Below are 69,634 nucleotides of genomic sequence, written 5' to 3' on the forward strand. Positions count from 1 at the left end.
AGAACAGTGCGATCCCAGTACAGCTTGAAACGGTCATTTTCCAGGACAGGTGCAGGCAGGTACCGGTAGTTTGGTACGTTGTCTTCCAGTAGAGCACATTGGAGCGCCAGTTGTCGATGAACAATACGGGCCACGTTGTTGTGGCGCTCGGTGTAGGCTGCGTTGGCCAAAACGGGACAGCCTCCCATAATGTGCTCTATGTTTTCACCTGGTTGATGGCACATCCGGCAAATGTCATCAACGTCTTGATGCCAGACGTACCGCCTGCAGTTTCTCGTCGGCATTATCCTGTCCTGGATGGCTATCATGTCGGCTTCTACTACTGAAGAGAGTTCACCACGCGTTAGCCACAGATTAGATGCGGCCTTGTCGACGTGTGGCCGGTCCAGTTGATGGGGGTGGGCACCATGCACTGCCTTCTGCTTCCAAGCTGCAATCTTCTCCTCCACTGTCTGCAGATTGCAGTTGAGTTGGTACTCCGCTTGCGCCAAGTGCAGAGCGCTGTATCCTCTGTCGGCGGCGCAGACAGCCCGGTATAGCGCGTTTTGGTTGGCGCGTTCTGCGAAGTACTCGCGCAGTTGTCGTACCTGGGCAACACACAGTGCAGAAATGTCGACGATTCCAAGTCCCCCTTCTTTGCGTGGTAGTGAAACTCTCTCCAGTGCCGATTGAGGATGGTGCATTCCGGCCTCTTTGAATGCTTTCCTCATCCTCCTCTCAAGGTCCTCTAGGTTAGTTTTGCTCCATTTGACTACACCAAAACTGAAGGTCAGCAGGGGAACCGCGAATGTGTTGATCGCGCGTACCTTGTTCCCCGCGTTGAGGAAAGTCCTCAGGACACAGTTCACTCGACTCAAGAACTTGTCTCGCAGCTCCGTCTTGATGTCGGAGTGGCGAATCCCGGTGAGCTGTCGGAATCCAAGATATTTATAGGATTCGCCACGAACCATGTCTCTTATAAACTCGCCGTCATAGACCTCGTAGCCTCCGGATTCGGTAAGTTGTCCTTTCAGCAGGTGGACACAGCGACACTTGTCGAGGCCGAACTCCATACAGATGTCCCTGCTTATGTCTTCGACAACCCGGATAGCTACACCTAGACGCTGACGTGAATCAGCGTAGACCTTGAGATCGTCCATGTAAAAGGTATGGGTCACTTCTTCGTGGGCGCCGTCGCCATACCTTATTTTATAGCCATGACCGTTTCTATTGAGCGTCCTACTGAGGGGGTTCAGTGCCAGACAAAACCAAAGCGGGCTGAAAGAGTCGCCTTGGAATATCCCCCTCTTTATCTGCAGCGTTCTAGACTGCAACACATTTTCCCCATCACTGAGGTGCAGAGACGTACTCCACTGCCTCATCGCATGCTGCAGGAACCTAACGACGACGGGATCAATTTTGTAGAGCTCCAATACCCGGACGAGAAACGAGTGAGGTATGGAGTCATAAGCCTTCCTGTAATCGATGTAGGCCATACTTAGGTTCCGCTGGTTATATACCGCCTGGCCGACTATGGCTGCGTCGATGATGGCCTGGTCTTTGCAGCCATGCGTATTTTTCCTGCATCCTTTCTGCTCTTCTGCGATGATGTGATGCTGTTCGCAGTGAGCAGAAACTTTGGCGGTAATTATGCTGCTCAGTATTTTGTACAGACTCGATAGGCACGTTATCGGTCTGTACTTTGATGGGTTCAATGTGTTGCTGTCTTTCGGGAGGAGGAAGGTGACGCCACGGGTGGCGAATTCAGGAAGGTTGTGTGGGTCACGTAGCACCTTGTTGAAGCACTCAGCTATCTTTGGATGTGCGACGGTCAGCTTCTTGTGCCAAAAGTTCTGGACACCATCGGGGCCCGGTGCTGCCCAGTTCCTCAGGTACCGCGAGGCTTCGCGGACATCGTTCTCTCCGACGATGATAGCTGGCATCTCTCCAATTTCACCACAACTCTCCTCCTCCCGTCTTAACCACATTTGCCCGTCGCGATGTTCTACTGGGGTCTCCCAAATACCAGCCCAGAAGTTCGTCACATCGCTAATATCTGGCAAACCTTCGCGGTAGTCGGGCTTCTCGTCGCTAATGTGGTCGTAGAACGCTTTCTCGTTATCTCTGAACATCCGATTTTGTTCCTGGCGCTTTGCAGAGTCAGAGTAACGTTTCAGCCGTTTTGTAAGGACGCTCAATTGCTGTACCAGTGTGTCGAGTTTTTCCGTCAGCTGGTGAGCTCCCAGCTGGCGAAGTTCAGTAGGCCGCACGATCACAGCAACTTGGCGACATAATTTCGCCGATCTGCTGCCTCTTTTGTACGCCATCAGTCTTCCAATTGCGGCGCGCTTGTTTAGGATCCGTTGCTCCAATCTCCTTCGCCATGGAGGCTCACGCCTTTCACGGAGATGTTGGAGCAGTCCGCCTCTTGGCCTAATACGGTATCCTAAACTTTTGGCGGTCGCCACAGCAGCACAGTAAACTTTCAGTTGCAGCTCCTCCATGTTCTCAGCATCAACCAAGTGCAGCGGAAGAACGTGCTCGTTCATGAGCTTTACTGCACTTGTCAGCCTGCGGGAATGCTGCAACTTCGGGATCCTGGGGCGCGACAAAGGGTCCGTGTCGCGGAACTGTGAGATCGCCTCGTCGTAATGGAAGACCAGATCGCGTAGTAGTTGTTGATCTGGCTGTGGATCTTCCGGCTCAGGGGGTTGTTGTACTGTGGCCTCCACTGGTGCTGATTCGCGTGCCCCACTCGCGAATGAATTGCTCAGCCGTACTGAACTTCGTCTCGACACATCGCTTGCTCTGCTTGTTCTGGAGCTTAGTTCTCTCTGCACCTGCTGCTTGATCTCGTCGACTTGCGTTTGGGAGAGCATATTGTTGCGTACAATCGCTCTACGCCTCGCGTTCATCGCGTTTTGGTCAAGCCTCCCGACGAACTCTGGATACGCTTCCTCGAACATTGCGAGTATTCGAGGGCGACCGCTCATGTCCGTCTCCAAAGCAGTGCAGATGTAATAGGCGCGGATCACGAATTCATTCATTTCATGTGTCCACATGATCCGTCGCCTAGTAGTACCCACAAGTGTGGACGACTGTCGTCTGACAGTCGCAACACGCCTCGTAGGCGCAGCGTTTCGTTGGTGATGTCGATGGCTGCTGTTTCCGTGTGGCGGTAGCTCTTCGGGTTGAACCCGGCTGGTGGCCCGCTCTTGCACATCGCCCTCCAGCCGCTGGCCGCTCGCTCTTACGCCCGTTCCAGGACCAGCTCCAGTTCGGGGACCCTCCTCGGGCGATCGCATTCTGAGTATTCTTCGTGAACGTAGCTCCATTTTCTGGGTGTATCTCCTTTGCCCGGGAGACAGCGGGTTGGCAAGGCCTCCATGACCCGGGAGGCCTTCCCCGGGAGAGATATAGCGCTCTGACTCGCTCGCACCCCCTCACTTAGCCACTTTCGACACCCGTTCTCGGAGCCAAGACCAGGTGTGTGTTTCCAGTTCACGCCCGATCTAAAAATGTCGTCATATGATCTTCGTGGAGGCGTGAGATAGGAACATTTGAGACCAACAGGTAGGCTCCTACCCTAGTGTTGATCCCCATTTGAGAACTTTTTGAGAATTTTTTTGTTTTTTGTTTTTTTTTTATATATATATTTATTAATTTATTTTTTTTATAAATAAAATGTGTGTGACCTAACATATGTAATACGTTGGTAACACATATATTAACTCACAAGCATTAGGTGTTAGTATGAATGATGTGGTTAAGTCTGTAACATATAGTAAATAATTGTATAATGGTTAAATAAGCTCCAAAAGATCCGTCTCCTTCAGGAAATGCAGTAATTTGTCCTCCTCCAAGTTATCTCTTGCTAGGGCTGTCCTTGGGTTGTCAGCTATCTGAAACTTAGTTCTCATAAGGTTGTAACGTGGGCAGACAAGTAGAAAATGTTCTACGGTCAGCCTGACGTTACAGGTATTACAAATGGGTGGTTCGGTTTTTTCAACCAAGAACCTGTGCGTTAATTTGGTATGTCCAATACGAAGACGTGTTAGACATACTTGAAAAGATCTTTGGTTTCTATCCATCCAAGGATGGGTAGTGTTTTTAATTTTTCTCAAAAAAGTATCTCTGCAGATGTTCCATTCGTTCTCCCAGCACGTCATCAGAGATGAGTTAACCCATCTGGTTATATCATCAGATGGGACGCTTGTGCTCCATAGTTCGGATGTTCTCCCTTCTTTGGCTAGGCGATCAGCCTCTTCGTTACCGCGGATTCCACAGTGACCTGGGATCCAGCAGAAGGTGATATCATTTTGGGCAGTTTTCTCTTCAATTGCGAGTACCCATGGATGTTTGCTACTTCCGCTCTCAAGAGCAAGAAGCGCGCTAGCAGAATCGGTGAAAATAACCGTCTTTCTGTTGTGTTCGCACTTTGATGTAGCGATAAGAAGTGCCGCTAATTCAGCTGAAAATACCGAACAGATATTTGGGAGTTGGAACTTAACTTGCAGGTTATTAGCAAAAATGCCGATACCTACTTGTAAACCATCAAAGGATCCATCTGTAAAGATCTTGTGGTGAAAAAGGTATTTACTGTGGATGTGGTTGTTGAAAATGGCCAAAACTATGCTGCTGTTTTCACCAGCTCGCACAGAATTTTTAATTGACCAATCAATCTGAGGTTCCCGTTTATACCATGGTCGAAGGTTAATAATGGGAATTGGTGCAATCGTTGGAAGAGTGGTTCGGCATGTATCCTGCAACCAGTTATTCACTCTCACAAGTGAGGATTCAAATGTTGGATGTTTCTCGAGCGTTCGTATCGCGCGCGTGCTGTAGAATCTCGTGAGGAACAATTTGAAAGGTAAATTGCCTGACTCAGCGAGTAACGCTTTACTTGGGCTAGTTCTAAAGGCCCCTGAAGCTAGTCTTATTATCTTTTGATAGCTAGGCCTCAGTTCTTCAAGCGTTTTCCAGGTGGCACGGCTGAAGAGTTCAATACCGTAAGTAAGTTTGGAATAGACTAAGCTTCTTCCAATGTTGAAGATAGTTTTGCGGGATCCTGTTCGGCTTCGACCGCTTATAACGCTAACTAAGTTAAGGCGGTTTTTAATGTCCGATATTGTACTCTTTATATGTTTATTGAACGTGAGTTTTTTGTCCACCATTACACCGAGAATTCGTGCAGAATTGACTCGTTTAATGGAACTACCGTTCAGAAGATAAGAACGTAGTTTTTTCCTGTGACGCTTATTGTTGCAGCAATGAAGAACTTGAGATTTTTCAGCTGAGATCCTAAATCCCACGGAATTCGCCCAGTTATTAACAGACGAGATTCCTTCCTGAAGTCTTCTTCTTGCTAGTACTGGGAATGGGTTTTTTGAAATTAGCAGAATATCATCTGCGTATAGCAAAGCGTCAATATTTTGGGGTATGGCATCAAATAATGATTGCATCGCTATCAGGAAAAGAGCTACCGATAGCACAGAACCCTGTGGCACTCCATTTTCTTGCAGTTTACTGGTGGAGGTGACTCCTCCGAGAAGAACTTTGAAGCTACGATTTTGTAGAAAACTGCGAATTATCTCGAACAAATTACCTTCGATACCCCATTGATGGAGTTGGTCCAAGATATTATATCTCCAGGTTGTATCGTAGGCTTTGGATATGTCCAACAGAGCGAGTTCCCCGTGGAGGTGGTCTCGCGTGATCACGTGAAGGTGTTGATCAAGTTGGCTGAAATACGTGTTGGTACCATTGCCTTGACGAAAAGCATGTTGTCGAGGATCCAGGAGATGACGTTCTTCAAGGTTCGTCATCAATCTCCGTTTGATCATTCTCTCGAAGACCTTACCTAGGCAATTGAGAAGGGTGATGGGACGAAAACTAGTGGCTAGTGGTTTTTTCTCCATCGGTTTAGGGATGGGGATGACTAGCCCTTCCTTCCATGAGTCGGGGAAACATTTGCTAGCCCAAAGGTTATTATAAATTTGGAGCAGCGACGTTTTGACGTGGAAAGGTAATTTTTTTAACATGCTGTATTCTATTTCGTCTGGTCCGGCTGATTTGCCTTTGGACTTACTAATGGACCACAACATTTCTTTCATGGAGAACCTGATATTGTAAATATGAGGTTCCCCTGAGTCCGAGGGAAACTCTGTAGTCTCCGCGGCAGTTTTACGAGCTTTGAAGTCGCTTTTGTAGTTGGAGGTGGCAGAAGTACTAGCAAAATGGTCAGCTAAATGTTCAGCAATGGTTCCGGGATCATCGGTAGTGGTACCATTGATCATAATAGAATAGCCTCGCGATCTTTTTTTGCCACTGATTGCATTAACCTTGCTCCACAGTTCACTAGAAGTTGTCTGAGGGCAAAAGCTATCAAGAAATTTAAGCCAGCTATTTTGTTTAGCTTCCGCTATAATTTTCCTTGCTCTAGCTCTAGTGGATTGAAAATCAGCTAGGGCAAGTACTTTTGTCTCACTACCGTCCAGTTGTCTTCTAAGCTTCCTCAGCGCTTTTCTTCTGGATTTAATGGCATGTTTGACCTCATTATTCCACCATGGGACTGCCTTCCGGCCGGAGATACCACTAGTGCGGGGTATATTAGCTTTCGCAGCAGCGAAAACGGCTTGGGAAAACTCCTCTACTGAATAGTTACCCTGTGCAGGTAACAGATGCGAAATGGTTGATTCGAAACCATCCCAGTCGGCAAATTGGTACAACCATCTCCTTCGCAGGAGGATTTTTGGATTACTGGTCAGTGTTCGGATGTGAATGGGAAAATGATCACTTCCTCTTAGATCATCATCGACACACCATCTGACTCTGGGCGCTAGGTCCCATGAGGTAATCGTTAAATCAATTGAAGAAGTAGAGCCAGAGTGTTCATCCATACGAGTATGTTGGAAGTCGTTCAGGATGATGAGGTTAAGTTGTTCAACTATTTTTAAAATAATTTTACCTCTTAAATTGCATCTTTGGCCACCCCATACAGTATGGTAGGCGTTAAAATCACCCATGATTATGAAAGGGTGTGGTAATTGTTGAATGGCATTGTTCATATCTGCTTCCAAATTACTGTTACTATGCGTTGGGGAAATGTATATAGAAGCGAGGGTTAACCGTAACGGTCCCGTGAGTTGGATTGCGCATATCTGTAACTGTGATGAAATTTGGATGAGGGTATGTGGGAGATGGCTCAAAACAGCGAGGCATACTCCACCCTGGCGTGAGGTAAGTCCCTCACGGAAGTACCACTTGTATTTACCTTGTAGTGAAAGGTTAAAATCGGGTGTAATCTTAGTCACTCTGGCTTCTTGGAATGCAAGTGTTAGTGGGAGATGTTTCTCCTCAGCTAACATTAATTTAATTTCATCCATTGACCTACTAAGCCCACGCAAATTCCATTGAATGGCAAGTTTTCGGTTGGATGTTGAATCTTGGACAACAGGTGTACTGTTTTTGTGTGGAGTGTTGAACTTGAAAAAATATTATGGAGGCTCTTGAAGGGTTTAATTAATGTGGAAGGAGGTATAACTGAAATTATTTAGACTGTTTGTTACCTTTGGAAATCTTGGTCTTCAGTCTAGGGTCAAATTTTAAGTAATTTGGTATTGTTCTATTTGTGTTGGGTACTGTTTTGTGTGAAGTAGATGGTTGAGGGTCGGCCAGTTGTGGGGCGGCCGGTTGAGATATTTGAAGTTGTTGGTTTTTGTACCTTTTCCTTGTTTTTTCATTAACGCGGAAATTTTCATCTTCAGATGATTTCAATTCATCTGAAGTTGTAGTTTTAATATTTTTAATTTTTCGTTTGTTTAATTTTGCTGATTCAGTTTCCATGGGAATTTCTGAATCAGTTTCGGAATCGGAAGTGGAGATGGTATATTCCATGTCTGGTAGATTAACTATCGGTGTGGAAACCGTTGGAATGATTGGGGTAGGGTTGGATTGCGTGCAGTTGCACTTGCAGCGATTGCATCCTGTACTTTGGGCTACATTAAGTCTCTCTTGGACTTTGCTTGCGTAAGAGGATCCATTTATCTTGGCCTGGTAGCTTAGTTTGGCTTCCTTGTACGATATTCCTTGGTCTACCCTCACTTTGGAAATATTGTTTTCTGCAACCCATGCGGGGCATTTTCTATTAGTAGAAGGGTGGTTGCCACTGCAATTTACACAGTAGGCAGGAGCGTTGCAAATAAAGCTCTTGGCAGTTTCTTCATTGCCTAGTTCTGGGTGTGCTTGTCCACAGTTTCGGCATAATTGGATCTTGGTCCTACATTTTTTCGAAGTGTGTCCGAATTTGTAGCAGCCGAAACACTGCATCGGATTCGGATAAAAATTACGAGTGGGGGCGCGGATAAAGCCAAAATTGATGTATTCAGGAATTACAGTACCTCTGATTGTCAAAATCAAGGTTGGAGTTGGAATTAATTCCTTCTTGGTTGGGTCCATACGGGAAATTCGTTTGATTGCTATGACTCTTTGGTCAGCAAGCTCTTTTAAAAGTGCAGCTTCTGCCATATCAATAACATCCCTACACGATACTACGCATTTGCGCTGGTTCAAGGTAGGGTGAAAATTTATCTCCACAGGGGTTTTGTCAATTAATGACTTAATACCCAGGAGTGCATCCACATATTCTTTGTTGCGAATATGGATAACATATTGTAAATTGTTATTTTCATCTCGCTGTGGTCTCGCGTCCTTAAAATCGCGATCCGTAACAGCTTGGATGGTTTTGGAAACTACGAAAGGGTTTGATGGTAGAGTATTCTTGCCAGTTGCTCTAAGTAATAAAATTTGGAGCTCCCCGCATAGGGGGTCAGCCCAGAAAGGAGAGGTGCGTGTGGTGGGCACGCCATTATATAGGTTTGTTGACTTACCGGTGCCGGCGATGCCAGAGCTACTGGAAGCCATGATTGTGGCTGGCTATACCAGGGGGTACAGCCAGGAAGAACGGTGAAAATTTCACAAAATATCTAGAAAAAGCACTGGTACTACTAGAACAAAAAATCACTATCTTCGGAAATGGTATAGAAAAAATTTAGAAATGCACTGTACTTATTGCTTCAACACTACTGAAATGTCCTTATAATCACTATTGCCTTGGGAGGCTATGGGTAGAAAGATACTGTTTATAAATCACTTGCACTAAGTACAGCTGCTGGGGGGAAAGCCCCCCGCACCGGAGAGAAGGTAGTGTGGCAACACCACTAATCCGCAGCGCAGGAAACAACACCAGCTGTAAAGAAAAAACCACCACCAAATATAAGTATAACAATATAAACAGTTAGCGATATACGGTAGAAAAATTAAGCAAGCTATAAAGCGCGCCAAAAACAGGGACCGACGCTAGGGGCAGTGAAAACTGCCGGTATCGAAAGCCACCAACCGTCTAGGCTATTCGGTGGCCTCCTCCTTGTCCTCGTCTTGTACACCTGTGGGAGAAAACTTTATTTAGGACTGATTAGAGCCTCAAGGAATTTCCTTTAGCATAGAACCAGTTGTATGAGGAGAAAACTTCTATTTTCGCTACTCTTTTCAAAGGGGCGCTACAAACATGACCGTCTCGGTTGAATGTCAGAAGCACCGTGAAATGAACGAAAGCAAAGGAAGCGTCATTTTATAAACCATAACAGTATAGAATCTAAATCCCACCCTTATTATATTCGTGAGTATACAGTAAGCTTATATAATAAAGAGGGTGGGGTTTACATTCGATTCTTTTATGTTTTATAAAATGACACTTCCCTTGCTTTCGTTCATTTCTTACTCTACTCTCGCACCGTGAGGACTCGTTTCATCGGGACTAAGCAGACAGCTCGTTAGTCCTTCGGTGGTAAGGCACCACGAAAGCATACCAATTTGTGTGCTATCCATGCAAAACGCGTCACATCATGCCCAAGGACATCCAGCTGGCCCATCGTATCCGAGGAGAGCGTGCTATATTAGCTTAGCATATAATCAACAGCCCTTTTCAGGGCTCCAATTTTGATGGATTAGAGTTCAGAAAAGTTTTTTACAGGCCGAACTGAAAGGAGCATTTAGCGAAAATCGTGGTGTCGATGATAATTCGATACCGATAGGTGCCATGGATATGGATTGCATAATGAAGAATATGAAATACAAGAATACAAATACATGTAGTGAATATATCCCCATATCGAAGAAATCACTTTGATGAAACTGTTTACCGTTTGTCGTTTTTAAGTGTTGGGAAAGGGCATTATTTTTGCTGAGTAAATTCCAAGAAAAAATCCATTCCTTCTTTAAGCGTGATTCATTCTGCTTCGGATCAACAGAACAGTGATAATCATTTCATACAAAAGATAAAATGTCCAAGAGTTATATGATTGCTATTTATTGAGTCGGAAAATTGTTTCAATAGCTTAATGATAGCTTCGAAAACAGGTTATAAAATGACGCTTCCTTTGCTTTCGTTCATTTCTTACTCTACTCTCGCACCGTGACGACTCGTTTGTTTGGGACCAAGGAGATAGCAGGTTAGTCTTTCAGTGGTAAGGCACACGAAAGCAGCTCGAATAAGCGCACCAGCCGCAGGATTGGTGAAGAAGCCACATCGCTATCGACCGGGAACTTTGCGTGAAATTCATCGCTATCGGAAGTCGACCGAATTTCTGATCCGCAAGCTACCTTTGCAGCTTTTGGATCGTGGAATTGCTCAGGAACTCAAAACCGACTTGCGCTTCCAAAGTTCCGCGGTTATGACGCTGCAGGAGGCTTATTCGAAGATACAAATTTGTGTGCTATCCACGTAAAACGCGTCACATCATGCCCAAGGACATTCAGCTGGCCCGTCGAATCCAAGGAGAGGGTGCTATATTAGCTTAGCATATAATCAACGGCCCTTTTCAGGGCTCCAAATTTGATGGATTAGAGTTCAGAAAAGTTTTTTGCAGGCCAAACTGAAACGAGAATTTTCGTTTGGATGCCATACAGCATCGAGAAAATTCCGGAAAGATCTAATCGTTGCTGAAAAATAATCTGCCAGTTCCCTGGGAATTGAAGAATACATCCATGCGAAAGAGTTTTTTTAATGTTTTCTAATTATATGGCGAACACAGCGACCAAATACATTTGATTTCGTAATTTTTCAATCAAGTGTAATTAGCTGGAAAGCTTCTGAAGATTATTCTTTCCCATCAGTATGATATTTTCGTATCCAATATTGGATGCATAACATGAAAAACGGAAAATGTTTCGTATCGCCAAAATTATATAATTTTCAATCGATTATTGCTCAGTCGCCGAAATTTTCATACTCAGAGAGTTCATTCTCCTCTAGTTTGCCTTCCAAATTGCCATCGTAAACCACACCTTCTCTCGATTCAATCACGCACGAAAAGCATACTGAAATGATATTCTGGTGGTGAACCCATTCATTTTTCGTGAGGCGTCGTGCACAAATTACGTAACGCGATAAGGGGGGAGGGGTTAGATGTTGCGTTACTTTCTGTTTATTAGAGATAGGAAATTGCGTTACGAAAGGGAGGGGAGGTTCAAAATCCGGATTTTTGCGTTACGTAATTTGTGCACGACGCCTGAGGACATCGACAAGACAACATCGTTACTGAACGAGCTGAACGGCGAGGGATCGAGGTATTCATTACCTGGCTTGACCTGATCTGAAATGCAATCAGTTTGTTTTAACTGTGAGGGAGCGCATAAAAGCCGATCGATCAGAAGGAGAAGAGAAGGTGACCAAGAGAGTATCAGCATCGAAATACGGTTCCTCGGGAAGACATAGAAGCAGCCGCCACACACACACATACACGCGCGCAACTCTTTTCGTTTGCTGGTTATCGAGAGGAAACCTGGAAAGAAATGATCGTTGCTGAAAAATAATCTGCCAGTTCCCCTTGGAATTGAAAATTGCATTCAAGCGAGTTTATTTTAATGTTTTCTATCCATATAACTGCGACAACATACATTTGGTTTTGTGATTTGTCAATCAAGTGCAGTTAACAGGAAAGCTTCTGAAGATTATTCTTCAGAACAAGGTTTTTTGTATCCAATATTGGATGCATAAAACCTTGAGTCTTCAAAGTAACACTCTCGTTTTTGAAGTCACCCAAATATTTATTTATTCATTCATTCAGGATGGATTTAGATTCAACTTCAAACAAATGATCTCTAAATCAACGATAGTCCTACGTCACCCTTGCGGTTATATCATAGATATAACCCACTTCCTGTTTTTTGTTTTTAAAAGTTAAAAAAATCGTAAAAAGTGACGAAATCGTAAGTCGAGCCGACGATAAACACGATAGTGTACCGCATTTCCACTGCAGGTAAGTTTGATGTGATTTTTTTTATCTATTTCTTTCTGAACAGTGTTTGTTTACTTCAGCAATATGTCAAAGTGCCACGTACCGCGATGCCGGAGCAGAAAATTTTTGAAAAGTTTTGATGAAAGTCGGATAACTTTCCACCGTTTTCCGACCAACAAATTGTTGAGACGAAAATGGTTAAACTTTTTCGGATACAAATGCTCGTTCGATACGCGAAACATATTTGTTTGTTCGCTTCATTTTTCGCCGGATTCTTTTGGGGATACTGTTTTAACCTATAATCAGCAAAGAAGACGTCTTCGTACTGGAGGTAAGTGTTTTTTGTATAAATTGTGATGAGATAAACTAATCGGAGATGTTTTCAGCTATTCCATGCATTCGCTCCTTGGACCTTCCAAAACGTTCCGCTACCATTCGTAGCGTATCTAACGTTACCGAAGAATCTGGTGAAGCTGCTACCGGAAACCATTCCGATTATTCCCACTGCCAATTTTTGCATGGATATTCGAACGATTGTTTGGAGTCAACGGCTGTTGGGGAACAAGTTAACGGTTCTGGTTTTGTTGCATCGGTGAGCGGATCAGAGCTTGAACATCTTAGCGGTACTAAGGAGCAGAACGAACGAAGTTTATCGGCAAACGAAATAACAACAGTGGCAAAATATGGCATACTTTGCCACAAGAGAGAACGTGAGCTGAGAGCTACAATCGAAGAGTTGCAAAGCAAACTGGAAAATCAAGATCATCAGATTTCCAATTTAAAGAAGCAAACATTTGAGCTTCAGAGAAGGATTCATGAGCAGGTAAAGGCTTTCGATGATTTAAAAAAAGTGCACAAAGAAGAGGTAATCAACAAAGCTCGCGGTTTACTCGCACAAATCTTCACCGCCAACCAAATAAACCTCATGACAGGAATAAAGGCTGATTTAGACGATGCCAGTCAGCGCTCTAGTTGAGGTATCCAGTGAACAGAGAACAGACACTCTGTCCAAGTTACTTGTACCAGTATCGAACAAGTAATTGGCCTCTAACTTGAACAGAGTGTCTGTTCTCTATTCACTGGATACTTCAACTGGAGCGCTGACTGGCATCGTCTAAATCAGCCTTAAAATCAAGAGTGAATTGGACCAGCGAGGAGTTATCGAAAGGTTTTACCCTTCGATACTTTGGTGCTCCAGGGTATGATTACCTCACCAAAACCTTAAAATATCCTCTTCCGAAACTAAGTTGCCTCCGCAAGTACGCCAGCAAAATGGATATGCGCCAGGGCTTTCTTGAAGAGGTTTTAAAAATGCTGAAGGCGAAGTCCTCAACCATGTCCGGAAGATCAAAAGTATGTGTCCTGTTATATGATGAGATGTCATGCAAAGAAATCTACGAGTATGACAGAAAACACGATGACATTCTCGGACCGAACACTAATATGCAGGTAAAAGTTTGGAATAATAATTTTATATATATAATTTCATATACACTCGACAAAAAAAATAGAGGAACAGAGTGCGAAGTCGGAAATTTGAAGTGATTTGCATAATTCTTAAGTTACGAATCGTTCGCGTTGAGAGACACGTAGGATTTTATACTTCTGGTACGATTTGCGATTAAATGTTCCTCTAATTTACTCTAAACTTTGAAAAATCGGCTAGAAAAAATGACTAAACGTATCAATATGAAACGTTCACATATGTTTAGGGAATACACTAGGCTAACAATTTTAAATTCTGTTTTGGCACTTTTTTGAAATAGATGCAAAATATTTAAATAATTTTTTTTTCGTCAAGGTAACATATTATCCTTGTGCAGAATTGAAGTTTTCAAAACTGCCTTTCGATTTGCGGTGCGATGTTTGTTTATCGACTAAATGATCATTAAAGACGAAGGGGTACTTTTATATTCAAACTGAAATATCTCTGTATGGGAAGGTCCTACAGGAACATTTTAGGAACCAGATAAATGCTGGTTGATAAGGTTAATTGGGTTTGCCGTTGAGTTGGTTAGCAAAAAATTGTGTTAGTCCAGAAAACCTTCGAATAAACGGAGAAAAATCGTTTTTTATTTTTTCCCGATATTATTGCCCACTACATCTGCGCACACCAAGTGAGAAATGTACGTAAAATATTCTAATATCTGAAAGTTTTATATGCGTTCGATATGCGTTGATTTTTCACGAAGTTACATCATGTCCAAAATCATTCAAAATTTCCGGCTACGCACTCTGTTCCTTTCATTTTTTCGTCGAATGTATGATGTTATTGCAAACTTCTATTACTAACCAGTAAGAGTGTCATAAAACAAATTCGAATGTTCCGATTTTTTCGGTATTCTTCCGGCTTACGTACTTTTTCTTTGTTGTTGCGACCTTTTCTGCCATCTGATGACCAATAGTAATAAAAGCTTATTCTACTAGTTGTGATGATCATACAAAATATGTGACAAAGTGGAGATGTAATAGAAAATTGGATTTTTACGTGAAATAATTATTTACTGTTTCCTTCCTTTGTGTTTGCTTTTTAGGTTATGATGATTCGAGGCTTATTCGCCGATTAGAAACAACCAATTTATGCCGGTTTCAACGTTTCCATGAGCATTGATCTTTTGTGGGAAGCAGTGGACAAAATCAACGCGTCGGGTTTCGAAGTGGTGGCTACGTCTTCGGATAATGGCGGAGGGAATGTTGGAATATGGACGGGGATCAGTTTGGAAAACGATAAAACGTATGTGGAACATCCAGTAAAAAAACAAAAAGTTTATTTATTTGCTGATGCTCCACATCTTCTGAAGCTTGTCCGAAACTGGCTCATTGACAGTGGCTTCACTTCCACCGATGGAACAACGATCTCTCATGAACCGCTATGGGAGTTAGTTGCACAAAGGCGCACAGAGATCAGCGATACATTTTTCCTCAGAGAAGATCATCTTAGTTGTCAACGCAGCCAACGGCAGAATGTGGCCCTAGCTGCTAAGTTACTGTCGCGAAAATGTGCAGTAGCTTTGCAGAGACGAATTAACACGCCTCAGGCCAAGCGTCTTTCCGAATTCATTTTGATGGTCAACAATTGGTGGGATGTTTTCAACTCTCGCTATCCCAATGAAAGCCAAGTGCTGAAAAGGCCTTATGGAATGAATCTCGTTGAGCAGGACGAAGCTCTCAAAGCGATGGAGGATTTCATGAAAAATGCCGTCCCATCCAATAAGTATAGTATGCAGGTATTTAATTATATTTGAAAATGTTCGATTAAACTCTAAAATGTATCTTTTCATCTGTTCAGCGTTTTCAGAAATCCATCGTTATGCCGATCAAGTCACTCCGATCTCTATATACAGAGATGAATATTCGTTTCAATACAAAATTCATCATGACCGTCAAATTAAATCAAGACGCACTTGAAAACCTTTTTTCGGTCATGCGAGCTAGAGGGGGAGGAAACGATCATCCATCACCAATGGAATGTCTCCGTCGATTGCGGGTCATAATTCTTGGGAAGAGCATTCGATCAGTTTCGGATGGACAGACCACCAGGGAAAATTATGATGGTGAAGAGTTCGCTATAATTGACGTTTTAAGACCATCAAAAGCACTAACTGCGGGTCAATCAGCTTATGCTGAAGAAATTCCAGACCAGAAGGACGATTTTATTGAGATGGAAACGAATTATGGCAACGAAAACCCTCAGGAAAATGCGTATTTCTTTGAGTCGGAAGAAGATGGCCTTGAATACATAGCAGGTGCGGTGGCTAGGAAATTTAAGAATAAATATCCTTACTTGGGAGATTATTCCTACAAGTCCCAAGATCCTTTTCATTTAATGGATCACGATTATGCGTGTCGCAGAAGTTATGTGGATCATCTTTCCCATGGTGGACTATTTAAGCCGTCGATGAAATGGCTTGAGGAAGCGAAGAGCATTGAAATATGTTTTTTAAACTTTCACAAAGCTAATATTTTTAAAGAGAAGAATGTAGTAAAGAATGTGGCCAGTAAAATTAAACGAAAATATTCCAACATTCCAAAGGATGTCATTGAACATTTTGTTAGACTAAGAACATATATAAGAATAAGCTCTTTAAACAGAATTCTAAAGGAAGAGAAACAAAAAAAAACATCTGTAAAACGGCTTCAAAAAGCATCCGACAGACCTTTGACATCTAGTCAAAAGAAAATGAAAAAAAATATTATGTAATAGAATGTAAGGGAATATATAATGTAAAAAAACTTCAATGTATTTTTTTATGTTTAGATGAAACAGAATAATCATAAGCCAAAAAATCGAAAATATAATTTTATTTCATTGTTTTTTATTTTAATTAATTATTCAAATTAAAATTAAATCAGATCTATTACTAATATTTGCTCATACGTACTCCATACTCGTTAGAACTTTTCATTTGTTTTAAAGTCTGCTTTGCAACAACTAAACACTCGGCTGCTTAAATAATTCATCAATAATATTCTACAGATTCCTGCTAGTTCTTCGGTTACAATTTTACGAAGACGCCTATTGGAGACATGCTGTTGGTTTCATGTAAAATCTTAAATATGTGTAATTTATATGTTTTTTCAGTATGTTTGTAATAATAGTTATGTTATTGATGAATAATAATACAAAATTTTGTTCAACTCACAATCCCCTAAACATGAAATAATTCTTTTCAACGTAACCTGTAAATGCTAGTCGCAATTTGGGGAAAAAAATTAAACGTATTAATGCATCGATTACTCCTATTTTGAAATGTTAGAATGGTCGGGAAGAAACCTCAAACCTTTCAAATGGTTATTATGCTCTCAGAAAGTTTTCTCGCTGTTCGGATTCCACGAATAAGATCGTTTGCTTCAATGTGGATGAGACGAAGGCGAGCCACCGGTAGGCATTGTTAGATTCTTAGTAAACCAAGGATAAAACCTTCAAGTGTAGAAAACACGGGTTATTTCGTGATCCATCCATAACAGACGGAACGCGAAACTCGAGAGAACATATAAGCGGTCCGCAATATGTTAAATAAGCATTGATTTGTTTCATCCTCTCTCACTACTTAGTTCAACGACTTACTTTTGTTAGTTTGCACTCAGTATCCAACTTGACCTTTAACTATTTAGCTTTTAGAACAAACTTCCTAAATGATTTCTTTTCAATAAATTACTTTGAAATTTATGACTGTGACTTGAGCCCTACAAACAAACCGCCCGAAATGTGAGATCTATACGCTGTTGCTTTTGCCTCTTGCTCTCAAGATTCAGTACGTACGGATTTGTCTAGGTTTTGGATCCATCCAATAAGCTCTGGGAGAAGATGCTACTATATTTCGATAGTTCGCGGTTAATCAACCGTCTTTAATTACAATATTATATTTTCATTTTCTCTGCAGCATCTAATTTTATTCTCTTCCTTCAAGTAACTAAAATGTTTTTATTGTGTGTATATAATTTTTAACAATTTTGTTATTGAAACGATAAGAATATTTCTTTTGTCTCATTTTTGTCCTGTTAGCTTGTTTTATATTATGTGCCCTATTTCTTGTATCGCATCGTTTTCTGCAAGATTTATCTAACTAGTATCTAACTAACTCAACGGCGGAAAAAAGTGGAAAATTTTTCATTTTGTTTCTCGTGATACCACCAGAGGAGAAGTGCTTCATCTGCGAGATAATGAGGAGGGCGGAACCCTAGTTTAGGACGCAGACGAAGACGTATTGGTGGTCGGTTTGAAGAAGTAAATACCGTTCGTCGTCATATCGTATTCGATGATGCATGCAAATTTTTCCTACTAATCGTTCGCAATCGCTGAATACAGGTGCTCAACGCTCGGTAGCGAGTGAATTTTCGTCTTAATGGCTGATGTCACCAATGTCGTGAACCACCAGGTCATTTCGGTCCAAAACATCGGGTGGACAGTGTAGAATGTCTTCAGTTTTTTTTTTGCATTTGTACGGCAATGTACTGTAAACTTCCTCCAACCACTGCAACGAAGGATAAATGTTCGAGCTGGTAAGGGTGTGGAAATAGAAATAACATAATTACCTTTGGCATGGCCTTTTCCAAATCGATATTATGCGCTGGAACCATTTGCCACAGAACACTATCTACATTCACTTCTTGCTGCAATGCACTTCTTTTGCAATCACTTCGGAAGATGACCCGGGATGGAGGAAATGTTTTTTCTCGTTTTGCAGAAACGCCAATTTGGTCCCTTAAGTTGCCTCACTACGGCCGAACACTCCAAACCGAAACCAATGAAAGCGCAGCGATGATTCTTGATGGATGCTTCAATAAAAGAGAAAAAAATCAGCAGTGTGGGAGTTAATCTTTCATCATATTACCAATTTGCGGGAACGACTCTGCTTCAATATAACCTCTCCACACATTTCTTCATCGACTTTTGCGTTGGTTTTATAATACAGGTGCGATAATTTCACTGTTTTCAATTTTGAAAATGATTAAGTAAACTGCTATTTCATCATTTAGAGACATATTTTGAGACAGTTCTTTTGTTACAATTCAAAAATGTTCGAATTTATATGGATTCGATCGATGGTTTATTACAATTTTTTACTTGTTTTTTTTGCCTACCACTACTTGAACAAAGCAGGGAGGAGACTACCTTCTATTCTACGTACTTTGCGTTCTGCCGCTGTTTGCTCACACGATAGCAACGGGGGACAAGTTCTGAATTAAGTTCTATTTACACTTTTACTCTATATGCCACACAGCCGCTTTCTACAAAATTAAAGAATTATTTATTAGTGCACCGATCTTAACGAATCCGAACTTTTCCTTACAGTTTACGATTCATTGTGATGCAAGTGACACTGCTATAGCTGGGGTGCTGACACAATCCCCGGAGGGTATCGAAAAACCCGTCGCATATTTCTCGCAGAAGTTGACAGTAATCCAGCAAAGATATTCCGCTACTGAGAAGGAAGGCCTTGCAGTAATCCGGTCAGTAGAAAAGTTCCGGTGTTATATAGAAGGAACAAAGTTCACAGTATTTACTGATGCTTCAGCATTAACATATATTATGAGAAGTTGCTGGCGCACTTCTTTGCCGATGGAGCATTGATTTGCAACGTCACGATATGGTGATCCTCCATCGCAAAGGCGCTGACAATGTGGTAGCCGATGCATTATTCAGAGCTGTCGAAGAGCTCACAGCATCCAATGAGGATACTGGGTGGTACGCAAAAATGGTTCAAAAAGTCCAGCAGGATCCTGAAAAATTTAAAGATTACAGAATCGATAAAGGAATCCTAAACAAATTAATATCCTCCCCGGATGATCTACTAGATTATCGATTTTCCTGTAAAGTCTGTGTGCCTGAAAAGCTTCGAGAAAAAATAATGGTTGACGAACGTGACGATAGTCTCCACCTGGGTGTGAGAAAACACTCGCGAAAATTAGAAAAAAAACTACTTCTGACCCCGCATGGTTAATGACATCCGAAATTATGTTCGAAAGTGTACGCTCTGCAAGCAGAATAAGCCTGCGAATCGTTCACAACTTCCAGCGCAACTTCCAGAATTACGACGCAACCTTTCCAGATCATTGCGTTGGATTTCATTCAGTTCCTTCCACGCAGTAAAACTGGAAACGTTCATCTCCTCGTTATAATGGACCTCTTCTCAAAATGGTCTATCCTCATTCCGATCAAACGAATCTCAGCTAGCGTTGTCGCAAAACTTCTCGAGGAAACGTGTTTTCGGAGGTACTCAGTCCCAGAATTCATTATGACAGATAATGCCTCGTCCTTCCTTTCCACCGATTTCAAAACACTTTTGACAAAATACGACATACAGCATTGGACGAATTCCAAGTATCACATTCAATCGAACCCTGTTGAAAGATTGAACCGCACAATAATTTCTTGTATCCGTTCTTATGCGAAGCAGAACCAAAAGCTTTGGGACACACGAGTTTCTGAAATTGAATATTGTATAAATAACACTCCCCATTCCTCCACCGGATTTTCGCCATATAGAATTCTATTCGGACACGAGATTATAGGTAAAGCAGGTGAACATCGGATAGATCGGGACGAAAGGGTATTAACGGATGAAGACAGATTAGACAGGAAAAATAATATAGATAAACAAATTGATTCCATAGTGTTTAACAATTTGCAAAAGGCTCATAATAAAAATATAAAAACGTATCACTTGCGATCAAATCACGCTGCCCCGGCTTACGATGTGGGTCAACGTGTTTACCGACGTAATCGTAAACAGTCTTCAGCGGTAGCAGGATACAACGCAAAGCTCGATGCCTTATATATTCCGTGCACTGTCTTAGCCAGGATCGGAACAAGTTCGTATGAGCTAGCAGATGAAACGAGGAAGTCTATCGGCGTATATTCCACTGCAGATTTGAAACCTGAAAATTGATGCTTGTCTTGTGACAGCTATTATGCTCTATTATGATCAAATAAAAACATTCGATTACCGATTTTGTTTTCAGAACAACTGCCAGTATTGTCCCTACACTCGTTTATAGCGGATGAGTATTTTGAAATCGTATTGGATTTCGCCTCCGAGGTTTTTGCTATGTGTGACGCGACGTTTAAAAATGAACAACGTTATGCGATAAAATTTTGCCTTCGCTTGGGCAAATTTACATTATGCCTTACCCTCCTGACTCCTCATATTTGGCTCCCTGTGATTTTTCGTTGTCTTCTGAGCTGAAAAAATACCCTAGAGGCCGTCAATTCATCAAGAATATATCAGTAGTAAAAGCATCGGAGGGGATTTTCAAAAAACTCGGCGAAAACTTCTTTTATCAGACCTTCCAAAAGTGGAAAACTCGCTGGAAATCGTGTACACTGGAGTCGCTTTTTACGCGGGGGATACGTGCCGCGTAAACGAAAACCGCGTAAAAAAAAACCGCGTAAATTCCAAAATCCGCGTAAAAAAAACCGCGTAAATTCCAAAATCCGCGTAAAAAAAACCGCGTAAATTCCAAAATCCGCGTAAAAAAAAACCGCGTAAATTCCAAAATCCGCGTAAAAAAAACCGCGTAAATTCCAAAATCCGCGTAAAAAAAACCGCGTAAATTCCAAAATCCGCGTAAAAATAAACCACCCTAAATTTTAAAATACACGTAAAAAACTAATAGTCAGTGAATTATTGATATAAAATGCAACCCATATTCAAACAAATTGCATATTGTGTGCATATATTGCGTGACACAAGGCTTCACGAAGGTAGCTCCTTGGCCGATTGCATGTAAATACCTGTTTAACCGTTTGAGTGCGGAGAAGCGCGATAGCGCTCCTCTTGTTTCTGCGGGGAGCACCTTTAAACATAGGATTTTGTCTTTCTGGAACATGTTGGGGGTACAGATTGAAAATGTCCAGATTCTACCGCTTATTGCTCATCCATTTTTCGATGGATTTAACACGTTAAGCCCCGATTTTTTCGTGCTCTGCTTCCCATTCAGCGCGCATCAAGAGCGTTTGAACAATATAAGTGTCGGTCCCAGCTCCCGAAGATACTTATTGTATAAATAAAAAACAGTCAGAGATTCAACTAGAAAGTAGTTACAAGTAGGTTTTTACGCATTTTATGCCTGTTTTATCTTTGAATTATCTGTAAATCGCTACAAGTTGTTGTTCCGTCCAACGTGCAACAACCGAGTGGTAAGTAAAGAGCTGTTTGGTTAGGTGGCATGACCAAAATACGTAGAAGCATATTTTAACCCTGCCTCAAATTACTATTTTAACAACAAATTTCAAATGTAAGAGTATACAAACTGTTTCTACAGTATCTTATATATGTATTGGCTACATTGAATTGTTCTAAAAGCATACCTATCTGTTATATGGTCGGTGTTAAGTCAGACCGGGCCATGTGACATTTTTATGATTTCGAGAAAACGAACATAAAGTTTAATGCTCTGCAATTTACAAAGCATTTAATTTTTTCGTTCAATATTGTTCTCAGAAGTTTGAGCTACTCTCTGCCAATACTGTGATGTATGATAGTTGTAAAAAAACATCAAGTATCATGCCAAAAAAGGCTGTTATTTGGCTGCCTATACGTACAAAGTCCGCTCTGACTGAACTAAATGATGTATTTTTTGAGAGTTGGTTCACTATGACTGAACAATTCCGAACAGTATTGTTCAGTTAGCGCTCAACTTCCGAGTCGATAAGTCGATTTTATCAGACGAGAAGATTTTGGAAGTCGTTCACAGACTATTTGATACGTTGTTGGTTTCTTTCATCTACGCTATCCGCGACGGCACTTTCCGTGATGCCGCGTCGCGAAAATACGTTTCGCGTCGACTACTCGCAATTTCCGAAATTGCTTTCTCATGACGAGATCCATAAGTTCGTTGGAAAAGAACTCGGACTTACACGTGAGAATGTTCTGCAACTTCAGCCAAGCAGACGGCTTGCATGTACCTTCGTCAAGGTCAACAACCTCCAACTTGCTGAACAAATAGTGGAGCAGCACGACAACAAGCACGAGTTCGTGTTTGAAGGGAAATCATACAAACTACGAGTTACGATGGAGGACGGTGCGGTAGAGGTAAATTTGCTTGAGCTACCCGAGAGCGTCACCAATGATCAGATTGCTGATTTTCTCACCGAGTACGGCGAAGTCGTCAGTATTCGTGACCTACTGTGGGATGACCGATACAGCGACTTCGGTGGTATTAAAACCGGGGTTCGTATTGTTCGGATGGTGATCACGAAAAACATTCCTTCTCTCGTGACAATCCAGGGAGAAGAGACTGCGGTGAAATATAAGGGGCAACGGCAAACGTGCCTACACTGCCATGAGTTTGTACACATTGGCATTCCATGTGTACAAAACAAGAAACTGCTGGTGCAGAAGCTCGCAGCAGACCAATCATACGCTAGCGTAACGAAGGGCAACCCGACAAAACCTCAACACACCAAACCAACGAATCTTCGTAAACCATCGTCAGCTTCATCAAAACGTTTGACAAAGAGTCCGCTCACTGTCGGTCACTACGACAACACGCGTCTGAAGCCAAATTTCTCTGAAATGAGTGGGACAAAAACCGCAGTACAACAACAAAATAACACGATGCCACCCCCCGCTACACCTTCAACAACGATACCATCCGCAACACAAGCTGTAATCCAGCTATCGCCCATCTCATTCCCGAACGCCACCACGTCGCATCGTAGACCCGATGGCAACGAAACAGACAATTCACAAGCTTCCCAAGGCTCGAATGGCAGCCGACGCTCGCGTAGACAACCACCAGGCAAGAAAATGCGTCACTACGGAGAAGACGTCATCTTCACCGAACACGTACAAGCTAGAATCTCCGACGAAGAAATCCAATAAAATGGAGTACGTCAGTTGTAACATCGGGACGATCAATATAAATACCATCACCAACCAAACCAAGCTAAACGCCCTTCGCACGTTTGTTCGCACAATGGAGTTGGATATTGTGTTTTTGCAGGAGGTAGAGAACGAGCAGTTAGTCTTGCCTGGCTACAACGTTGTCTGTAATGTCGACCACTCAAGGAGAGGAACGGCAATCGCTTTAAAACAACACATCAAATTCTCACATGTAGAGAAAAGTCTAGACGGAAGATTACTCGCCCTCCGTGTCCACAACACAACGCTCTGTAATGTGTATGCCCCATCAGGTTCCGTTCTCCGTGCTGAAAGAGAGCGGTTCTTCAACAACAGCATTGCCTATTACCTTCGTCATCGGACCGACCACGTCGTCTTAGGTGGCGATTTCAACTGCGTGATTCGTCAATGCGATGCGACGGGGCAAAACTCGAGTCCCGCTCTTCTAGCCACCGTTCAGCAGTTACATCTGCATGATGTGTGGCAACGACTTCGTTCACGAGAGATCGAGTATACTTACATCACACACAACTCTTCGTCTAGGCTCGATCGTTTCTACGTGAGCAACGGTCTCCGAGAACAGCTGAGATCAACAGCTGTACATGTGTGCTGTTTTTCGGATCATAAGGCCGTCACCATGAGAATTTGCCTTCCTCTCCCCGACAGAGCACATGGTCGTGGATTTTGGTCTCTCCGTCCGCATCTACTGACCGCTGAAAATATTAACGAGTTCCAAATACGGTGGCAGTTTTGGACTCGTCAACGACGAAACTATCGGTCGTGGATGGAATGGTGGCTATCGTGCGCAAAGCCTAAAATAAAGTCTTTTTTCCGATGGAAGTCCAAAACAGCATTCGATAACTTCCATCGTGAACAACATCGTCTCTTTCAGTTACTACGGAATGCGTACGATGGCTACCAAAACAACCCTGCCATGCTCACCACCATCAATCGAATAAAAGCAAAGATGCTGACACACCAGCGAGCGTTCTCCGAAATGTTCGTGCGAATCAACGAAACCTTCGTTGCTGGTGAGCCGCTATCGACTTATCAGCTGGGCGAGCGAGTGCGACGAAAAACAACCATCGAGCGTCTGCGAAATGAGAGAGATGAAATCATCGATGATTCTGCTGCTATACAAAACCATATGGTCGAGTATTTCAGTAATCTATACGCGCCCGGCAATGTAGAAGAGGGAGAATGGGGACCTTTCCAGTGTGAGAGAATCATTCCCGAGCAGGATGATGCAAACGAAGCTTGTATGTATGAAATCACTACGGCAGAAATACTTTTTGCTATCCGCACAAGCGCATCGAAAAAGTCTCCAGGACCCGACGGACTGCCAAAAGAGTTTTTTCTGCGAACTTTCGATGTGATACATCGTGAGCTTAACCTGGTTATGAATGACGCTATCAGGTCAAATTTTCCATCCCATTTCGTCGATGGGGTGATCGTGCTGGTGAAGAAACGAGATTCGGGGGACAGCGCACGTTCCTACCGCCCAATTAGTCTAGTCAACTATGACTACAAAATTTTGTCGCGTGTTTTGAAGCAGCGACTTGAAAATGTGCTTCGAGCTCATAGTGTTTTGACTCGCTCACAAAAATGCTCGAACGGCGAGCACAACATTTTCCAAGCAACGTTAGCATTGAAGGACAGAATTGCACAGCTGAAGGCGGGCAGACAAAAAGGCAAGCTGATCTCGTTTGATCTCGATCATGCTTTCGATCGTGTGGATCATCGCTTTTTATTTACTACGATGCGAGATTTGGGTTTCAACCCAGAACTGGTGAATTTGCTTTCCCGTGTAGCAGCAGCCTCTTCCTCTCGCTTGCTCATCAACGGGCACCTCTCCGCTCCAATCCAAATCCAACGTTCTGTCCGACAAGGGGACCCTCTCTCGATGCATCTCTTCGTGCTCTATCTTCACCCACTTCTTCTGCGATTAGAGCAAGTGTGTGGGGCAGATTTAATTATCGCTTACGCAGATGACATCAGTGCCATTGTATCGAGTGCCGAAAAGCTTGATGCGATGCGAGGCTTGTTCCAGCGTTTTGAGAGAATAGCAGGGGCACGCTTGAATGAAGATAAAACCACCGCAATTGACGTCGGATGTGTGAATGATCCAATCACTGCACCGTGGCTTCGCACGGGAGGTTCCATCAAAATTCTTGGGATAATCTTCACCAACTCGGTCCGAGGTATGGTGAAAACAAATTGGGACATACTCGTGACCAATTTTTCGCGTCTAGTATGGTTGCACTCTTCAAGAAGCTTATCACTACACCAGAAGGTAACACTGTTGAACGTTTTTATCTCATCACGGACATGGTACATGGCAGCAAATCTGTCTCCAATGGCAGCACACGTGGCAAAACTGACAACCATTATGCGACGCTTTCTTTTCCGTGGTGCGTGTGCAACCATCCCAATGGAGCAGCTAGCGCGAAGACAGGAGGATGGCGGTCTCAACCTTCAATTGCCAGCGATGAAGTGTAAGGCGCTGTTAATCAATCGGCACCTACACGAAATGAGCTCCCTTCCCTATTACAATTCCTTCCTCTCCCAAACAACCGTCCCCCCCTCAGACCTTCCTTGCCTAAAGCTTATCCTAAATCATCATCCAAATTTCCCCTTCCAAATCCGAGAGCAGCCTTCCGCCAATCTCATCCATCGTTTCTTCATAGAACGTACAGCAAAACCGAAAGTGGAAATAGCAAATCCTGCAATTAACTGGCCCCGTGTGTGGAAGAATATTGCTGTTCGGAAGTTATTGCCTTCACAACGTAGTCTTCTTTACATGTGGGTAAACGAAAAATTCTCGCACCGGCGTCTGATGTTCGTTATGAGGAGAACGGACGATGAAACTTGCTTACACTGTTCTTCGAGTGTGGAAACAATACAGCACAAATTTTTTGGCTGTCGGAGAGTACGAGATGCTTTCAATGTGCTACAACAAAAGCTGCTAGTGGTATCTGGTAGACAACGCGCACTCCATTTAGAGGATCTCCTTCGACCGTCGTTGGAGGGGTTTGAAACAAATGAACGAATTTTGATAATGAAACTGTTATTGACATATATCACCTTCATTGATAGTAGTAATGGTAGGATTGATATAGATGAGTTGAAATTTAGTTTTGAAGTCGAGAATGAATCAACCATGTAAATAAATTTTTACCAAACAAAAAAGACAAATAAACGTATTTATAAAAAAAAAAAAAAAAAAAAAAAAAAAACAGTATTCGTCAATATATCGTCAAATTTGAACTCATTGTCATCGTTACAGCCTAAATCGCACTCTGAAATAGTATATTTTGCGATCATTCACACTGCATTTTTCACTGATCCGTTCAGTCGGAGTGAACCAATTTTATTTTTATGCAGTCGGGCACAGCGTGTGTTGGTGATGGCTAGCTCATAGTTGCGCTGTGGGAGGGGTACTCGTGGTTTGTGGGGTCGTGTGCAAATTATGTGTGCTGCTAGATGCTGTCGCTTCAGTTCGTTCGGTGTGGAACTGAACACATATAAAAGGACGAAATCGCATTAAGAAGTTATTCGTGATTTAACCTTGCAGTGAAAGTTAAAGTGAAAGTGCAGTTCCTGAACCGTGGTGGTTGTAGAGTCTAGCCAGTTTGTGTTCGGTCGAGTTCGGCCAGTTCCCAGCGAGTTACCCAACCTTGGGGGTAATCGTGTGCAGTTCCGCTTTTCGACAGTTAGCTGAAGACGTCAGCAGTATTCAAAATTTTTGATTAAAGGCATACTCTAAAATGGCTTCGCAAAAAACCGCCTTCAAAAAAAACAGATCAAGAGTGTCTCTTTCTTTGGAAATGAAGCTCAATATTTTGGATGCCCTTCAAGATGGGAAATCTGTTGCAAACGTCGGCAGGAATTTAAAAATCAACGAATCGACTGTGCGTACAATTAAAAAGAATCAAGATAGCATCAGACAGACAGCAGCTCAGGGCACTATCTATGCAACAAAATCCTCATCATATACACGAGATCCATTGATGGTCAAGATGGAAAAGGCACTTCATATGTGGATCGAAGATCACGCGCAGAAGAAAATACCCTTGGATCAGGAATTAATAAGGGAGAAAGCTTTGAGCCTTTACCTTTGGTTAGAGAAGAATGAGCCGTCTTCAAGTAAAAAGAAAGACTTTACCGCGAGTAAGGGATGGTTTTATAACTTTATACGTAGTAATTCCATTCGCAACGTTAAAATCAAGGGTGAATCCGCATCGGCCGATGTTTCGGCTGCAAATAGTTTTCCTCCAAAGCTCGCTAAGATCATAAAAGAAGGTGCGTATCATGGTGACCAAGTGTTCAATGGAGATGAAACGGGTCTTTTTTGGAAAAGAATGCCGTCTCGTACCTACATTACGCAGCAGGAGCAATATGCCAGTGGTTTCAAAGCGGCCAAAGACAGGGTTACCCTGTTATTTTGCAGTAATGCTTCAGGCGACCTTATGTTGAAACCGCTATTGATCAATCGTGCTATGACGCCCCGCTCGTTGAAGGGGGCTGATTTCAACAAACTGCCAGTGCACTGGAAAGCTAACACTAAAGCGTGGGTCACAAAAGCCGTTTTTGAGGAATGGTTTTACGATATGTTTATTCCGGAAGTGAAAACATACTTGGAAGGAAAAGGTTTGGAGTTCCACGTGCTTTTGATTTTGCCTTACAGCCTCAAGATCAAGGAATAATTGCTGCTTTCAAGAAGTTGTACATTAAACAATGTCTTCGGTACATCCTCGAAAAGCTTGAAAGCGATGAAACGATGACGGTAATTCAAGCGTGGAAAGAATTTAAGATAAGAGACGCTCTGACGTTCATAGGAAAGGCTCTGTCTTCTATGAAATCTAAAACATTGAATTCGTGCTGGAAGCCACTATGGCCAGAATGCGTGAAAGCTGGTTCAACAGACCCTTCAAATGTGGAAGAATCAGAAATTCTCATTCTGGCACATGCAATTGGAGGGAAAGGATTCAAAGATATGGATAGTAGAGACGTTGAAGAGCTTCTTGAAGACACCGAAATTGAAGATGATGAACTGATGCAGAGTTTAGTCACATCGGAGCCTTTAGAGGACGATGAAGACCGGGATATCAAGCCATGTGATATCGAAGACGGGAATAAATTAGCGGATACCCTCGTAAAACATTTTATGGAAAAGGATCCTTGTGTTGAGAGAGCCGTTTCATTTCGGAATGATTTGAAACTGTGTATGCTTCGCTACAATAGATTGAACGAAAAAACACAGCCAACAGTTATCGATGAAGGTAGTGACATTGATGTTTAAAGTGAAAAGTATTTTAATAATATCTTTACAGATGACGAGGATTTCAGCTTACCATTGGAACGCAGACGATCTCGTCCGATTTCTTCGGATGAGGAAGATATCGCCACATCATCTAACCGCAAACATCCACGTGTTGCTAATGATAGTGATTAGATCAATAAAAGAAATTCTTTTTTCCACTTGACTACAATAAAATTGATTTATGAATACATTGGTAAAAATATCATGGTAAAAAACTAAAAATATGTTTAATTAAATTTGTCTAAATTCCGAAAACATTTGTTTGTATTGTAATTTTTTCAAATTGCAAAAATGCAATTTGAAAAAATTACTTTCGAACTACTGGACCGCTTCACATGATCGATATATCAAATTAAAGCCAATTAGCTAGTCTTTCTTGAAAAAATGTTATACTAGCAAAACAGTTGGATTTTGTTTTCGTAATTATTGATTGTATTTGTTTGCTTATAGTTTACATGATCCAAGGACGCTATATTTTTTTATGTTTCTTGAAAGTTCTGGTTTTTCCACACAAGATAATCGAAAATCAGAAATGTGATTTTTATCGTTTTCGAGTTATGAGTTTGCCGATGGTCCGAAAAATCAGATTTTTCTCTTTTTCTATAAATAACTTTTTTCTAGAAAGAAGAAGCTTTCAAGAAAAAAATATTTAAAATATAGTGCCCTTGGTCACGCAACCATATAAACTATAAAAAACAAGTACAATCAATAGTTACGAAAACTTGGCAAAATTGGTTGTACTGTTCGAAAAATGAGAAAAAATGTTACTCTATGTTTCTATATTTTGTATTTTATATGAAACATCTAAATTGGTAAATTTTATCAACAATTAGAGCGACAAAAACTCTAAAGTTTTTAATTTGTTATTAATTTTATCAAAAAAAAAAATGCATAATAAACTTGATTGTTTCTTGAAATTTAATTGAAGCTTTCTGAACGCTCTATAATTTGTTCTTCGACATCTAGCTCCTATATTTTCTTATTCCGCAGCAATATCATTTTAAACAATTCCTGGTGAGTCTTCAATTAGAATTTCCTAATTACCACGGTTTTTACTCCATTGTACTTATAATATCCAATAAACTTTCACCTTAACTTTGAAATATTACTTTTTTTCTTTCTTGAAAAAAGGCTATTTGAGATATAAGACTTTTTTTTCAAACTGAGTGTATTATAGTCCAAAATTGTATATAATCGAACCATAGATAATCGTGTCAGTATATAATCGACTCTGTATATAATAGAGTGAATATATTACTTCAGAAATCCGGTTTCATTATTGTGGTTTTAGTTGAAAACCTGACCAAGAAAATTCATTTTGCTTTCGTTGGATTGCGCCTGCGAACTATGTGCTACAAGAACGGAGCTTACAAACATCTTTACATCAGTTGCTCCACAATTGGACTGTACTTGCATCCTAATTTGTGGACTATTGCTGTATTTGCCTGAAAATAGAGTATCCAAACTACAGTTCGGAATATGAATCATGCGTCGAAACTTGATTCAAATTCCGATCACTACTTTAATACTAATTTTAAAGAAGATGTCTGCATAAAAGATTTCTAGTAGATCCATACCTTTTATAGCACTTAACATGAAAACAGCATACAAAATAGTTATACAACTACAAAAACTGAAAAACTGCGGAATTTGCTAACGCAAACAATGTGTTATTGGTTTCGACACATTTTTTGCAAATGCTTAGTCTTATGAATTATAAGCTGTATCGATACCTGTAAATGTTATTTGAATGTAGCCAATACCTCAAACAATGTCAAGGCTTTCATTATTCTATTATTTATAACATTAAAGTTTAGTAAATTTACATTTGAAAATTAAGTGTTCGGAATTTGAGACAAAACAGTACTTTGAGCTCCATCAACCAAATGTGTCTATCTTTTGAGTCGTAGTAAATGATATCTGCTTCTATGAAATGCTATAATATGCATGAACAAATTCAGTTCAGAAAAAAGCAAAAAGCGTTTGAACTTTTTCACCGTGGAGAAATATTAGGTTGTCTTATGTCCGATTGGGGCAGTCTTTCTTTGGAAAAAGTAAATAGCCTTTGTGAATCACGAATATACATATTTTTACTGGTAGATGAAGAACAATCGCTAAGATCGGACGCAAATAGATAGCATCCTTTTCTCCAGAATAGTAAAAAAAACTTGAACCCTCGAAACTGTATTTATTTCTATACAAACATTTGAAACAAACCATCTCGATTACTACGGCAAAAAACTTCACCACATATGGTTAAGGGTGCTTCAAGTAACTCAATTTTCAAATTAGGCTTTTCAAAAGGAATTACATTGCTTAAAAGTGGTATCTCTCATTCGTTCAATAGATTATTTTCAAAATTACACAAATGAATTTCGAATACTTATTCAACCATTGATCAAAATATCCGACAAATCTTTTGACATATTGTAAAGTGACAGTCAAAAAATATACGATGTTACATACTTCTGTCCGGTACTGTGAGTAAATTTAACACTTAACGCCCACGTTTAATCTGGGAAAGCAAATAGCGCAAAAAAAGAAAATGTAGAACTGGTTTTTCCTAAATGAACAAATAAATTCCTATTTAACAATCATAACATTTTCCCCTCCAACAAATATGTCACCAGAGGAGAATTTTCGATCATTGCTTTCTACGGAAATCAAGTAAGGACGCAATACATTTTAGATGTAAGGATAGTTTTCAAGAATTGAGTGTGAAGTGTGAGTGTGAATGAGAATGTATGAATGTATGAATGTGAACATTGTTAAAATGTCCTTACATCCCATCCTTTTCCTAATGAAAATGTGTCACCCTTCTAAACTCGAGTCGACCGCGAGTAATCGGTTTCCTATTTTATTAACCATAGAATTAAGGAAACATGTTAATATATTCTAGTTAAAATATAGTGATGAATTTGGCTCCTTTAAACTTATGCAACTGAGCCTGTAAAAATAAACGATTTAATTAAAAAAACAGTAAGGACGTTGGTCCAAATGACGAACTAGCCAAAGGCTGAGTGTCATAAATAAAAATAAAAAACGGGGACATATCTTTCACATTTTTTAGATTGGTGTTTGACATCTCTTGAAATTTTTTTTGAATTCATATCGCTTGGAGTCTTTTGAGTAAAATTTACAAAAGATATTTCATATTAAATTTGTGTTGAAACATATAAAATTTCGCTGAAATACATCCGAAACAAAAAAAGGGGATCAAGCTCACATTACTTACACTATTGTTGTTTATTCTTTTTCCATTCGGTTACCAAAATCGTTTCAACGCTAGCTGAAATCGAACCCAGAATCAGGTACCAATTTCGCCAAGATTGCGACAACGTTATCACGAGAATACTAAATCTTATCCCTCAGATATACCGTGTTAACCTCGAGCAAACCACAGTTATTTAACTCAATTCCCAGGAGACAAACATAGAAAAAATGAATTTGGCTCCAAATATTGAAGCAAACGTACTTAAGTCTTACAAATGAACAAATTGAGAAGAAAATACAACATACCGCGTATAAATCGATTCTTTTGGAAAAACCGCGTAAATTCCGAAATCCGCGTAAAAAAAACCGCGTAAATTCCGAAATCCGCGTAAAAAAAAACCGCGTAAATTCCGAAATCCGCGTAAAAAAAAACCGCGTAAATTCCGAAATCCGCGTAAAAAAAAACCGCGTAAATTCCAAAATCCGCGTAAAAAAAACCGCGTAAATCCCTAAACCGCGTAAAAAAAGCCGCGTAAAAAAAAACCGCGCAAAAAAAAACCGCGTAAAAAGCGACTTTAGTGTATTTTATTGGAAGGGAAGTACTTTGAAAGCTTGTAATTGAATTTTTCGAATAAATGCATTTTTCGATTTTACTGACAGTTGTTTCTGAATGCTCCTCGTACGATCATCGATAATTTTCTTTTTCAATAGCAAAATTTCGAAGAAAAAAATAAGATAGATATTACATCATTAACACGAAAAACTCGACATTCTCTGGTTTTCTTTTATCGATGTTCATTAATGTACATAAAAATCCATATTAATAATACCATATTTACAGAAATATTCGATCGGTCGCCTTTTTTCGTTCGTTTGTTGAGTTTGACTGAATACGATAAGAAGTCATCATCTTAGGCCTAAAAAAATCCAAACAACCAGTCATCTTTTTAAACTAAACTTTAAAAAAAATCAATCACAAAATCAAAATCATTTTTCGCGGGGAACGATAGGGCATTGTAACCTTCGGTCACGAATTACAGTTGTAGCTCCGCCACAAATAGGTTTCACCTGAAACTCAACTACTCGTTCGTTTGTCATTTGACGGGGAATAAGTCTGCCGTATTAAAAACGAAACATTATCTAGTGAATTTAATGTGACGCACAACACGATTTCATCCATAATCAAAAATAAGAACCAAATTCGTGAAAAGGTAAGAATAAAGGTTATAACTGCTGATGTTCAATATACCGAAATGCAAAAAAAATTACAGGCCCGTCGGTTTTCGCTAGAACTAAAAAACAGGAAGTGGGTTATATCTATGGTATAACCGCAAGGGTGACGTAGGACTATCGTTGATTCGTTGATTTAGAGATCATTTGTTTGAAGTTGAATCTAAATCCATCCTGAATGAATGAATAAATAAATATTTGGGTGACTTCAAAAACGAGAGCGTTACGTTGGAGGCTCAAGGTTTTATGCATCCAATATTGGATACATAAAACCTTGTTCTGAAGAATAATCTTCAGAAGCACTTGATTGACAAATCACAAAACCAAATGTATGTGGTCGCAGTATTATATGGATAGAAAACATTAAAACAAACTCGCTTGAATGTAATTTTCAATTCCAAGGGGAACTGGCAGATTATTTTTCAGCATCGATCATTTCTTTCCAGGGTTCTTCTCGATAACCAGCAAACGAAAAGAGTTGCGCGCGTGTATGTGTGTGTGTGGCAGTTGCTTCGATGTCTTCCCGAGGAACCGTATTTCGATGCTGATACTCTCTTGGTCACCTTCTCCTCTCCTTCTGATCGATCGGCTTTTCTGCGCTCCCTCACAGTTAAAACAAACTGATTGCATTTCAGGTCAGGTCAGGCCAGGTAATGAATCCCTCGATCCCTCGATCAGTTCAGCTCGTTCAGTAACGATGTTGTCTTGTCGATGTCCTCAGGCGTCGTGCACAAATTACGTAACGCTAAAAATCCGGATTTTGAACCCCCTTACCCCCTTTCCAGCTAATTACACTTGATTGAAAAATTACGAAACCAAATGTATTTGGTCGCTGTGTTATATGGTTAGAAAACATTAAAATAAACTCTTTCGCATGAATGTATTTTTCAATTCCCAGGGAACTGGCAGCTTATTTTTCAGCAACGATTAGATCTTTCCGGAATTTTCTCGATGCTGTATGGCATCCAAATGAAAATTCTCGTTTCAGTTTGGCCTGCAAAAAACTTTTCTGAACTCTAATCCATCAAATTTGGAGCCCTGAAAAGGGCCGTTGATTATGTGCTAAGCTAATATAGCACCCTCTCCTTGGATTCGACGGGTCAGCTGAATGTCCTTGGGCATGATGTGACGCGTTTTGCGTGGATAGCACACAAATTTGTATCTTCGAATAAGCCTCCTGCAGCGTCATAACCGCGGAACTTTGGAAGCGCAAGTCGGTTTTGAAGTCATGAGCAATTTCACGAACCAAATGCTGCAAAGGTAGCTTGCGGATCAGCAATTCGGTCGATTTCTGATAGCGTCGAATTTCACGCAAAGTTCCCGGTCGATAGCGATGTGGCTTCTTCACCTATCCTGCGGCTGGTGCGCTTATCCGAGCTGCTTTCGTGTGCCTTACCACCGAAAGACTAACGAGCTGTCTGCTTAGTCCCGATGAAACGAGTCCTCACGGTGCGAGAGTAGAGTAAGAAATGAACGAAAGCAAGGGAAGTGTCATTATATAAAACATAAAAGTATCGAATGTAAACGCGTCACATCATGCCCAAGGACATCCAGCTGGCCCATCGTATCCGAGGAGAGCGTGCTATATTAGCTTAGCATATAATCAACGGCCCTTTTCAGGGCTCCAAATTTGATGGATTAGAGTTCAAAAAAGTTTTTTACAGGCCGAACTGAAAGGAGCATTTACATGACATGATGTAGTGAATATATCCGAAGAAATCACTTTGGTGAAACTGCATTATAAAATTATTTGTGTACGAATGCCGCAATCGATAGTCGACTCTAATTTGCGCTGGGTAATTTCCTCGGAGGACTCGATTCCTCCTTTGAGCATTAATAATCTCTTTCTGGCAAAACGAAGTGGTATAAATCACATTATTTGAATGATAGAATGAAGAAGTTTTCTGCCAATTTCCTTCAACCTCCAAACATATATTTCTCCCGTTTGTCGTTTTCGCGTTCGCTAATCCTTTCTCACAACACCCATTTCTCGTTTGAGAAATTGTTGAGTAAACATTGTTTGCCAGTGCACGTAGAGCGGGAATTCCTAAAGATACATTGCACCTCTAATAAATTGCCGAAAGACGTGGTCTTACGTTGATCGCACTTGATTGAAAAAATCCAAAACGAAATGTATTTGGTCGCAGCATTGTATGAGTAGAAAGCAAATAATAGCTCAAAAATGACTTTATTTTCGCGATGTGAAACATTTTCCGTTTTTCATGTTATGCATCCAATATTGGATACGAAAATTTTCCACTGATGGGGAAAAAAATATGCAGAGGAAACCTTTTAATTGCGATTGATTGAAAAATCACAAAACCAAATGAATTTGGTTACAGTGTTATATGGATAGAAAACATTAAAATAAACTCTTTCGCATGAATGTATTTTTCAATTCCCAGGGGAACTGGCAGATTATTTTTCAGCAACGATGGATATAGCAACGAGAATTCCGCGCGTGTATGTGTGTGTGTGGCGGCTGCTCCGATGTTTCAAGCGGAACCGTGGCATCACTCTCCTCCTGATGGATTCCCTTCTGGCCTTAGGTGCACAAACAGGCTCTTGGTGATACCGTTCATCAGCGCTTTCATGATAAACGAAATTAGCTTCACAACAACAGCGACAACATGCTCCAATCGCTGTTCAATCATAACTGAGTGGGTTTACGAGCGGCGCTCGCTTATATACCGATTGGTGATTTCAATAGCCTGTTTTGAAAGCAATTTTAAGGCTATTGAAACAAGTTTTTGGATGAAAAAGTAACAAGTATATGACGCGTAGACATTTTATCTTTCGAATGAAGTGTTTATCATACCATTTCGTTCAGTTGTTTAAGAGTTATTAACGCTCAAAATCTCGGTCTCCGGCGTAACGCTTTCGTTTTAGAAACTTTGATTTTACACCCCGGTATAGAAATGAAAGACGTAGTCCTACGTCAAAAACTCGCTCGGTTCAGTATGATGCCTTAGAAAAAGCTGTTATGCTTTTTTGCCAGCAGTCGATTTCGTATAATATCCCCCTATCTGGCGTGATCATAAAAGAAAAAGCAAATGAACGAGCAAATGAGCGAAACTAGAGCAGAAAGCATTCAAAGCCAGCGACGGATGGTTTCAAAAATTCGTCAAAAGGAATGGGCTCTCGTTTAAAACTGCAAGTATCCAAAGTGCAGCTGTTGATGTCGGAGCTGCTGAGCAGTTCAAATCCGATTCGTTACCGCTATTGATTGCTGACTATAGCCCACAAGATATTTTTAATATGGATGAAACGGGTTTATTTTTCAAATGCTTACCCAATAAGACATATTGCTTCAAAAGGGATAAATGTCACGGAGGCAAAAATTCCAAAGAGCGAATCACAGTTGTTGTGGCAACAAAAATGAACAGATCGGAAAAGTTGAAACTTTTGGTCATTAGTAAGAGTTTAAATCAATCTAGATGTTTTAAAAACATTAAGAACCTCTTAGTGATCTACAAAAGCAACAAAAATGGGTGGATGGTGAGCGCATTGTTTGAAGAATGGATTTTAAAGCTGGATGAGAGAATGTTGTCTGAAGGAAGACTTATTATTTTGTTCATTGATAATTGTCATAGCCATTCAAATAACCAACAAAAATTAAGAAATTGCAGACTGCAATATTTCCTCCAAACATGACTTTTGTACTCCAACCACTTGATCTTGGAATAATTAAAGCTTTAAAAGTGTACTACCGCAACAAACTAGTAAAGGACCAACTGAATGCAATAGAACAAGACGAATTGTTGAATGTCAACCTTCTACAGTGTGTTTATATGCTAGCTGATGATGATCATGTCAAACAATCCACAATTGTTAGTTGCTTCGTGAAAGCTGGTTTTGTGAAATCAAACAATTTGATATGCATCAATGAAAATAGCAATGAAAATAGCATTGATAACGACCCATTAGAGGAAAATGTATTTCGTTCGAATTTTGAAGCACTCGCTGAACAAGGTTGTGATTCTTTTGATGGTTTGGTTATAAATGGTTATTATTTTCAAATGTCATATAGGGTATTTGTAATTTTCAGATAACGTGACTTTAGACGACAACTTATGCGAAGAAGCAATTTTGTCTGACGATGACATCATAAAAACAGTGCAAGAGCAATCATCTATTGATAACGATGATGATGAAATTCATTCAGTGCCTGGTGAAGTAGTTGACAATTAAACTATAAGCACACCCTCTCAAAACCAGCTAGGAGATGCTTTCCAAACGATTTATGCTGGTTTTAACTAACAAAGAATTACCAAAGGACAGCTTTTCAAAAAAATTTGATTTAAAGAAAACTGTAAAAGCCGCCCTATACAGAAACTCGGTTGATGCGAAGGAATCAACCTTGCGAATCTGGATTGGCACTTTACTGGGTTGAAGTAAGAAAAAGTGTCGAGTGAATTATCCTAATTCCTGGAACAAATTGAATTGACTGCCTTCGCACTAATTCCCTACGGAACGAGCCACGAACGGAAGCTAACCAGTGTTATTCCTTTCAACAAATTGAACTGACTGCCTTCGCACTAATTCCGTACGGAACGAGCAACGAACGGGAGCAGAATCAATCTATTAAATATCAACTAAGCGGGAGGATCAACGAATACAAGATCTTCACGAACTCCGAGCGCAAATTATACAACTATTGCTGCGGACGTTGGAAAACTTGAATCTGAAGAGCTCTCGTCAGTCAATTCAATAGGAAGTTTCGGATTTAATCGTACGACACGATTACAAAGACTTGTTAAGAATTTAGGGTTTCCCCTTTATGACTCAATGCTCACACACACACACGCACACGCATTCACACCGCGCTCACCTGCGTCATCTGTCGACCAAAATCGCGTTCGTTGTGCTGGGAGAGCCCGTCGCTCGATCCCGGCGTGCTGGGGAGAGCTCGTCGCTCAATCCCACTGCCCTGGGGGAGAGCTCGTCGCTCAATCCCACTGCCCTGGGGGAGAGCTCTTCGCTCAATCCCGGTGTCCTGGGAGTGTTTGCTAGCGGTCCACGGACCTTTCGGGACCACCAAGAAATTGTCGGCCACCACGCTCGTGGCCTCGACGCCGTGAGTGCAAAATGCCAACCTTGCCAGACAAATCACACCTACTGATTGCGGAAATTGTGCCCCAAATTCCCTTTGGGCCACACAAATCAGTTCTAATGTCCTCCGGGTCACGTACAAATGCCCTCGGGCTCACAAAATGGCCATTTTTCTTGGCCTGCCTCGTGCTACGAGGCAAAAGTAAACGGGCTTACTGCACCGCGAATAGCCGACCGTACGGCACGAAAATCACTTCCCGAATGCCTTTCCTCTTTTCCGCGCTTGACAATTGATTTTTCTCTTTTTCGCTGAGCGGTTGGTAGTTTCGCCGTTGAGATGGACGTGAAGCGCCGCGTTGCGTGTGCTGTCAGTCGGGCCTTCTCATAGAGACCCTTATTTTAGCGACGCCCAAACGTTACACAACCCCACCGCGAAGGGAAAAAACATTATGAATCGAAAAAATCGATTCATAATTTTTTTTTTATAAATTTACAATTTTTCTTAAATATTACTTTTTTTTTTAATCCGTCCAATTAAGTTGACCAGAGATTATAAGTCTAAAAGATTTCACAAGTTAACTTTGGTTAACTTAGTTAACTTACGAAGTGTAATCACAAATCATAAAATTCCACAAATCATGAAAATGCCACAAATCCTAAAATGATAAATTGTTTTAACAAACGCCATCGTGTCATGGCAGAATGAGGTGAAGATTCAACGCTCTAATTTATAATAATGCCACAAATCATAATAATGCCACAAATCATAGAAATACCACAAATCATAATAATGCCACAAATCCTAATATTTATATAAATAATGGTAATTACTTTTACCAAACGCCATCGTGACATGGCAAAATTGTTTCTGGAAACTAAACGATCTTCCTGTACCATAGTGAGTGCAATGTTCAATTAGATTACTAGAAAGAAGTGTTTCGGGTTTGAAGGCATTTACTCCCTCTGATCGGCAAGAGCCCAGAAAGGAGTTTTACCGCGCCCCAATTCGCGTTACTTTTGGAAGAGTTTTTCTTGGCGACCCCCTAATACACTTAACACGGATTTGATTTTTTTTTTTGTACTTTATGTGTTTTGTAAACGTTATAGAAACTTAAAAGGACATAGCTTAGTTTTTCATATTCAATAGCGTATTGGGATAGCTTATCATATAAAGAATGAACAGTTGGTTTTTTTTACCGATGTTTGAGAGTTCGTTGTCGGCCAGTTTCAGCAGTTCGTTGCTAGCGAGAGGACAGTTCGTTGTCAGCGGTGGACAGTTCGTTGTCAGCGAGTGGACAGTTCGTTGTCAGCGGGTGGACAGGAAACCATATCTCTTCCGCTTGATCAGGCCATCGTGGATGTTCTCAGTGTTTGGTTTGATTCCGCAGAGTGCAGCTTTGCGAGCACTAAGCGCAGGGCTCCCTGCGACCCGTACAATTTCGCAGGGTACAATTTCTCACGCTTCGCGAACGACGAGCGTAAAGTTTCCCTGTGACCCGTTTCCAGTTCAACAAGGTGCAATTTATCACGCTTTGCGAACGGCAAGCGCAAGGTTTTCTGGAGCAACGCTGATGCTGGAGTCCTGTTCGATCCGCAGGTGGTGTGATGAGCCTTGTCCACTCACTAACATTTACGATGTTACTTTGAGAAATGCAGATCTCAACGGTTGGAGGTCTCTGAACGTACTGCAACATGCGCGCGAGGTCGTGGTCTTGGTCTCCGTTCACTCCGGAGCTTGTTAGGAAATGACGCTGCATCTGAGACTGCTTGCGGAGAGGCCGTTGTCTTTCGTATTATTTTCACTGAGCTCCATATTTCTCTGGACATGAAAATCTACGTCATGAGGCTTTAGCGATGTCGGATGGTTGATGGTTGAGTGCGTTGCTAACGAGATCTAACTGTGCTACTGGGGTTTATTCCGATCTCCTCTTGGTGGGGAGGTAAATCGTTTAGTTTGTTGTTGCTCACCACACCTTGACGAAATGATGTTTTGGTGAGCACGGGGCTCTTGGTTGACAGGTCCTTGCCTGTCGACATAGCTTTATGGAGTTTTTAGAATTCCTTAAAAAGAACTCGGTGGCTGAAAAGCCAAACGACATTTGTGATATTTGTGATGTGATGCTCGGTATTCAAACAACAAGTCTCGCCTGCCACTTTGAATCGCTAAGTCTGCGAGTTTTTGAATTTCCTGGATTTCAACTTCAGACTGTTCTATGACAACAGTCGAATTTATAACGTTCTGGGAATCCGAGCTCTCGTAACGCACTCCTCTTGACACATCTTCTTCCATCAGAGCTTTTAATTTTATTACCTTGGCTCTGTGGGTGCTAGAGCCCCAATTGGCAACATGACGCAGTGCCAATTCATACGCAATTTCTTCGTCAGTAAAAAGTTCTAAACCAATGTCCATATTCATGTTATATAATGTTTAATTAACAAATAAATACGTTAGTTTTAATAGTAATAACGATAGTATTAAAAATCAAGTATTCGACTGAAATTAATTTAATTATGTCGAATAGATCTATAATTTGTTTATTTTGATGGTATTTCGGAATAACAGATAGCTAAAATTCGAACTCGAAGATCTGGTAAATGTTTACATATTTGAATGAATTTCATAACATAATAACAAAATAACAAATACCAAAATTCAAAAATATTTTATATTTCTTTCATTTAAAAAAATAATTCTTTTTTTTTTGTTTCTAAAGGATCAAAAAATTTAACATGCACTCACTTCCCTTCACGGTAATCTTTGATAAAGTTTTAATTTTTTCCCCAAAAGAAAACTGCAATACGAGCCTATGGTTGGTTGTATGCTGGCAAGTGAGTTGCACTCGTGCCTCAATTGAGGTTATGTATCACGAGCACGTGAAAAATTTTACGTTGGGCGCCATTGTTAAGGATTTAGGGTTTCCCCTTTATGACTCAATGCTCACACACACACACGCACACGCATTCACACCGCGCTCACCTGCGTCATCTGTCGACCAAAATCGCGTTCGTTGTGCTGGGAGAGCCCGTCGCTCGATCCCGGCGTGCTGGGGAGAGCTCGTTGCTCAATCCCACTGCCCTGGGGGAGAGCTCGTCGCTCAATCCCACTGCCCTGGGGGAGAGCTCGTCGCTCAATCCCACTGCCCTGGGGGAGAGCTCGTCGCTCAATCCCACTGCCCTGGGGGAGAGCTCGTCGCTCAATCCCGGTGTCCTGGGAGTGTTTGCTAGCGGTCCACGGACCTTTCGGAACCACCAAGAAAGTGTCGGCCACCACGCTCGTGGCCTCGACGCCGTGAGTGCAAAATGCCAACCTTGCCACACAAATCACACCTACTGATTGCGGAAATTGTGCCCCAAATTCCCTTTGGGCCACACAAATCAGTTCTAATGCCCTCCGGGTCACGTACAAATGCCCTCGGGCTCACAAAATGGCCATTTTTCTTGGCCTGCCTCGTGCTACGAGGCAAAAGTAAACGGGCTTACTGCACCGCAAATAGCCGACCGTACGGCACGAAAATCACTTCCCGAATGCCTTTCCTCTTTTCCGCGCTTGACAATTGATTTTTCTCTTTTTCGCTGAGCGGTTGGTAGTTTCGCCGTTGAGATGGACGTGAAGCGCCGCGTTGCGTGTGCTGTCAGTCGGGCCTTCTCATAGAGACCCTTATTTTAGCGACGCCCAAACGTTACAGACTACTCACTTTATTCAGAGAACCTTGGGTTTTTATACAATTTTTATCCTATCCTAATTCTAGCCTAAACTCAATCCTAATGTGTGAAGAAAAGAGAAAACTATAATCGTTCTTGCTTCTTTGCATATAAGTCCTTTACCTATCGCTTATCTGTGATTCACCATGCAACCTGGTTAGAGCTTATATTTGACTCATAACTGCATTCTAAGGGTAACGAACTTAGCACAATAAGAAATGTGTGCAATCTATTTGATCCCCTTCCTTTCCGTTATTCTATTGCATTGGGTTTTATTGCACCCGCTACCGGTAGGTGAGATTGTTATTTTAGGATCGTACACACGGTTCGCTCTTATCGAATCATGTTTTCCTTCTGTCCTTCTTTCGATCGTTTACGATATTGAAATTGAATTGCCTAATTCTTTCGATTTCTTACAAAAACATTGTTAGGGGACAAAAGAGCTGAATTTGTGTCTCTTGTTTAATGTTTTGTTCCAATTTATCCTGTCAATTTCATTCGTTAATAATATAATTGATTTTTTTTCGCATGGACTTGAGCGTTTCTCTCTTTATAATGACATCCGAATTCTCTATAGCGACAAACTTTTATAGCGACAATTCTCTATAACGACGGTCTCTTGTGGTGTCACTACAGAGAGCTTTCACTGCATATTTAACGTCAATTACGTTCAAAAGAGTTGTTTGTTTATTTATTGGGTTTAAATAGAACAATTTCAGCTGTCCAGTTTGTATAAGACCATTTCAAAATTCATAAGAATTATCAATGAAAAATGCAAAACGATCGGCTGAATTACATGTCAATAATTGCAACCTTGCCATTTAGACTGATAACCTGGAAAATTCGTGTTGGAATACTATCTACCAAATTCTGCAGAACGGATTTCTCGATATTTTTCCATGTTTCCGAAATTTCGGCCTTGAGCTCTTCAATAGTGATGTACCGCTTTCTCTCAGTGTAGATTCTGCGTACAGAGATCACCCTAAGATTTTCAATAGAATTCAAGTCTGGAGAGCGAGCTGGCCGGTCCAAAAAAATAAGTTTTTGGACCCTTATCCGTTGCTTAGTTTCCTTGCTGATATGAATACAGGTCGGACTCGATTATATATAATCGCGAATTCACTTTCAACGTTAATTTTCGAAAAAAAGCTATTTTTCTATTAATGTTTGACATTCATACATTAATGAAAAAATTGTTTTCTTGAGATTCCATTATGTATAGGATTTGAAAATAATTGTTGAAAAAGACGGGTGGGTAATGTCGGGGACATAACCGGAGTGACGTAGGACTATACAAAGGGAAGGAAGGTATTGTATTATAGAGACTTTAAACTTTTGCAGTTCATTCGTCTCTAGCCTTGAGAAAGGCCCTTTGAAAACTCTACTCTACTTTACTCCAGCGCTACCACCTCCGCCCTCTTGCCTTGAGAAAGGCACTCGATCCCTCGCCGTCCAGCCCGTCCAGCAACGATGTTGTCCAGTCGTTGTCCACACAAAGAATGGCGATACAAAGGGGACAGCTTTTGCTAAATATATATTTAAAATATATTGTTTTATTTCCTTCTCCTACGTGAATACCGACCTATCTACCTGAAAAATGGATTAGTTTACTGTTTACTCTTTATGAACATGTTGGCGGTTCTGAAAAGAACCTTTTGTGTTGTGTTTTGACGTAGGACTACGTCTTTCATTTCTATACCGGGGTGTAAAATCAAAGTTTCGAAAACGAAAGCGTTACGCCGGAGACCGAGATTTTGAGCGTTAATAGCTCCTAAACAACTGAACGAAATGGTATGATAAACACTTCATTCGAAAGATAAAATGTCTACGCGTTATATACTTGTTACTTTTTGATCCAAAAACTTGTTTCAATAGTCTTAAAATTGCTTTCAAAACAGGCTATTGAAATCACCAATCGGTATATAAGCGAGCGGCGCTCGGAAATCCACTCAGTTCTAATTGAACAGCGATTGGAGCATGTTGTCGCTGTTGCGGTGAAGCTCTTTATTTATCATGAAAGCGCGGATGAACGGTGTCACCAAGAGCCTGTTTGTGCACCCTAGGCCAGAAGGGAATCTATCAGGAGGAGAGTGATGCCACAAACGGTTCCCTGGGAAGACATCGCTACACACACATACACGCGCGGCTATTAACAGGTGGTTATCGAGTTGGCATTAACTACTGGTGGGCTTCCAGTATCGAGGAAAATGTGGAAATATCTAATCGTTACTGAAAATAATCTGCCAGTTCCTTTGGGAATTTTCAAAATATATTCAGGTGAAAGAGTTTAATTGAATGTTTTCTATCCATGTAACACTGTGACCAAATATGTTTCAATCAAGTGCTATTAACAGGTGGTTATCGAGTTGGCATTAACCACTGGTGGGCTTCCAGTATCGAGGAAAATATGGAAATATCTAATCGTTACTGAAAATAATCTGCCAGTTCCTTTGGGAATTTTCAAAATATATTCATGTGAAAGAGTTTAATTGAATGTTTTCTATCCATGTAACACTGTGACCAAATACATTTGGTTTTGTGGTTTTTCAATCAATCGCAATTAACAGGATAGCTTCAGAAGATTATTCTTCCCCATCAGTAGGATATTTCCGTATCCAATATTGTATGCGCCCGCAATCGATTATTGCTCAGTCGCCGAAAGTTCCAAGCTCAGAGAGTTCATTCCCCTCTAGTTTGCCTTCCAAATTGCCATCGTAAACCACACCTTCTCTCGATTCAATCACACACAAAAAGCATACTTAAGCGATATTCTGGTGGTGAGACACATTCATTTTTCGTGAGGACATCGACAAGACAACATCGTTGCCTAACGTGCTGGAGGAGGTGGACGGCGAAGGATCGACACATACACGCGCAGAACTCTTTCCGTTAGGATGCCATTCAGCATCGAGAAAGTTCCGGAAAGATCTAAACATTGCTGGAAAATAATCTGGCAGTTCCTTTGGGAATTTTCAAAATATATTCATGTGAAAGAGTTTAATTGAAGTTTTCTATCCATGTTACACTGTGACCAAATATGTTTCAATCAAGTGCTATTAACAGGTGGTTATCGAGTTGGCATTAACCACTGGTGGGCTTCCAGTATCGAGGAAAATGTGGAAATAACTAATCGTTACTGAAAATAATCTGCCAGTTCCTTTGGGAATTTTCAAAATATATTCATGTGAAAGAGTTTAATTGAATGTTTTCTATCCATGTAACACTGTGACCAAATACATTTGGTTTTGTGGTTTTTCAATCAATCGCAATTAACAGGATAGCTTCAGAAGATTATTCTTCCCCATCAGTAGGATATTTCCGTATCCAATATTGTATGCGCCCGCAATCGATTATTGCTCAGTCGCCGAAAGTTCCGAGCTCAGAGAGTTCATTCCCCTCTAGTTTGCCTTCCAAATTGCCATCGTAAACCACACCTTCTCTCGATTCAATCACACACAAGAAGCATACTTAAGCGATATTCTGGTGGTGAGACACATTCATTATTCTGTGTATGTCATTCGTTTCGACAACACGTGATTTTTTCCACTCTCGCTTATAGCTAAAGACAGGTAGTTTTTAATTTTTGGTTTTTTTTCCATTCTTTTTTTTTACCCGCATTGGAGGTGGAATCGTCGTCACACGCTTTGGCGTGCTTGGTGGATATCGCCAAGAAAAGGAATATGGGGCGTCAGCGTTCCAGTACTTCAGCCACAGACGGCCCTTCGAAAAAGGTCCGGACTCAGTCCGCTGCCCCAGCGGATGCAGAAACAAATCAGCTGCTACAGACCAACCAATATTCGGTGCTCCCAGAGGACACTGGAAGCAACGATGCCGTCATCAAAAAGGAGCGCGTTCCCCCGCTGTTCACATCTAGGATGGACTTAGTGAAACTCGAGTCTGAGCTTTCCCAACAACATCTCAAGCCGCGATTCAAGCTGTGTAGCGTGGGCATCAAAATCGTATGCTCCAGCCTAAAGGAGTATCAACAAGTCGGGGCCTACCTGAAAACCGAAGGCGTGCAGTTTTACACACACGATATGCAAGCGGCGAAACCTCTGAAGGTGGTTTTACGTGGACTACCGCCTGTCGGCCCGGAGGAAGTTAAAACTGAGCTGTCCAATCTTGGTTTGAAACCGGAGAACGTCTTCGCGATGACTCGTCGCCCAAACAACAACACGTGGAACCAGCTGTTCCTAGTACACTTCGCCAAGGGCACCACCAACATCAGTTCGCTCAAAAACATCAGTGATTTATTCCGCGTCATTGTATCATGGGAGCTGTATCGTCCCCAGCACCGAGATGTCACACTGTGCACGAACTGCCAAAGGTTCGGACACGGTACCAAAAATTGCTACATGCAGGCTCGCTGTGGTAAATGTGCTGGGAATCATTCCACGGCGTCCTGTGGTCTGACTGATGACCAAAAGTCGAAGTGTGCTAATTGTGACGGTGAACACCAAGCATCCAACCGATCCTGCCCTAAGCGAGCTGAATTCATCACCATCCGACAAAAGGCGACAACATCCAACCAGCCTGGTAGACGCAAGCGTAACGTTCGTCCACCACCGATTACCTCGGATGCGGAGTATCCAGCTTTCCAGCAACGCCATCAGGTCCCAAATTTACACCCGCTTCCCCTCAACAGTCAGCGTAACACCAATACATCTCCTGCTACTAATCAAATCGATGAAGCAGTCCGCAATCGTCGTTCAGCACAGCCCCGCCTCGCAGCTGCTGCCACTCAACCGAATCAAGGGCACTCCTCCACCCCTCGTATGTCATACGCTGATGTGGCCGCTGGTGCAACCACGGACAGTACGCTATTCACCACACAGGAGATGCTAACTCTCGTGTCAGAAGTCATCACAATAATGCGTACCTGCAAAACTATACCTGAGCAGCTGCAAGCGGCTTATTCACTGATTAGCAAATATGTCCCGTGAAGCTGTCAGCATTGCAAATTGGAACGCTTGCTCGCTGAGAAGCAAGCATATCGAGCTACTAGATTTCCTCAATAACAAGGAGATCGATGTTGCTGTCATCACCGAGACGCACCTTAAACCGGAAATCAACATCTTTCTTCCGGAGTTTCGGCTCCTAAGACTCGACAGAACCAGCGCAGATAAAGGGGGAGTGGCCGTTGCTGTGAGACGAAACATCGACTGCCGCCTGCTGCCGAACATTCAGCTCAAAACCATCGAAGCCATCGGTATCGAGGCTCGTACATCGATTGGGCCAATCATCATCATTGCGGCATACTGTCCTAAGCAAGTCAACATCAGGGACGGTTCAGCCGCACTGCTACGGAACGACTTGGCCAAGCTTACACGGCGGCGGGCGAAATACATCATCGCAGGAGACCTGAATGCTCGGCATGCGATTTGGGGTAACCGAAGGCAAAACCGGAACGGGATCATCCTTGCGGAGGACTTGGAGAGTGGTTATTACAATATCTTGGCGCCGAACAGTTCAACAAGAATTTCCAGATAGGGAGTTCACTCTATTCTGGACATTTTCCTGACCAACATGGCCATTTCCGAGGATCCACTCGTCTTCAAGGAACTGTCATCCGACCACTTCCCGGTGGTGCTTAAGTTGGGTGCCTCTGCTGATACGGTGGCCAATCATTCCCGACGAAACTATCACCGAGCAAATTGGGGCGAGTTCCAACATGTTGTTGATAACAACATCACTCCCAATCAGCCTTTAGATTCTCCGGAGAATATTGACCTGGCGCTGGAATCCTTTCAACGAGCGATTACCACAGCTCGTGACAGGGCGGTTCCGCTTCAACAACATCAGGTGAGTACCTCTCTCCAAATAGATAGCACAACCAAACACATCATTCGTTTACGAAACATGTATCGACGTCAGTACCAGCGTACTGGCGATCGGAATAAAAAGATAACGTATACCAATCTGACTAGGGTAATCCAGGATAGGATTCGAGAGCTTCGAAAAAGAGAATTTTGTGATAAACTCCGTCAAATTCCTCCTCATTCGAAACCCTTCTGGTCTTTGACTAAAGTTCTAAAAAAGAAACCAAAGCCTGTGCCTCCGCTTTTCTCATCTGGAGGTCCACATGAAGGTAACATTTTATTAACACCCATAGAAAAAACGAATGCGTTGGGGCAACAGTTTGTGTCGTCTCACAACCTCGGGCATAACATCATCAGTCCTCACGAGCATGACGTCATTGAGGGAGTCTCTGTGGTCGAACGATCAGAAAGTTTTATTCCGGAGGGGTCAGAAGTCACTGCTGATGAGCTGATTGGTCTTATCAGAGGATCAAAGAACATGAAGGCCCCCGGTTTTGACAACACTTTTAACATCGAGCTCAAGCATTTGAGCCACGGCTCATTTGCTTTTGTAGCAAAAATTTTAAATAGATGCTGGGAGCTTAACTACTTCCCTTCTGTGTGGAAGTTAGCAAAAGTCATCCCAGTCCTGAAACCGGGAAAAGATCCTTCTGTCCCCAAGAGTTACCGACCCATTAGTTTACTCTCTGCCCTCTCCAAGCTTTTCGAGAAGTGTATTCAATCCCGAATTCTTTCTTTCGCAGATGAACATGGTATCTTTCCTGAGGAACAGTTTGGGTTCCGTAAGGGAAGATCCACCATACATCAACTCACTAGAGTTGTTAACATCATTCAGCGGAGCAAGTCGGTATCCAAAACGACAGCAATGGCGCTCTTGGACATTGAAAAGGCCTTCGACAACGTATGGCATGATGGTCTGGTGTTCAAGCTACATCAATACAATTTTCCGATGTATTTGATAAAGATAATTAAAAATTATCTCTCTGATAGATCATTCCGGGTGTCCCTGTATAATGTGTGTTCAGAGCAATTCAACATAAATGCAGGTGTGCCCCAAGGAAGTATCCTTGGGCCCATTTTATATAACATATACACTGCAGACATTCCACCGCTTCCCGGTGATGGAACACTGTCTCAATTTGCTGATGACACCGCGATTATGTTTAAGGGTCGTATAATCAGCGCTCTGACTCGCAAACTACAGTGCGGTCTGGATGCTTTAACAGAATATTACGCAAGTTGGAAAATTGTAATCAATGCGGGGAAGACCCAGACTATCCTTTTCCCGCATTCAAGGTCTCCTAAACTTGTTCCCACTGACAACGTGAGAATTCGGTTCGGAGACTCCCTTATTGAATGGTCCAAAGAAGTCACCTATTTAGGACTCACATTAGACAGTCATCTAATTTTCAAATCTCACGTTGATAAAACCGTCAACAAATGTAACATTTTACTTCGGTTCTTGTATCCTTTAATTTGCAGGAACTCGAAACTTTGTTTAAAGAATCAGATGGCTGTCTATAAACAGATATTATATCCTGCCATTGAATATGCGGTTCCTGTTTGGAAGGGCTGTGCCCGGACACACAGACTGAAACTCCAACGCGTTCAAAACAAGATTCTTAAAATCATACTGAATTTGTCACCCTGGACGAGAACAACGGAGGTTCATGAAAGAGCCTGTCTGGATACCCTAGAAGTAAAGTTTGACAACGTCATACAAAAATTTGGAGAGAGGTGCTCCTCTTCCGTGCATGAAATTGTACGGAATTTGTATATAGTAGTTTAAGGTCTTAGGTTAAGTAGGTAGTTTTATCATAACAATTAAAAAAATACAAATGTTTATCATTAAAAAAAAAATTAGATATAGTAAAAACAAACAGTACCTAGCATTCTATTATGCAAATTAAGATGAACAAAGATGTGAAGCGTTAGCTGGCCAATTAAAATGTATAGAACTTTGTATTAACCAAAAAACGTATAAGAAATATAAATGAATTTATGCAAAAAAAAAAAAAAAATGTGAGACACATTCATTTTTCGTGAGGACATCGACAAGACAACATCGTTGCCTAACGTGCTGGAGGAGGTGGACGGCGAAGGATCGACACATACACGCGCAGAACTCTTTCCGTTAGGATGCCATTCAGCATCGGGAAAGTTCCGGAAAGATCTAATCATTGCTGGAAAATAATCTGCCAGTTCCTCTGGGAATTTTCAAAATATATTCATGTGAAAGAGTTTAATTGAATGTTTTCTATCCATGTTACACTGTGACCAAATATGTTTCAATCAAGTGCTATTAACAGGTGGTTATCGAGTTGGCATTAACCACTGGTGGGCTTCCAGTATCGAGGAAAATGTGGAAATATCTAATCGTTACTGAAAATAATCTGCCAGTTCCTTTGGGAATTTTCAAAATATATTCATGTGAAAGAGTTTAATTGAATGTTTTCTATCCATGTAACACTGTGACCAAATACATTTGGTTTTGTGGTTTTTCAATCAATCGCAATTAACAGGATAGCTTCAGAAGATTATTCTTCCCCATCAGTAGGATATTTCCGTATCCAATATTGTATGCGCCCGCAAGCGATTATTGCTCAGTCGCCGAAAGTTCCGAGCTCAGAGAGTTCATTCCCCTCTAGTTTGCCTTCCAAATTGCCATCGTAAACCACACCTTCTCTCGATTCAATCACACACAAAAAGCATACTTAGGCGATATTCTGGTGGTGAGACACATTCATTTTTCGTGAGGACATCGACAAGACAACATCGTTGCCTAACGTGCTGGAGGAGGTGGACGGCAAAGGATCGACACATACACGCGCAGAACTCTTTCCGTTAGGATGCCATTCAGCATCGGGAAAGTTCCGGAAAGATCTAATCATTGCTGGAAAATAATCTGCCAGTTCCTCTGGGAATTTTCAAAATATATTCATGTGAAAGAGTTTAATTGAATGTTTTCTATCCATGTTACACTGTGACCAAATATGTTTCAATCAAGTGCTATTAACAGGTGGTTATCGAGTTGGCATTAACCACTGGTGGGCTTCCAGTATCGAGGAAAATGTGGAAATATCTAATCGTTACTGAAAATAATCTGCCAGTTCCTTTGGGAATTTTCAAAATATATTCATGTGAAAGAGTTTAATTGAATGTTTTCTATCCATGTAACACTGTGACCAAATACATTTGGTTTTGTGGTTTTTCAATCAATCGCAATTAACAGGATAGCTTCAGAAGATTATTCTTCCCCATCAGTAGGATATTTCCGTATCCAATATTGTATGCGCCCGCAATCGATTATTGCTCAGTCGCCGAAAGTTCCGAGCTCAGAGAGTTCATTCCCCTCTAGTTTGCCTTCCAAATTGCCATCGTAAACCACACCTTCTCTCGATTCAATCACACACAAGAAGCATACTTAAGCGATATTCTGGTGGTGAGACACATTCATTTTTCGTGAGGACATCGACAAGACAACATCGTTGCCTAACGTGCTGGAGGAGGTGGACGGCGAAGGATCGACACATACACGCGCAGAACTCTTTCCGTTAGGATGCCATTCAGCATCGGGAAAGTTCCGGAAAGATCTAATCATTGCTGGAAAATAATCTGCTAGTTCCTCTGGGAATTTTCAAAATATATTCATGTGAAAGAGTTTAATTGAATGTTTTCTATCCATGTAACACTGTGACCAAATATATTTCAATCAAGTGCTATTAACAGGTGGTTATCGAGTTGGCATTAACCACTGGTGGGCTTCCAGTATCGAGGAAAATGTGGAAATAACTAATCGTTACTGAAAATAATCTGCCAGTTCCTCTGGGAATTTTCAAAATATATTCATGTGAAAGAGTTTAATTGAATGTTTTCTATCCATGTAACACTGTGACCAAATATGTTTCAATCAAGTGCTATTAACAGATGGTTATCGAGTTAGCATTAACCACTGGTGGGCTTCCAGTATCGAGGAAAATGTGGAAATATCTAATCGTTACTGAAAATAATCTGCCAGTTCCTCTGGGAATTTAAAATTACATTCATGTGAAAGAGTTTATTTTAATGTTTTCTATCCAAGAAACCCCTTGACCAAATACATTTGGTTTTGTGATTTTTCAATCAATCGCAATTAACAGGATAGCTTCTGAAGATTATTCTTCCCCATCAGTAGGATATTTCCGTATCCAATATTGGATGCATAAAACCTTGTGGCTCCAACGTAACGCTCTTGTTTTCGAAGTTCTCCAAATATTCATTCATTCAGAATGAATTCAGATTCAACTTCAAACAAATGATCTCTAAATCAACGATAGTCCTACGTCACCCTTGCGGTTATACCATAGATATAACCCACTTCCTGTTTTTGCTTTTTTTTACCAACTTTCTCAATTTTTTCTCACTATCTCATAGTTGATTCTTGATTTTTTTCTGAAGGCTTTGTTCAACGCCGGGCTTCTTTTGGCGTATGCACATATCGTACAATCAAAATGATGGCTGTGATAGGGAATGCATAGGTGGTCATCAGCTCATTCACTATCATATATTTCACTATTCAGCACATTACCGTACCTTAAACTGTGGTTTCGTAGACGAATGAATTGTAAGATTTGTATCTCCGCAAACAAAGTAAATACGAGGGTCACTATTTATATTTCGGGAATAGGAACAAAAACAAATAGTTAAGCTGCGAATATATTTTTATTGTTTTTCAAAGTACTCTCCACGATGATCGATACACTTTTGCATGCGCTTAAACCAATCTTATCTTCTTTGTTTTTAAGAGGCTTTAAACTTTGCAGTTCATTCGCCTCTAAGATTAAACCAATTTTCAAAGCATTTATTCCAATCGACACGAGCCTTTTTTTTAGCGATTGTCAAATTATGTGGGATCCAACGTGAACATAATTTTCGCACAACTAAGTGTTCATGTAAAATCGCATATATGCTGGTGGAACTAATGCTTAGAGATGCCTCAATCTCACAATAGGTTACATGACGATCTTGCTTAATCATTTCGTGCACAGCATCGATGTTTTCTGGCAGTACAGTCGATTTTGGACGACCTTCACGAAACTCGTCGGACAGCGAACTACGACCACGATTGAATTCACTATACCAGCGATACACAGTGGTTTTTGATGGAGCTTCATCGCCAAAAGTCAAATTAAGTTGATTGACGCACTCTTGTTGTGATAATCCACGTCGAAAGTCGTAAAAAATCATCGCACAAAAATGTTCACGATTCAGTTCCATTTTTTTGCCGAGACCAAACTTTCAACTAAATATAAAATGAACAAATAGCGTCCGTATGACAAAATGTTCTGAGTACGTATATCGTCAAAAATTTCAAACTTTACGATGGAACCGTCAGATGGACTCACATGACATCAGTGTTGCCAATTCTCGAAATATAAATAGTGACCCTCGTAGAAATGAAAAAGAACTGATGTTTTGGAGACGAACTCTACGATCTGTCGAGAATTAAACGAGCTATAAGCGTTCTGAAAAACCAACAGTAAATTAACACAGGATTAAAGTCCTTTAAAATAAGAACAGAGCAGCAGGAAATACATAGCTCATCATGTTGCTCCCTAGTTATGTCCTATACAATGCAGATGTAACGTCAGTCAATTTTCAACATCAGTTATCAATCAAAGAAAGCAGTTGTTGCTACCGAGAAAATTCGTCAATGCCATCCTGCATACAATGTGTTGTAATTTGAAGCCACTTTTAATTCGGAAACCATGCATGGGTTTGTGAAAACTGAATGATCAATCAGTTTATATTATATGTCATATTATGTCACTTTAGAATGCTTTGGTATTGTGAAAACTTTTAATAAGTCTTCTTTGAAAGGTTTAATGGCCCTGAAAAGCGCCGTGTTTTACGGTGGCTGGTTTTGCCACCAAAGCAGTCTGTATAAACAATTTTTTTCCTTCTCCTACCTGCTGCCGTTTTGCGATTGCGTTTGCCACTCGCTGAAACTAGTTGTTGCCACCGAACCGAATGTGCTCTGTTCTGTAGACGGGTTTTCTTATTGTCGTGAGCAGCTTTGCAAGCCAACTCGAGCACTCCGGCGGCCGAAATTCTATAACCGCTATTAGGTATATTGTGATGTGAAACGATGCCATACAACCACACTGATTTACGTTTTGAAAAAGAATGATATATTTTTCAGCGGATCCGCGCGTTTTGTACTTTAATCTAAAGAGTTTATTGTTCTGTTATTATTCGATATCCCCATCTTGTTCGACTAAACCTTCCTGTTTGCGATTGCGTTTACCACTCGCCACATATTTCACAGTTGGAAAATTTCTTCCCATCCAGCTTGTGACATGTTGTACAGTAAATTACATTTAATGCGACGTGCCGAAGCACCGCTCAGTGTCGCATTGGAGGCGATTTTAACCTGTAATTGAATTTTGCATTTGCGATGACAGGGGTACAGTGTCGACTTTCAATGTGGGGTCATAATTTGGACCCTGCACTCTATGTTTACAAAAATGTCCAACTAAATATGTCGCATTACATGACCGTCCAATTAGCTAAATGTCGAATAAGTTTTCAATCTGGAAACAATTTAAGAATTGGTGAAAATCAATAAGCTCAGAACAACTGCCAAATTCTCATACTCATCATATCCTGAAAAACAGGATTATGAAAAAATCAATTTGTGTTTTATTATTATTGTGGATATTGTTTTAAAAAGCATTGAACTGTATTTCGTAAACTCTTTTTTGAAAGGTTTAATGGCCCTGATAAGCGCCGTGTTTTATGGAATGGTTCCAATTTAGAAAACTTAGTACTCGTGGTTTTGAAAAAAAAGCCATTTCGAACACCCTCGATGCCGCCTTGTTCTGGATTTGCCACCAAAGCAGTTTGTATAAACAACAAACCTTTTTTCTTCTGCGTCTGCCTGTTGAGGTCTTGATGTCCACCGAACCAAAGCGCGAGCAGTTTTGCCAGTCAACTCGATCACTTCGGCAGCCGAAACTCTATAACGGCTGCTAGGTGGACTGGTGCACTGATATTAACGCGCTCGGCCTAGCTACCCTTGCGGAGCAATTGGCGAATACACCTACGGGAAACTGCAGTCCAACACGGTTCGAGCGGGATTTTGCCTTTCCTTTCACTTTTCCTCCTTTGCACACGGCTGCTTGTGTTAGTTTGATGATGTGATGTGATGCGAAACGATGTGGTGTACGGTTTGAATGAGAATTATCGTTACGGAAGGAAGGAAAGAAGGTATTGTATTATAGAGACTATAAACTTTTGCAGTTCATTCGTCTCTAGCCTTGAGAAAGGCCCTTTGAAAACTCTACTCTACTCTATTACTCTACTCCAGCGCTACCACCTCCGCCCTCTTGCCTTGAGAAAGGCACTCGGTCCAGCTCGTCCAGCAACGATGTTGTCCAGTCGGTGTCCACACAAAGAATGATCGTTACGGCAGCGGAGCGGGGATTTTTAAGCTGACTGGCTGGCTCGAGAATTACGCATGTGTGAGACTGCGACCAATGTTTCGTTCATTTTTTTCTTTTTCCTTTCCAATCGTGCTTCATTGTATTTCGCTGCTGCTGTGGTTGTCCGTTTTGGTCGGTACGATTTGAGGAGCACAAAATGGACCAATCAAAAATGGGCACATAGTGCATTTGGACAATGCTTGATATTTCACAATTATTCAATTATTTAAAAATGAAATGTTATTCATTATGATAGATGCGTAGATATATTTCCTATCAATTGATGAAAAAACCTTTGCGATCTATTGAGAAATGCTCGAGTTATAAGCGTTCCAAATCTTGCATTTTTTCCTACTTGTTCAGTGCCTAGATTTCCATTTCACCCCCTATATCTTCCGGTTAGACGTAGTCCTACGTCAAAAAAATGGTCGACTATATATAATCGAGTCCGACCTGTAGTATCATTGTTTTGCTGGAATGTGAATTTTTGTGACGATATCCACGCAAAAACGTTAGGAGAGATGATTCCAGAACATGTATGTAATCCTTGAATGATGTGAAAGCTATCTTGAGCTTCCCGGTTGCATAGTATCCCGTCTCTACCAAAAAATGTGTTTCCCTAACACAGATTTTAAATCCAAGGAGCGGGAATCGACTTTGCAAATAAAGGCAAACTGTGAGTACTTTTGTACTCGCTTGCCGTTGTGCAGCCAGGAATATGTTTCCCTAACACGGTCTTCTAAACCTAGGAACCTGGGAAAATCGTGCAGACACTAGAGGCAAATGAACTTTCAAGTTTAAAGCCTCTATAGTATAAAAAGTTGTTGTTGTTGATTCTTGCAACCTGAGGGTACTTCAGCACCCGCATGTTTTTCTTGCACTCCGAAAAGTGCTTTGCAAAAGCGGGTATGAACACAACGTTTTGGTTCGGTCATTCAAGATTGCATTTAAGGATATGCCTTCATATTTTCTGCTCACTGAATTTCTAGGCATACGATTTGATGATTGAGCAAAATGTTGATAACCATTTGCTGCGATAACGCCTAGTGATTAAACAATATGCGTTCGACGTACATTGCAAAATCGAAACTGAGTGCCTGAAGTTAATCAAATCAAGCAAGTTCGCGATTCGAGAAGTACCTACACTTGAGAGATGCAAACTTTAGGGGGAAATGTAAAATATTTAATCGTTTGATAATTCTTCCGTTCACATATTTTGTCCTAGGCATCATACCAAACATAAAAGGACTGTTATTAAATTTACTTGTTACGAAGAAAATAATCTATCACAATGCATGAATTGACCTTACATGGCATGTGTGCAATCTTTTTACTCACAGAGCAAATATAGTTAATTCAATGGAATTCGGGAGCTGTTTCATTCAATCAAAAAATTAATCAATACAAACAAATAATTGCTTAGCTAAGGTAGTTCCACGTCAACCTTGCGGTTATATCGTAGATATAACCCACCCATTTTTTTAAAACTTTATTCAGACGCCAAAAGGACCTTAAATATTTAGGTAAACTCCGAAAATCATTATTAAACTGCTCATTTTTTAGATTTTGAACCCTAATAGCAATAATTTTGTTCAGTTTTTTGTATAACACTTTTATAGTTGAACGCCTGACACAATTCCTGAGAAACACTATTCGTTTGGTTTCTGGATCAAGAGGTGTGAACTTACAAGTTACCGTCGCCGATGGGATGAACCGAGAATGCTTGCAGCACCTGGTCGATATCCTCCTCTGTTTCCAAGTGGGTGTTCTCGTCGATACGATCCTCTACGTGCCGCTGGAATTGGGGCCAATTCGCACGACGACAGTTTCTCCTACTGTGTAGCTGTTTTTGATTGATGTTTTGTTCCATCTCGAAGACTACCGGCAGGTGGTCGGATGATAGGTCAGTGACCGCAATAGGCTTAGAACACCCGTTAGCGATGCTGGTAAGACAGATGTCGAGTGTGGAGTCTACACCAGCCGGTAGGTCATCGGAAAGCACCGCACCGTTTTTGTTACCTCGGATATTTCCCCACGTAGTGTGGCGGTCATTGATGTCACCGGAGATGATAAATTTTCCGCTTCGACGAGTCAACCGCTGAATGTCGTTTTTGAATTTGGCAGAGCTTCCATCTGAGTTCTTGCACTGGGTTGGTCAGTATACAGCAATGACGGTGATAGGTCCATCAGCAGTTTCTAACTCAACGCCGACGGCTGTTGGATGGTGAAGGCTAAGGCTGGTGAAAAACTGCATCATCTGCATCATCATCTTTTGCAGTTCAGCAACAAGAGACGCCAGCTGGGTGATGGTTTGAGTGAGGACATCCAATGGTGGATGCGAAGAACTGGAATTCTGGTTTCCTTCTGGTGGAAACTGGCTAGTGCCGATGGAAGCCTGAACTGGCCTGAACCCGGGAGCGGGACCAGTTGACTGTGGGTTTTGCATCTGCTGTTAGTTCGGTAGTGGTAGTGGTACGAAATTAAGCACCGACCTCGGTCGAGGGGGAGGCAGTTCGGGGATGTCGGTTTTCTCAATTTTTACTTGCTTCTGCTTTTTACGCTGGGTAGGTTGATTCTGTCTCGTCGCTTCCATCCGGATTCGGCGGTATTCTTCACGTTTGGTGTAAGCTTTGTTCGTAGCTTAGTGGTCTCCACCACAGTTTACACATCTGAAGGCGCCAGCTACTTCAGTTGAATAGCTGTCAGTGAAATGCTGTTCGGAGCAGATGTTACATCTCGACCTGAGTTGACAATTACGGGTACCGTTACCGAAATTAAGGCAGCGCATGCACTGTATCATGCTTCGGGTCGGTCCACGATACGTTTCCCATTTCACCATTACGTTGCTGATCTTTCGAATTGCTTGCAGCGCTCGCAGCGATGCACTGCCCTTTGCAATGTTAACCAAATATAGGCAATTGCAATACAGAATTTCCTTGTTCCGACGGCTCATAGGGAAGACTGCGAGCGTCTGGAGTTTGAATTTATCTCGGAGTTCTGCTACGATGTCTTTCACGTCCATGGTGGGAGGTCCTCGGATCACCGCCTTAAAAGGCTTCTCGCTTGTCACATCATGCGTGAAGAAGGGGACGCTGACCTTGACCAGGCACATTTTCGATTTGTTATATCCCAGCAAACATTAAATCGTATAATTTTGCACGTGCCAAGTCTTACAAGAATTCCGAATAAATCATAATCGCATATAATATCAATCAAAGTATGTATCGTGTATGTTTGAAATCGCATAAAATGTAAAAACTCGATTTTATATACCATTATCAAATTAAGTCGCAATTCGGTATAATAAACATCAATTTTATGATGTACATTGTCGTAAAATATATTTAATCCGCATCATATGCGTATATTACGCTGATGCAGTTTGTGTGTCGTATAAGCGTATAATTTTAATCGATTCAGTACTGTAGTAAATCGTGTTGCATGCTGAAGATAATCATGAAACAGTAAATCATATTAGATCCTAATAAAGAACATATTACATCATATTGAAATGTCAATGAAATGCTGATGCACTCGAAAGTTTTAACCGCTGTTGAATTAAATTTCAGATAGCCGCGCGAGATAACCGGAGGATGATAAACCAGACGACCGGAGTTCGAACCCACATCGGAGCAGTTTCCACCAAGCATCAATACATTCACCAAGCACTTTAAACATTCATATTCCACTCCCAACACAAGTAAATTTAATAATTATTATTTCTACAAATATAAATACTCATATATAAAAATGGCGATTCGTGAGGCTATAATAAACATTTTACGAAAATATTTTGCTCCATTTGTTTTTTTCTATGTCTGTAATAAATCGTATATGAGTATGGAAAAAGTCATATTAGGTGCGTTGACAATTTATGAATATATTCATGTTAGATCGCAATTCAATTTCAACATAATCGCTATTATAGTCGGTCAAAGTTGCATATTCATCTAAACAAATTCGGTAAGCATTTGCCATGTATGTATATGGCCTCCACTTTTGCATGCATATGCCAGTTAGGCGCATTATATGCCATTCAAATTTTAGGGCATATGATGTTATATATACGCTTGTTATGCGATTTAATGTTTGCTGGGATTCCTCTCGAGTCGATGCGATGATTTTAATACCCATCCTGGTAATTTGGCGCTTGCATGGTCAGCTTAAGTTTGTCCAGAGGGAACGATTCTACTACCAGCGGGGGTAGCTTAATTTTCTGCTTCGCTGGAGGATGGATTGCTGATGTTCCTTCGCCGGGATCTGCATTGTTGATTGCCAATGTTGTCATTGTACGAGCAGTTGCTCCGTCATCTTCGGCGTCAGCTACGATCACAAAACGGTTGTTAACACGATCTGACTGAACAACGCTGTCTGTGAGTGAGGTCGGTGAATGGACGGACACATTGCCGTCCCGTTTGCCTTTCTTCTGATCGGGGCTGTTTGATGAATCATTGGGGTTGAGACTTTTCTTCTTTCTCTTCCCCCCACCCATGCTATCAATCGCGTAATTAACACTTTTCGAAAAATTCGTGCTTATTCGTTGGAGACTAACACTGAACTCCACCGCTCACTTTCCGACCGCTTATCGATTTATCCGCTGAGAGCTCTCCAGAGTGCGTCCGAACTGCACGAGAGTCAAATACTGAATTATGCGCGAAAAACGTGAAGAAAACTACACAACGATATCCAAGTTGGATTACCAGCCACGAAAGCAGCATGGAAAAGTGCACCAGCCACAGGTGGTGTGAAGAAGCCACATCGCTAACGACCGGGAATCGTAGCTTTGCGTGGAATTCGTCTCTATCAGAAGTCGACCGAATTGCTGATCCGCAAACTATCTTTCGTGAAACTGCCCAGGACTTCAAAACTGACTTGCACACCCAAAGTTCCGTCGTTGTGGCACTGCAGGAGGCAAGCGATGCATATTTAGTCGGCCTGTTCGAAAATACAAATTTGTGTGCTAAGCCACGCAAAACGCGTAACATCATGCCCAAGGACATCCAGCTGGTCCGTCGTATCCTAGGAGAGCGTGCTTAAACAGCCGCGCCTCCGCTTTCGTCATTATAACCTTAGCTTATAATCAATGGCCCAACGGTTCAGAAAATTTTCTGCAGGCCGAACTGAAAGGAGTATTTAACGAAAATCGTGATGTCGATGATAATTCGATACCGATGGGTGCCATTGACTATGGATTTGATAGTGAAGAACATGATATGATATGGTGTAGTGGATATTATCGAAGTGGATATTATATTACATATCAATATATATTTACGAATGCTGCAATCGATCGTCGTTATTGGGAAGTTGGAATTGTTGGGAAGGGCGTCTTTTTTTTACTGTGTAATTCCGAGGAGGAATCCATTCCTTCTCAAGTGTTAATAACCCTGCCCCGGGTCAACGTTGATTCCAATGGTCGGGGCTTGGAGAGTGGGTACTATTTGCTCTGGGTATTTCCGAGGAGGAATCGATTCTGCCTTTGAGCGTTAATAATTCTTTTCCGGCTAAATGAAGTGGTATGATAATCACTTTATTCGAAAGATGAAATGTCTAAGATTTATACTCTTGTTACTTATTTATTGCTATGTCAATGTTGTGTAACATTGACATTGACATTGACAGTATATAATGCAGGGTGACATACAGTAGTTATGTCGTGTCCCAGTCATCCCCCTTCTTCTCTAGAGAAAATAGAACAATTTGGAAAAAAGCTATACATATTACATTGCAAAGTGAAATCATTAGGAGAAATCAAAGTCTGCATTGAAAATTTATGCTGACGACACAAACCGATAGTTTGACGAAGAATTTTGTCGCTCAAGGAAACCTGGCCGAACCTATGGGATTAGATCATTCTGGTCCTGGACCTTCTTGGTCTGCGTAGCATGGCGACTCACATGATGACCCCCCAGAATTACAAAGGATCAAGCTGCCGTTTCGTTCATGCATCACAGTAAAACGCATCGCGTTGAATTTACTTTGACCTTTATCTCGGAAAGGGGGTTCAATGATAACTATGTCTCCTGGTTTAACCTTACTCGCCTTTGCACCACGGCTAATATCCCCCCGTTGTTTCGAAAGGAGTTTAGTGTGACAACCCAGTAGCCGTTCATCGTATTCCGATTTACCATAACTTGAAAGTGGTAACCAACACTTGATTTTGCGACCATTTAACACTTCGTCCGGAGATATTTTGGTAACATTGTGATCTGCCGCGTTATAGGACTGAAATGCATGCAATTCTTTCTGGTAGCTTGTTTCTGTTGGAAATGCAGTATACATGGCTTTATTTAAAACTTTCATAAAGCTTTCTACCAACCCATTCTACTGGAGGTAGAAAGGTGTCGAAAATATGGTTTGAATGCCACGCTACGAGCAATATTGACCGTAATCTTCGCTATTGAATGGCAGTTCGTTATCCGACTTCATCGCCCTCGGGTAACCCTCCCTGTCAAAAACCGAACCCAACACTGTTCTCGTGTGCTCAAATTTTGTTGGCTTCAATAGTCGCGCTATAGCGTACCTGGATCTAAGATCTATGATAACCAAAATACAACTTTTGGGGCAAATGTTCTTTGTATGGGAGGTGGTCGCTTTGATCGTCCGTTTACATAGCAAATCTCGCAAGATTTTACCCATTTTTTCGCATCAGCACTCTGTAGTATTATTTCAAATCCCATTTCAAATCTCATTTCCAATCCCATTCCAAAATCCATCCTAAAACAAATTATCCTTTTCCTCATAAGCAGTTGATTGTTTCATAATAAATTACTCATGCGCAGTCACTTCGATTTACGATTCCCATGAAACATTCCTCAAGCACAACTGCATTATTTCGTTAATTGCTTTTCCCCACGTTCATCCATAGAAACAAGCCAACATGAGCTGGCGGTATGAATGCACTCTTACATCATGTCGCGCGCAGCTAAAGGCAATAAACCCGAAACCAAAACAAACCCAATTCTGTTCTGATAAAATACGCGACCATATACAAAGTCGTCGTGACACTTTACGATTTCCCATGAAATCGACATGCGCGCTTACGAGCGCAGTAAGCATTTTCTTTTCTTGACCCCATCGAACACTGCATTCGATTGATTGGCTATTCCCCTTTGAAATCGACTTGGCTCCTCCCAGTGAAACTCTACACAAACTGTTGGAAAAATTAGCTTAAGACATTTGTAACTAGTATTAAGTTAGTTCTAGAATTACACTCCACGCGAATGGTCGCGCGGAGCATCAACGCATGGTTACTTCAATAAAGTGATTCAAGTATTCCACAAAAGTTTTAATGATTTCACCAGTAGCGACCAATTAATAAGTGCACATAGTGACGACCGTTTTATAATTCTACTTAATGGCATATTAACATTTCAACTCAATCTAGTCCACCATACACACTTACGAAGAACGCTTCTCATCTTATGCGGGCGCTACACGATTCGTCCAACGATTCACTCGAATGTTGGACTCAAACATTTGACTCGATGAATCGTCAAATGTTGTGACGAATGTGCTGCTACACGGTGAAGTGAATGTTCGATTCAAAGCAATCGGCCCAAACAATCGGCGAGTATTTGGATCGAATGTTTATTGTTTTTATTTACCATCAAAAACGTTAGGAAACTGAATGACGATGCGAGTACTCAAATCGCTGCCGTAGCAATTGTACTGATATCGGGCTGTAAATTAAAAATGCTTCAAATCAACATTATTAGAATGCAATATTTCGCCGAATATTTTGAACTTTGAGAATCAATTTCACAGTTCCTTCACCTAAAACTTGTAAACAAATCAATCTGTCAAAGATAGATTCGGACGAATCGTGTAGCGGTGTATCGAATGTCATCGAGTGTTGAATCAACGAATGACAAAAATCCTTTGACTCGTGTCACTCGCGTTGGAAGGTAATCCACAACGAACGGATTATCTTCCAACGCGAATATTCGACACTCGACATTTTTGATTCGTAGCTCGTCAGTCGACTACACGATGCGTCGAATCATCGAGCGTCCAGCATTCGAGGGTGTTCGTAGCATCGTGTAGCGCTGGCTTTAGCTTCAAATGGATGTCCCACATGGGCTACCTTCAGTGATTTTTCACGAAGTGCTGAAGGAATAACAGCACACCCTTTCTTCTTTTTGAATCCACCGATAAAGGCAAGATCGTCCGCTTCTGACTTGAATTAGGACAAACTTTTCGTGTGTGTTTCCATGGCACGGATTACATCTGCCAGAGTCAATGTCATAGTTGTACGGGCTGAGGCGCAGAGTTCATCCATCGGCTATTGTCAACGCTCGTTTCGGCTTTTTACACGATTTATTGAAAATGAGGGCCATTCTGCCCACACTGTGTCCAAAGCCTCCCGCTAGATTTGGGCATACTTTTTCGCACTGGACATGTTGACATTTTCTCTCTCATTTTTTGTTTTCACAAGGCACATTACTTCGATTCGCAATGGGGGATTTCCTTCCTTCCTGAATATCCAATATATGTGGTTAATTTAAATGCTGCAATTTATCCGCAGCAAAACCTGCTACGGTCGCCAAATGTGTAACATAAAACTCCCTTAGGAAATCTCCCATTATGCCATTCACTGTCTTTTTTTTTTTTTTTTTTTTAAGAGGTGAGGAACGCTCTACCAGCCTTACCTGGGAAGGGTTAACCCAGACGTCGAGTGGGGATCGCACCCACAAAAACCAAGCCCTCTACTCGTTGCCTTATTCCCCCTGGGACCACATCTAGGCGACTACTTCAGGGGGCGGCTGTGCTCATGCACTTCTCGAGTTTTCAACGCTAACTAGCGTTGTCCTTCCCTTTTTCTCAATATTTTTTTCTTTCCATTCGTTATTAATTCCACTGCGCTGATGTCCTCTTCGCAGGCATTTTGAATTTACCCGTCGAGACGTGAACCGATTAGGAATTGCCCTCCTACTTGACGCGCAACCCGTCACAGCCACCCTCGCGGGGTTTCTCACCTGTCGAGACGTGAACCGATTAGGAAGCGCCCTCCAACTTGACGCGCGCCCCGTCACAGTCACCCTCGCAGGATTTCTCTTCCCAACGGAGCGCCGATTAGGCAGTACCCTCCAACCTGACGCGCACTCCGTCACAGCTACTCTCGTGGGGTATTCACCATTTTGATCGTGGCTTCATCCTTGATGCTCGTTCCTTCGAAATGTTCGCGGTGTTCCTCCATCCAGGCCACGATCAGGCGTTGTCAGGTAGGCCTTTTGCTGTTCTCCGCGGCAGTATCCGTTTACCTGTCGAGACGTGCACCGATTAGGAAGCGCCCTCCAACTTGACGCGCGCCCCGTCACAGTCACCCTCGCAGGATTTCTCTTCCCAGCGGAGAGCCGATTAGGTGGTGCCCTCCAACACAACGCGCACCCCGTCACAGCTACTCTCGTGAGGTACCATCTCTTGCAACAGCCGTCGCCGTTGTTCACCTTTCACCGTCGAACGTTGTCAGCACTTTGGTCAGCCCTCCACCTTCGCTGCAGCTCCGACATGATTTGTGTGATTGCACTGCTCACGGCATTCCAGATTATCTCGTCGCGACACATCTTCTCCACAATATTCTCGACATGAAGTGCAGGCAGCCCCTCGCGCCTTTCGGTGAACCTGGGACAGACAAAAACGACGTGCTCCGGTGTTTCCTCCATATCTCCACACTCCGGACAGAGGGGTGAAACTGCGTGCCCGAACCGGTGTAGATATTGCCTGAAACAGCCATGCCCAGACAGAAACTGCGTCAAGTAAAAGTTAACTTCACCGTGTTTCCTGTTCAACCAGGTCGAAAGTACCGGTATCAGCCTGTACGTCCATCTACCATTTTCTGCCGTATCCCATTCATACTGCCATTTGTCCAACGACTCCGCTCTCATCAATTTCCGGATACCTCTGCTTTCCCGTCGCTTGTAGCACTCGCTATCTTCCGCCAGAGTGATGCAGATGGGAATCATTCCGGCGATTACACACACAGCTTCTGTCGAAATGGTCCTATAAGCACTTACGACTCGCATGGCCATGAGTCGGAATGTGCTGTTCAGCTTCCTCCGAATTTGGTGGGTTTCCAGAGCCGCCAACCAGGCAGGGCCACCATACCTCAGTATCGACGAAGATACACTTGCCAAGAGACGCCTCTTGCTGCTGCTTGGGCCAAAGCTATTTGGCATGATCCTCGCCACCACGTTGATGGCCTTTGACGCCTTCCCACATGCATAGTCGACGTGCTGGTTGAAGTTCAGCCGGTCGTCGATCATGACTCCGAGGTACTTCACCGCCCGCTTCGAAACGATGGTATGTCCTCCGACCGATACCTCTGCCCGCAGCACTGCCTTACAATTGCTCACTAACAGCACCTCGGTTTTGTGATGTGCCATCTGGAGCTTTACGCTGTCCATCCAACTACCGATCATGTCTACAGCCTCAGTCGCCAACATTTCCACCTCCTGAAGCGTCTCGCCGATTACCGTTGTTACGATGTCGTCCGCGAAGCCCACGATCTCCACACCTCTGGGTAGCTTCAGCCTTAGAACACCGTCGTACATCGTGTTCCAAAGCGTAGGACCTAGGATGGAGCCTTGTGGAACTCCCGCCGAGATATTCTTCACTATCTGTCCCCTGTCTGTGTTGTATACCAGGATCCGATTCTGGAAATAACTCCTCAGTATCCTGTACAGGTAGCTAGGGACCTTCAATCTGTGTAGCGCCTCGGCGATGGCCTCCCAGCTGGCACTATTGAAGGCGTTCTTCACGTCAATCAAAATCACCGCGCAGTAACGGTCGCCTCTTCGTTTTTGTTTAAGCGAGACCTGAGCTTTCTCGATAACTGTCCGAATAGCGTCCACTGTCGACTTTCCTTTCCGGAACCCGAACTGCATTTTCGACAATCCGTGGTCATCCTCCGTGCATTTCACCAGTCTGTTGAGAATAACCCTTTCCAAGAGCTTTCCCAAAGTATCCAACAAACAAATAGGCCTATACGACGCTGGATCTCCAGGTGGCTTTCCTGGTTTCGGGAGCAGCACCAACTTTTGTATCTTCCATTCCGCAGGGAAGAGACCGTCATCCAGGCATTTCTGCAGCACCACCCTGAACATGTCGGGGAAAGCAAGGATCGCCGATTTCAGGGCCACATTGGGGATTCCGTCGGGGCCGGGTGCTTTTTTCAACTTTAGACCTTTTGCCACCGCGATGAGTTCTTCGTTGGTGACTTGTGCGTTCTCTGCTTCGTCCTCACCGTACAGTGTGGGTGGCCACGTCGGTGGGTCGTGCTGCGGAAAGAGTCCATTCACAATGACCTCGAGTTTTTCCGGACATAATTCCATGGGAGTCGTTGAACTACGGAATTTCGCCATCACGATTCGATATGCTTCACCCCAAGGATTTGCGTCGACGTCTCGACACAGCTCCCTATAGCAGTTCGATTTGCTCCTACGTATCTCTCGTTTCAAGGCGGCTCTGGTCGCTCGGAAAGACGCGCGGTGCTCCTCTCTCTCTACATCGGTTCGTGCCCTCTGGACTCTTCTTCTGGCTCGTAGACAGTTAGCGCGGAGGATGCTGAGTGTCTCGTTCCACCAGTAGGCTGGACGTCGTTCATTCGTCGGGTTCAGTCTTCTCGGCATCGCTGTATCGCATGCCCTCACCAATGTTCCTGTCAGCCCGTCGGCGCTCAGATTAAGAGTTCTGCTGTCTATGCGTAGTGCTTCGACGAAAAGCTCCTTGTCAAAAACCTTTGTCCTCCACTTCCGCTCAAAGGTTTTTGTATTCCGTACCGCTGCGGGATTCCGTTGGCCGACACTATACAGGATTGCCTGGTGGTCGCTGTGTGTGTATCCCTCCGACACTCTCCACTTCGTATTAGCCGCCAGTGATGGACTGCAGAAAGTTACATCGATGATGGATTCGCGGCCGTCCCTTCGAAAGGTGCTGCTAGTGCCTTCGTTCAGAAGTGTGACGTCTAGTTTTGCGAAGGCTTCTAGTAGGCTGTACCCCCTGGCGTTGGTGCATCTGCTTCCCCACTCCTCAGCCCAGGCGTTGAAGTCTCCTCCGATGATGACTGGTTTGCGGCCGCTGACCTTATCCGTGAGTACGTCCAACATCTCGTGAAACTGCTCCGCTGACCATCTTGGGGGTGCATAGCAACTACACATGAAGATTCCGTTGATTTTGACGATCACGAAACCTTCCTGTGAGCTTTCCACCACTTCTTGGATGGGGTACCTTCCCATCACTAGTATTGCAGCCATCCCTGCTTTATCCACCACCCATTTTCCGTTATCGCGAGGAACTCGGTACGGTTCTGCGATCATTGCAACGTCGCATTTAGTTTCAGTTGTTGACTGCCACAACAATTGCTGTGCTATGTCGCAATGATTGAGGTTGAGCTGGGTAACCTCCATTACTGCGAACCCGCAATCGCCTTTTTGTACGCCGGACATTTGAAGCTACCTGTGACGTGGTCGTTTCCGTCCTCCTCCTTGCACAACATGCACCTCGGTTGCTTGGTGCAGTCTCTAGCAACGTGACCTTCCGTCCCGCACTTCCTGCACAATTTCGATCTGTCAGGACCACCGCAGTTTTTCGCCTGGTGACCGAAGCCCATGCATTGAAAGCATCTCTCCATTTGCTTGGCCATACGAGGGGGAGCTTTCATCGGGCACACGGACCACCCCACTTTTATTTTACCCTTCTCCACCAGTTTATTCGCAGCTTGTTTCGAGAGCCGTATCGAGGCCGTTTGTGTCCCACCGTATGCCTTTCTCAGCCGGATTGTCATTGGCACATCGCCAAGGTCACATTGTGACTGTAACGCAGTTCTCAATTCCTCAACAGTCGTGATCTCGTCCAGATACCGGCACTCGATGGTTGATTCCTGAGAGAGAGCTCTCACCTTCGCCTCCTCCCCTAGTGACTTCTCAATGAGTTGTTTGAAAGCGGAGCTCTTAACCGCTGGATCTTTTTTAAGCTCGAAGAGCATCTCGCCTTTCTGCGTGCGCCTAGTTTTCACGACGTTCTCGCCCAGTGTCTGCAACTCCGGATCGTCTCTCACTTTCCGAAGGATAGCTGCATACGATACTCCTGCTGACACTTCAACGATCAAAGCATCGCCCTTGATTCGCTCCACTCGAGGTCCGAGTTTCTTCTTTTCCTGCTCAACTTTTTTCTTCTTCTCCTTCTGTTTTTTGCGTTTTTCTGCCTGGTTATCGACAGTACGCCATTCACTGCTTTCACCTCCTTTCGCGTTACTCAGATCGTTCTTGGCCTTTTTCAGCTCTTCTTCTTCTCCTGGGGTGTCCCTCCTTCGCTTGTCCGATCGTGTGTTCAGAGGACCCTTCGGCGTCTCAAGTATCTCGACGGGTTTCTCATTCGCCTCGAGCAGAGCCTTTTCAGCACCCTCTGCTCTCATCTGGAGCTCCTTATGCTCGCGTTCAGCAACCATGACGACCGATCTGATGCTCGTCACCAGATGTTTTATTTTTAAGTGGACATTGTTTTTGTCCTTTACGAACTCGTAAAGTTCGTTGACCTTTTTCCTAACGTCCGTGATGCTGAGCCTCCCAAGTTGCCCTTCTTGGGATGCGCTTGAGGTCAGCGTAAACAACTGGCTCTGTACGGAGCCAAGATCTCCTTGGAATGCTTGGGCGGCAAACACTTCTTGTGGTTTTGTGTTGCTTGTACTCGTTGTGGCTACTCGAGTGACAGGTGACCTCAGCATTCGTCCGCTTCTCGCGAACACATTCTCCTCTCCATCGTTTGTTGGTGTGTTATTGCAACTATTCATATTTTTCTGGGTCCCAACTTCGGGCCGCTATCTCCGCTCGTTGTACATAGTCGCTACCAGTGATCCCATGGTTATCTATGCAAGCAGTGAGGCCATGCAGGGGTTGACACGGTCCTTCATGGGGACCGTGTTCAGAGCCAGATCAGCGCAAGTCAGGAATGTGACATCTGACGCCTAGTACCTAGTGCCTGGGCCTAGACGAGCATCGAACGTACCCGAAGACTTGCCAAGTTATTACCGGGACGGGGGCAACCGCACTATTAGCCCAAACGCCATTTCAGGACGGTGTCACCCTTCCTTACTCAGGGAACAGGATAGTACGACTGTCAGCCTTTAGCGTCGTGTTGAAATCGTTTCCGTATCGTGTCCGTTTTCTATGTCGTAACCAGTATGTCGTAATCAGGATCTTACTGGCGTCAA

At 42.2% G+C, this 69,634-nt stretch overlaps 2 protein-coding genes and 1 long non-coding RNA gene across 4 annotated transcripts; 2 read left to right on the forward strand and 1 right to left on the reverse strand.

Annotated features, from left to right (window-relative positions):
• The first annotated feature begins 9,661 nt into the window (after positions 1-9,661).
• On the forward strand, positions 9,662-13,266 carry LOC129766619 (uncharacterized). The gene is made up of 2 exons (XM_055767215.1): positions 9,662-12,606; positions 12,662-13,266. The coding sequence occupies exons 1-2, from the start codon at positions 12,360-12,362 to the stop codon at positions 13,249-13,251; spliced, it is 837 nt and encodes a 278-aa protein (XP_055623190.1). The 5' UTR covers positions 9,662-12,359; the 3' UTR covers positions 13,252-13,266.
• Positions 13,267-16,633: 3,367 nt separating this feature from the next.
• LOC129766738 (uncharacterized) lies at positions 16,634-20,965 on the reverse strand. 2 transcript variants are annotated; one of them, XR_008741475.1, is made up of 6 exons: positions 20,082-20,958; positions 19,070-19,215; positions 18,908-19,007; positions 18,611-18,705; positions 18,312-18,554; positions 16,634-18,250 (listed from the first exon to the last, which is right to left on the reverse strand). It is a non-coding gene; the product is annotated as an uncharacterized LOC129766738 (long non-coding RNA). The 2 variants fall into 2 exon arrangements; XR_008741471.1 differs by having other exon boundaries at positions 18,611-19,007; positions 20,082-20,965.
• Positions 20,966-28,316: 7,351 nt separating this feature from the next.
• LOC129766688 (uncharacterized) lies at positions 28,317-32,536 on the forward strand. The gene is made up of 2 exons (XM_055767294.1): positions 28,317-28,905; positions 28,957-32,536. The coding sequence occupies exons 1-2, from the start codon at positions 28,404-28,406 to the stop codon at positions 29,076-29,078; spliced, it is 624 nt and encodes a 207-aa protein (XP_055623269.1). The 5' UTR covers positions 28,317-28,403; the 3' UTR covers positions 29,079-32,536.
• Positions 32,537-69,634: the final 37,098 nt, after the last annotated feature.

This window comes from Toxorhynchites rutilus, chromosome 1 (genome assembly GCF_029784135.1).
Source record: "Toxorhynchites rutilus septentrionalis strain SRP chromosome 1, ASM2978413v1, whole genome shotgun sequence".
Taxonomy (NCBI): domain Eukaryota; kingdom Metazoa; phylum Arthropoda; class Insecta; order Diptera; family Culicidae; genus Toxorhynchites; species Toxorhynchites rutilus.

Bases quoted from the DNA above. Each gene is read 5' to 3' on its own strand.
- LOC129766688 (XM_055767294.1), top strand. From the start codon at position 28,404: ATGACGGTAATTCAAGCGTGGAAAGAATTTAAGATAAGAGACGCTCTG. The intron at 28,906-28,956 runs GTAGTGACATTG...ATATCTTTACAG, and splicing joins GCCAACAGTTATCGATGAAG to ATGACGAGGATTTCAGCTTA.
- LOC129766619 (XM_055767215.1), top strand. From the start codon at position 12,360: ATGTCAAAGTGCCACGTACCGCGATGCCGGAGCAGAAAATTTTTGAAA. The intron at 12,607-12,661 runs GTAAGTGTTTTT...AGATGTTTTCAG, and splicing joins AAGACGTCTTCGTACTGGAG to CTATTCCATGCATTCGCTCC.